Source organism: Sturnira hondurensis, unplaced genomic scaffold (genome assembly GCF_014824575.4).
Source record: "Sturnira hondurensis isolate 20B ecotype Veracruz unplaced genomic scaffold, ASM1482457v3 Scaffold0022201, whole genome shotgun sequence".
Classification (NCBI taxonomy): Eukaryota; Metazoa; Chordata; class Mammalia; order Chiroptera; family Phyllostomidae; genus Sturnira; species Sturnira hondurensis.
Window position 1 is genome coordinate 279,752 of NW_028094832.1, and position 60,948 is coordinate 340,699.

Below are 60,948 nucleotides of genomic sequence, written 5' to 3' on the forward strand. Positions count from 1 at the left end.
CTTATGTAAAAGTAAAACTGGAGTATGAAACTCTGATGTATATGTAAAAGGATGACTTATGGTCTTTGATTCTGTCATTATTAGTTCTATTATATTAGCTTTTTAAAAAATATGACTTGAGTCCAATCTTTGTTTCTGATTCACAGAAACAAAATCTAAATTTTGAGTTAATCAAAAGCTCTTGTTTTTTCTTCCTGATGTAGAACAAATCACCTGCCGCAGTTACAGAACCAGAGACAAATAAATTTGATAGTACTGGATATGATAAGGACTTAGTAGAAGCTTTGGAAAGAGATATAATTTCTCAGAATCCGAATGTTCGCTGGTAAGTTATAATGCTTAGGTGCTGTAGATGCTTTTTGGAGTCGAGAATGGAGCAAATGTGGGCATGCACTGAAAATCAGTCCTTGGGGGTACATGCAACGAGTGTATGACATACGGTGAACAACTCCACGTCTGTTCAGGCTGTGCTAATTTTTGGTCAGACTTTTTTTTTAAAAAGATTTTTATTTCTTTATTTTTAGAGAGAGAGGAAAAGAGGGAAAAAGGGAGAGAAACATCAGTGTGTGGTTGTCTCTCACACGCCCCCCAGCTGGGGTCCTGGCCCACAACCCAGGCATGTGCCCTGACTGGGAATTGAACCAGTGACCTTTCGATCTGCAGGACAGTGCCCAACCCACTGAGCCACACCAGCCAGGGCTGTGTTTGAGACTTCTTAATTTAATAAAATAAATAATAATAAAATAACCTCTGTAGAAAATTGATACAGAGTGGGAATGAGATTCGTAGAAATTTTATCTTCTTTGTGAGACATCCTCTAGTGGTGCAGTGGCAGTGATTCCTATGCATGTGTGTTGCTTGTTACCTCTGCATTTATCCAGTACATGCTGCTTTTATTCCTGTCGTTTAGAGCAATGATTCTTGACTTCATTAGCGTTATATCTAATTAAAGAACCATAATTTATCACAATGAGTTATAAAAGTTCCTTTTCCCATGAAGTTAAGTATTTTGTTAAAACCTTATATTATTTTAGGTGTGGTTTGGGGGATAATTTAAATATATTTTTTGCTATTTGATATCTATACGATGTATATTTTCATTTAAGATACTGTGTGTGCAGTAGTGGTGGTAGTGGTGATGGTAATAGTGTGGTTGGAGAAGGCCTCGTAGCAGTCTCTAGGATACTCTTGAACCTTGGCAAATGTGAACAACTTGCCTGATGCAAAACACCCCATTTTATGTCATTTTGCCAACTGGTATCCGGTTCTTTTTCTTAGGAAATGAGACATATCTGCACCTAATGAGGACTTTTTAAAATTGGGCTGATGGGGAAAAGACTGTCAAAATACTCTTTGTTGGATTTGGAAAATGTGCTAATGGTTGCACTTTTTAATTTTAAAAATCTATAAATATTAAGTGATGAGCAAGATACAAAATTATAGACATTCTTTGAGTATAACTATGTAAAAAAAATAACTAATTTATTCTTACCAGGGTTGGGGACAAAGCAGCAGTATTGCAGCCTGCCTCTGCTTTATACGCTTTTTATTCTGTATGTATGGTTGTTTTTTTAATGCGCTCATCATTTTTAAATGGTGGAGTTTATGGAATGAGCATTATTAACACAAGTGGGAATTTGTATTAAATTGGGATGGCATAATAATACTTGAATGGGCCTGTAGACCTATGTATTCATTTGCCAAGCTGAGGATCATCACTGACACACACTGAAAGTACTGAGTGTGCTGTCTGTGTACTGGTTGGCATGGCCTCATTTAGTTCACTAGTGCTTGAGCGGAGGGGGAACCTTAGCACTCAGCAGCATCAAATCGTGGGTTCCCAGTGGCTCTCAAGAATGACTACATAGAGTTAAAAATACAATCTAAGAGGTGACTGATACAATATCTTCTGTTTCAGGGATGATATTGCTGATTTGGTAGAAGCTAAAAAGTTGCTTAAGGAAGCGGTGGTGTTACCAATGTGGATGCCAGAATTCTTTAAGGGCATTAGGAGACCATGGAAAGTAAGTTCATTGATATTATGGGATTGTCGAAGTGAATGGCAAGTACATGGCTGTAGAAAGCCAATATTTATCTGTATTAGAGGAGAGAAAGTAGTAGAGTAGGTAAAGAAAATTGAAACTAAAAAGTATATGCTGTGTTAATCAGAATTTTGCTTAGACCAGAAGCTATTTAAAGGTTCCCAGAATAAGAAATATGATCTTGGAAAGTTGGACATATAGCAGATCTAGAATGAGCTTGTATTTGCAAATGTGAACAACTTGCATAATGCAAAACACCCCATTTTATGTCATTTTGCCAACTGGTATCCGGTTCTTTTTCTTAGGAAATGAGACATATCTGCACCTAATGAGGACTTTTTAAGATTGGGCCGAGGGGGAAAAGACTGTCAAAATACTCTTTGTTGGATTTGGAAAATGTGCTAATGGTTGCGCTTTTTAATTTTCAAAAATCTATAAATATTAAGTGATGAGCAAGATACAAAATTATACACATTCTTTGAGTATAACTATGTAAAAAAATAACTAATTTATTTGAGCAAAAAGACTCAAATAAATATAACTGGGAATATATCCAGATACTAATGATACTCATATTAGGGTATGATACTGTAATATCAGTATTATAATATTGATTATATTTTTTTCTCATCTGAGTTTAAATTTTTAGTGATATTGTTATTATATTTTTGTAATAGATAAGTTTGTGATAAAGTATGCTTCTGTTTACTTTCTATTTATTTGTCTTAATATTGTGTGTAAGGTGGTTGAAAATTGATCTTAGTAGTAGAGTTCTGGTGAATTAGAACAATGGCTGCTAAATCCCTCACTTATGCTGCTGTATTCCTAACAGGGAGTGTTGATGGTTGGCCCACCTGGCACGGGCAAGACTCTCCTCGCCAAAGCAGTAGCTACAGAATGCAAGACAACTTTCTTCAACGTCTCTTCATCAACGCTGACTTCTAAGTACAGAGGAGAGTCTGAAAAGCTTGTTCGTCTTCTGTTTGAAATGGTGAATGTTTGAGACAACTCTCATGATTCTTTACCTCTGAAAGGGGCGAAAGTGAGTTGTAACTATCCAGTGCGTGGAATGGCTATAGGCAGAATGACACTGTTCCCAGAGTACGATGCCAGTGCCCTTGAAGTTAGAGTCTGTTACTCAGATCAGTAACTTGAGTTGCTCTTTGTCCCCTTTCCTCTGGAGGAAAAGCCATCTCTGTTACTTTATGGGCGTGCTTATGTTGTGAGATCTACCTTATTAATCTGCTGTAGGCATTTGAAATTATGTTTTTAAAATCAGTAGGCTTAGTTGTAATATGGTAAATGCAGTATGCTAACAATAATGCAGAAAATCGTAAGTAGTTGTGGAACTTAAAGCACCTCCACTCTGTGAGTTATACCGAGTACCCAAGTTCAGTGATCCAGTCTCTGGCTTACATTCTTTGCTCCTTCCTTTTGTGTTCTTTCACTCCCACTAATCTGAGTATCAATAGCAGAAACATAATCTAACACGTTCTGGTAGAATATTTGGATTGAATTCAATAGACTTTGCTAAGCTTTACTGATTATTTCAGTCTTGCCTCATTTAAGAAATCATGTAGTTATAAGTGTTAGGACATACGCGTATTTGTAGACAGTGACGGGGACTTGCACTCTTAGTGGACAGAACCTTGCACCATGCTGATATGCCAGGTCTTCCTTCCTAGGTTCAGAATAAAACAGAACAAGCAAACAAACAGCCTCACAATTTCAGGTTATTTATTTTCTTATAAAAGTTTCTCCCAGTTTCAATTCCCATTTTACTTCTCCTTTACCTTTGAAAATTCATTAGGCAGGCAGGATGCAAATTCTGACATGTTCTATTAATGGCTTATTAGTAGTCCATACCTCTTACTCTTAGTAGGACTCTAATGAGCCTCTGAGATCATTTTGAAAATTAGTTTTTCCTTTGCTTCAGGGGAAAAAAATTGCATTGTCAGTGTTTCAGAACAACGAGGCCTTATACAAATGTACTGGGTCAGATCCCACCGCTGTCCTTGCCTAGGTGGCAGATTGCTGTCCTGACCCTCCTCGCTTCATCTGTGTGAAGAGGCCGGTCATACAGGGCCTACGTCTGTCGTGCTGAGTGGGTGAAAGGAGCTAGTGCGCGTAATTGCGTAATACAGAGGCTGGAGTGCGAAGGGTCACAGGTACTAGTTAGCTGTCAGTTTTCATGACAGCTGACTCTTTTCTAATTTTCATTTTTTAAAGATTTATTTTATTTATTATTAGAGAGGGATGGGAGGGAGAAAGAGAGGGAGAGGAACATCAGTGTGTGGTTGCCTCTCAAGTGTCTCCCACCAGGAAACTGGTCGGCAACCGAGGCATGTGCCCTGACTGGGAATCGAACTGGCGATGCTTTGGTTCACAGTCTGGCCCTCAATCCACTGAGCCACACCAGCCAAGGCTTTTTATTTTTATTTTTTAAATATATAATCTTTATTATATTTTTTCCATTACCATTTAGTCCCCTTATACCCCTCTTCCCCCAGCAATTGCCATCTAATGTAGGGTTTTATATTTAAGAAAACTGGCCATTTTCTCCTGTGTGGGGAGCCTGTTACAAAGGGCTGATTTACATTACTTTTTATAGTGAGGTTCATCAAGGCCTATCCAGCAGCTAAGTTTTCACTGGCCTTCCTGATATTACCATCGTTAAAATCAACCCTGCCTATCTGAGTGTGCTGCTTTGAGTTGTCCACTTGTGTAATGGTTCGATCACAAACCAGTGCCTGCAGTTTGGAGCTTCCACCTTTGTGACTTTTGACTGGCACTCATGTTTGAAACCAGCTTGATATTCTGTCCATCACAGACTTTCTCAAACCTTTCCTGTCTTGGGTTTGACTGCTTTACAGGTGACTTCACCTGCCTCTGGAGTGCCCACTCTGCACCGCACAGCCCAGACCTCTCAGTGACAAAACTCGAGGGGCCCGTATTGGTTTTTTTTTAAATTTTATTTTAATTGTTGTTCAAGTACAGTTTTCTTTTACTCCCATCCCAGCCCACCCACCCATCTCTCCCCACTTCCCTCCCATTGCCACCTCCCCTAGTTTTTGTCCATGTGTCCTTTATATTTGTTTCTGTAAATCCTTCCCTGTTTCCCTGAGATTCCCTCTCCTCTCCCCTCTGGTCACTGTCATCCTGTTCTCTATTTCATAGTCTTTGGTTATATTTTGCTTGTTTGTTTGTTTTGTTGTTTAGGTTCCTGTTAAAGGTGAGATCATATGGTATTTGTCTTTCACCACCTGGCTTATTTCACTTAGCATAATGCTTTCCAGTTTCATCCATGTACTTTAATTAAGGCCACTTAAGCGTTATTTTAAAACATTCAGGATTTTTTATATAACATGGTAACAAATACATACAAAAACTTGATTTAACTGCATAATTCTTGTTGTATTGTCAAGAACTCTCAAGTGTCAGAAGCCTAATCGAATGAGTTTAAACCAAAATAATACATTGAGTCAGTTAACTGGGATTTTTCAGAAGTTAACCTTTTAGATTTTTAGGCCTAGCAGGATCCTGTAATTCAGATGTTTTCAAAAATGTTTCTTGATTTTTGCCCATTTACCTCTGTTACAGGCAGGTCCCCTGTGGCTAAGATAGCCATCAGAGGCTTAGCTTTGTCTTTCTTTTCTGCCTTTATGGTGATCACAGACTACCCCCCACCTCCCAGTTGCTCCACCAGCATTCCAGGGATTGATGTTTGGCCTACTTTGGGTCCTGGGCCTGTGCCTCATGGATCCCATCACTGGAGTCACACAGACTGAGTGATCTGAGTGGCCACTGAATCATAGCCTGGGTCTCCAAAAGAGTCAGCCTCTTCTTAAGTAGTGGAATAAGGATGAAAAAGGGATGATTTATGAATGAAAAAGTGCTTCTCTTACCAGAAGGCAAAACAATTGGTGTCCACTAAGGTCTCTCTACGGTACTTTCCCAGGTCATCCAGGCCAGTGTGCCACATAGCCTTTGCTTTAAATCAGGTTATTCTACACACCCTCAGAATTTGGGAACGGTCAGTCTGCTTTTTATGTGGTGCAGATTGAAATTTAATTTTTTTCCATGTAGGTAGGTGGTTTCCGTTGGTAGATGATTTCTAGCTAGAATCTCAAGTGAAATTTTTCTTCCTTTTTTTTTTCCTTTCCCTCTGGGGGAAAGGTATAAAAATGTTTGTATATAGCACCCAAAACCCAAGTAAGGGTGATTTATTAAAAATGACATTACTTTTTTGGAGAGAATAGATCACTTAGGATTTAAATTTTCAAATAGAAAGGAAAGATTTAAATATTAAGATTTTTCAAGTGAACAGACTAAAACTAAATCCGTATTTTGGAGGCACAGTACTTTCAACAGCTAAATGCCTCTTTTTTAAAAAAAAAAATTCTATTTATTTATCTTTAGAGGGGAAGGGAAGGAGAGAGGGAGAGAAATATCAATGTATGGTTGCTTCTTGTGGGTCCCCTGCCAGGAACTGGCCTGCAACCCAGGCATGTGCCCTGACTGGGAATCAAAACGTGATCGTCTGGTTCGCAGGCCTGCGCTCAATCCACTGAGCTACACCAGCCAGGGCGTCAACAGCTAAATGCCTCTTGATTGGTATTGTGTTATAACCTGTGGTCCAAATGAACTGACAGACCCAGTACAGTTGCATGTTCAACTTTGTAATACTCACTTGCCATTATAGACATTTATTTTTAGAAAAACCTTTAAATTGCTGTTTGTTCACTCAGGCTGTTTTGAGAAATCTTGGTCAGCATTTAGGTTCTTTCTTGGGCAGTGATTCTATAAGTTTGGGTATTTCATTTAAAAATGGTTAACAATAAACTTTTGTAGTTATTGTAATAAATTGTTCCTTCAGACTACTTAAGAGAAGGGTGATACTGCTGAGTCTTATAGAGCTATTTACTAGATTAATACCTGACTAGATCTGTTATTTAATGAATCAGTCTTTCCTGTTCTTTGGTTTGACAAAGAAATACATTAAAGGTACAAAAAAAACTTGGGAGATACTATTGAGTCATAAAAAGGAAGTACACGCTATACACGCTACAGCACAGATGAACATTGAAAACACTGTGCTCAGTGAAAGAAGCCAGACACAAAGGCCACATATTGTATGATCCCATTTTTTGAAACGTCCAAATAGGCAAATCCATAGCATAGAGACAGAAAGTAAATTAGTGATTGCCAGGGGTTAGGGGAAGGGAAATAGGAGTTATCTCTTCGGGGCAATGAAGACAGTCTGGAATTTGATAGTAGTGATGGCTGCACAACATCGTGAATATTCTGAATACTGAATTGTACAATTTAACCCAGTTGAAACTGAGTATTGCTTTATGTGAGTTTATCTAAAAAAGAAAAACTTGGGCCACATAAATTCACTCTTCTAGTTGACTACTTAAGAGGATAAAAAAAGTACTTGTATTTGTTAAATGAAAATGGCAGTTTAACTAGAATTTCTTAAGAGGGAATCTATGTACTTCTATTTAAAATTTTAACCAAATTTTTTTCTGGAAATTTAGAACACTTAACCAGTATCTGTAAATGTTTTCCCATTAGTTTATATTTTTTGTAGTACACAGGATAATCCTGTATTTCTATCACTCATATGTAAATACATATCCAGTTATTGTATTGAATAGCAAAAAATGCTACATAATATTTAAGTACATAAGTCTGTATTAGAAACTGTATTTTACTTGTTCCAGTTCTACCCTCTCCCCCCAGTATTAGGACAAGAGGGAGAGAAGCACAGTGTGGAAGGTTCCTCAGCAATTTTCTGGTTGATAAACTATAGATTATTTTTAAATGAAATAAAAACCTGATGTTTCATGGTTTCTTCCTTTAGGCTCGATTTTATTCTCCAGCCACCATCTTTATTGATGAGATTGATTCCATCTGTAGTCGCAGAGGGACTTCTGAAGAGCATGAAGCAAGCAGAAGGGTGAAAGCTGAGCTGCTGGTGCAGATGGATGGTAGGCATGTGTGCGCGCATGAACCCACACGGCTCCTGATGACCCGAGTGGGCTGGCGAGTGGGTCCCGGAGCTGGGCACCATTACACTGGGTACAGACAGTGGTGTCAGGCAAGAAATGACGGCTGTTCACAGTGGCATATATGCTGATCTCTCGTTTTTGGCCATGAAATTGAAATAAATGCAGATAAATTGGCCTTCAAGGAGGGATATGTATGCTTTTGAAAATTTAAAATAATTTCTATATAGTTGAGCTGACCTGGTCTTTTGATTACTCTATTTGAGTCATAGTTTTTGCACACTACAACAACTCATTTTTCTTAGACCAAAGATCGCAGTTAGTTTTAGAAGGCTTGATGGTTTTGCTACCTTGTAATGTTGTGCTAAATATTATTTGATGATCTTTAAATATTATTTGATGATCTTTAAGTAGTTGAGCTCTATTTTGTGTATCTTACTATCTTTTGACTCTTTGCTCACCCTTCTTTTAGGTGTTGGAGGTGCTTCTGAAAATGATGACCCTTCCAAAATGGTTATGGTTCTGGCAGCTACTAATTTCCCCTGGGATATTGATGAGGCTTTAAGACGACGTCTTGAAAAAAGAATCTATATTCCATTACCATCAGGTATCTTCATGTGAATCTTGTCAGAAAGCTGATAACTCTTAAGTAATTTTGCTTAGAAATTTTAAAATTTGGTATAAACTTTCAAGAGACAAATGTAGGATGTTTTTTTCCTTATATTACTGGGTTGGCTATATCTAGCGTCAAAGCCTTGATAGTAGGAAATGTAAAATTCAGTGAATGGCTCTTAATTTTTAAGCAAATGAGCTCTAAGAATTGTAAACAATTTCTCACACAAAGTAGACTTAAAAAAACAACACACTTATGTTTATGTTGAAGGCTTACATTGCTGAATTTATTTCTACATTAGCAAAAGGCAGGGAGGAGCTGTTACGAATAAGTCTACGTGAGCTGGAATTGGCTGATGATGTTGACCTTTCGAGAATAGCAGAAAACATGGAAGGTTATTCAGGTGCGGACATTACCAACGTGTGCAGGTATGAGTTATTTTGGAAGCAAGGGTGGGTCTAAACTTATATCATGAGGTTTTAATGTCAAATTAAGATAGGTAAAGAATAAAGACCCATATTATGGTTTACAGTCAGACACAAGTTCTGGTATTGAGTGTTAGCAGGTGCTGGTAAGATACTGGTGTATCTTACATGTCAGTGGAGAGTCTGTTTATTTGAAAACAAGTTCAAGAAGCTAATTTTAGAACAATGGATGTAAAACAGGAAATCAGTAATTGTTCTGGGTTAGAACAATTAATGTTGGTGCATAGGTTCAATATACCATTATGTAGGAAGTATCATTTTGAAATTGATTTGGCATACCCAAGTAGAGTACAATCTCTACTCCTAAATGTGGTAGGAATAGCAGTAAGAAGACAGACTGCCTCTGTTCCTGCTGACTCATAAATTTTGTCCTAATCTAAGTATTAGTTGAGATGCCTTAGCAAGGTGCCTGACTGTGTTAGTTTCCTCGTCTCAAAAGCAAGCGTATCATGCAGGGCTGGTGTGGGAATTGGTGCTGATGTGGGCACATACTAAAGCGGCTGTATGTTGCCATCTCTTTGTTTAAATGGTGGCTGCTAAACAGGCTGAAACTTGGTGAAGGAACAGAGCTACTCGAGTCTCAAGATTCCCCTTTAAAAAAATAAAAAGGTACTAAATACAGGGGAGAGGAGAAATCACCTAAATGCATCAGCTAGCTTTTCCTACACTTGTAGGAAATAGATAATTTCCTAGCTAAGAGGTTTTCATTCAATCAAAGTATAACTTTGTGGTGCTTTTTAATTTAAAACTTAGGGATGCATCTTTGATGGCAATGAGAAGGCGAATCGAAGGTTTGACCCCAGAAGAAATCCGAAATCTTTCCAGAGAAGAAATGCACATGCCTACTACTATGGAGGACTTTGAAATGGCTCTAAAAAAGGTTTCTAAGTCTGTGTCTGCTGCAGACATTGAAAGATATGAAAAGTGGATATTAGAGTTTGGATCATGCTAATTCTCACATGTAAACTGTGAGTGCCTGCCTTAAGTATTTGAATAATAATTAAATGTAGCATTTCGTTGCACTGAGTGCTATATTTTTTTAAACTTTCATAATGGTAAGATTTTTAAAAGTATGATTCTTATTAAAGGCATTTTTTAAAGCTGCAGGCAATTCAATTTGTTTTACTTCAGCATTACCCGATTTCTTTTTACTTACCACAGATGTTGCAACACAAAAGCTGTTAGTTTGGAAAACAGTCTTTGTATTTATATGCATTTGTATAGTTACAGCATCTTCCACTGTCTGTGGCTGTTTTTCCTTCTAGGGAATAAGACTGGGTGCCAGTGGAAACCTGAAAACTCCTGAACATTTTTACACAAGTAGCTAATTGAAACATGAATCATGCAATGTGCTTTCCTACTTGTCTAGTGTTACGGTAGCTTCCCTCCATTCTGTGGAAATGGCTTCAAAGACCCTTTACTGTGCCTTTAGAAAAGGAAAAAAATGTGTATCTGTATACAACCTTGCCCACCTTTTTTCTGCCCACAGGAGACAGGCTGCCCCATAGGCCAGTGGGTATTCTAGGCCTGTGCTGCTCATTGTACTCGAAGGAAACTCATTCCCTCATGGATACTAGGCTTAATTAACAGCTGCTGATGTAAGTAAAACTTAGTAAATACTCCAAGAGTCTCACTGGTATGGAGAAAAGGCAGGGTAGGAATGTGCTGACTGCAAAGCCTGTACATGCCAGTCAGTCATGCAGCCTCCTACAACTGCTCTCCTTGCCAGAATCTGTAAGCTTATGCTTGATGAAAAAGACCCTGTCATCATTTGGAGTTAGAACTGGTGATTTCTAGTAACTTAGTGAGGAAGAACATGAAAACCGTGACTAGGTGGGTGACTTAGGATCTAAACTGCTTTTAATCTATACTATGGAGATAGTACATTTCACAGGGCTGTTATTCCTTATTAAAAATAGCTACCCAAAATGAAACACCACTCCTTCACTCTACTCCCCGCCATCTTTCCCCCTATGTCCGTATCTACTTAGCCTTAATATCAAGTGGTCTTAAAAACCAGCCATAACCTTCTTGGACAATGTTTAAAATGATGTATTGCAATAATAAATGTTATTACTAAAACAACAAAGTATCACATGGAATAAAGATAAGTATTGTATGTACTCGATCACACTGTAAAATAGAAGTCAAAATGGGTAATAGCTAAAACAAAGTAAGACCAAACACTACTGTAGGATAAATGGCACTACACTTTGAACCATAAGAAAAAGTACATTCTAATTCCATGATATCGATGGTCCTGTTAACTGACTTGAACCTTGGGTTCAGCTGGTGTATGTGAAAGGAACTATCATAGAGAAGTAATTCTCACTTGAAAAAGTTTTTATACCAAAGACTTTTTTTCCACAAAAAAAGTTTATTTTGGAGTAAGAACATGTTACTACCATTTTTAAATCCCGGTGCATTCAAGGCAAGTGGTCTCGGTACAGGATACAATCAAATCCTGACACACTTCAGCGATTTTTATACTGAGTCATGTACTTAATATAAAGGCACATTTTACTGAATAAAAAAATAAGTGTTAGGTTCTTGAGCTTTTAAATTAGAATTTCATAAAGTGCTTTTCATAAAGTCTGACATATTAGAGTAGTGAAGTGGATATAATTTCCTTAACCAAGGCACCTTATAAAGTATTGGCACGTGGCATTTTGTGTTGTCCTTTTTTTTTTCCTTTTTGGTAATTTCAAAGTCTCTTCAGATGTCTCCTCTTCCACTGTGTTCAAATTTTCCTTGACAATTCGTCACCTGAATAGCCAGCCCTGTTATAGAAACTTGACATTTTAAAAGTCAAGTTTTAGGAGTTGAGCGATTTCTTTAGTGTGTAAACTGATTCTTAGCGATTTAAAGAAACATTCAAGTGGCAAATTTAGAGCCAAGAGAATAATTCTGAGTCCATGATTTGAGATGGTACTTCAAATACATGTTTTATATTCAAGGTTTTCTGCTGTTTTCTCAGGACCATCTGCATGTAAGTTGATAGCTGCCACAGGTATAACATTAACTTTATCCAGCTGAAGTACTCCTCTGAAATATAAAAATTAAAAGTTAAACATTCCTCTGTCTATAGTTTGGTAGTTAGGGCTATTTTAAGGTTATAATTGAACATTACCTGGGGTTAGATGCTCTGCCTCACTTTATCTAGTTTATAACTCTGAGTCCAAAGTTCACTTTAAGCAAACTAACTGAGGAATATAAAGGTCTAAGAGGAGATTCCTTACTTCATACTACAGGAAAGGGAGGAAGAGGGGAAGAACAGGTCTCCAAGGCAGAGATACTTAGAGCCCTAGATTGGCACAAGTTGGGCAAAGGGACCAGGCGCAAACAGCTTCCTAAACAGTACCCACCACTTGGATGCAACCTCAGATCTTTAGGCAGCATTTTTCCCTTTTGTTACTAATATCCCTGACCAGAGAGGAGATCTTTGCCTTAGATCCAAGACCCAGTATTCCAAGTTCAATGTCATTCCAATCAAACCATTAACAGAAGTTAAGTTTATAAACTGAACAAGCTGACTGTAAGGTCCCAGGGGGAAGCAGCAAGAATTGCTGTAAAAACTTTAGACTGAACAGTGGGGAGAAGAGAGAGCTGCCCTAACCAGCTATCAAAGATTTTATTACAACATTATAGTAATTAAAACCGTGCCACAGGCATAGGAGTAGATAAACAGATCTGCGGAAGAGGATCCAGAACAAGATGAATGTATATGGGAATTCAGTTCATAATAAGGTAACATTCCAAGTCAACAGGCAAGTTACCAATAGAACAATGGCCTCTCTTTTTGTAAAAAAAAAAGAGACCCTGGTTGGTGTAGCTCAGTGGATTGAGCGTGGGCCTGAGAACCACATGATCGAAGTTCGATTCCCAGTCAGGGCACATGCCTGGGTTGCAGGCCAGTTCCCAGTGGGGGACTCATGAGAGGCAACCATACATTGATATTTCTCTCCCTCTCTCCTTCCCTTCCCCTCTAAAGATAAATAAATACAATCTTAAAAAAAAAAAACAGAGAACTCTAGCTTAAACAATACACAGAAGTGATGGTAAAAAAAGTTCTAAGAAAACACATAATCTGAAGATGGGAAAGGTCTACTTAGGAAAATTAAAAACCCTAGAAGTCGTAAAGAAAAAACATGAATTGCTTGACCCCAAATTTAAAACTTCTGTGTGATATGGGATACCATAACACAAGAGCAAAATACAAATCATCTTGGATTTTTTAAAAAAGGGATATACTTCTACAGTACGTATTATGGATGTATTAACAAAGGAGCCCCCTCCAAATTAATGATTACAAAAGGAAATATAATCGAAAATTCATTTTTAAATTTACAAAGTAATTTCATATGATTAAAAAATAAAGTTGTACATAAAGAGGAAAAGAGAAAAAGCCTGTCTACCTCTGCTCTCATTACCACTCATTGGAGATCATTTATTTTCTTTGACATTTGAGAAATTTTCTATTCATTTACATACATACACACAAAATACTTCTGTTGCACCCAAATGTTGGTATGCAACTTCCCCAGCACCTAAGAGATTTTGACATCTTTCTGTCTCAGCGCACACTCATCTTTCACAAGCCGCACGGACTCCCAAGCACGTGTGCGCCATTATTCAGTTGAGCCCCACTGATACTCGGCTCTGAGGTTTCCTCTTTTGCTTTTGTTTTGTTACAAGCAATGCTGTAGTAAATATCTTGCTATTCTTCTAAAATTAACTTCATTTGAAATTATTTTTTAAAAAGATTTGATTTATTTATTTTTAGAGAGAAGGGAAGGAAGAGAGAAAGAGAGGGAAACATCAATGTGTGATACACTGATCCCTTGTCTCTTGTGCACCCCTACTGGGGACCTGGCCCACACAACCCAGACACGTGCCCTGACCAAAAATTGAACCAGCGACCCTTAGGTTCTCAGGCCAGCATAGGTGTGGCACTAAGCCACACCAGCCAGTGCTCATTTTAAATTATTACTTGGAGTTAAAAATACATAGTGAAGCCCTCTTGTTTAGTTTGTCTGTTATATACATTTCATTTTCTAGTACCGATTTTTGTTTCCTTTCTCTCTCTACTGACTTACAAGTTCTTAGAGAATAGTTTGTCTTCTTCACATTTGAATCTCCAAGATGAGTATCTTCATCGTAACAGGCAATAAATGTCTTTCAATTTTTCTAAAGTTGGAAGATGGCTAGAAAAATGCCCTCCAACTTGTCTTACCCTTCCTCATTTTAATATTTCTACTCTATTATACAGACACAGAGCCCGGGAATAAACCTGTGCCTATATGGTCAATTAATATTTGACAAAGTAGACAAGAATATACAGTAGGGTAAAGACAATCTCTTAAATAAATGGTATTGGGAAGATTGGACAGAGACATGCAAAAAAAATGAAACTAATCCACTTTCTTATACCATATACAAGAATAAACTCAAAATGGATTCGAGACTTAAATATAATACCATAAAACTCCTAGAAGAAAATATAGGCAGTAAACTCTTTGACATCACTCTTAATAGTATTTTTTTTTTGGACATGTCTCCTTGAGCAAGGGAAGGAAAAGGAAAAAAATAAACAAATGGGACTACATCAAACTAAAAAGTTCCCACACAGCAAGGAAAGCCACCAACAAAATGAACAGATAATCTACTGGAGGACACATTCACCAATGACACATCTGATGAGGGGTTAATATCCAAAATACATAGAATACTCATAGAACTTAACACACATGTAAAACCCCAAACACGCTGATTAAAAAGTGGGGAAAGGACCCAAATAGACATTTCTACAAAGAGGACATACAGATGGCCCATAGACATGAAAAGATGCTCAATGTCACTAATCATCAGAGAAATGCAAAATAAGATACCACCTCACACCTGTCAGGATGGCTATCTTCAGTAAGTCAACAAGTGTGGAGAAAAGGGAACCCTTGTGCACTGTTGGTGGGATTTCAAATTTGTCCAGCCACTGTGGAACACAGTATGGAGGTTCTTCAAAAAAATTAAAAATAGAACTACCTTAGGACCCAGCAGTCCTACTTCTGGATTTATCCAAAGAAATCCAAAACACTAATTCAGAAAGATATATGCACCCCTGTATTCACTGTATGGAAGCAGCCCGTGTCCAATGACAGACGAGTGGATAAAGATGTGGTTCATGTATGTATACAATGGACTATTACTCAGCCATAAAAGAAATGAAATCTTACCCTTTGTGACAGCATGGATGGACCTGGAGGGTATTGTGCTCAGTGAAGTAAGTCAAACAGAACAAATACTGTATGATTCCATTTATATGTGGAATCAAAAAATAAACTCATAGACACAGAGAACAGATGGATAGGTGCCAGCTGGGAGGGGGGTTGGGGGGTTGGGTGAAAAAGGTGAAGGGGTTAAAAAGTACAGACTGGCAGTTACAGAATAGGCACAGGGGTGTAAAGCACAGCATAGGAATGCAGTCCATTTTATTATAATAACTATGAGGGGGGATCACCTTGTAAGTTATATAAACATCTAACCACTACGTTATATACCTGAGGTCAATGTAAATCAGATGTCAAATGTCAATTGAAACTGAAAAATACAACTGTTTTTAAGCACTAAAAATACTGCTTCAAAAGTTAAAAATAGACCTCTCTGGTGTGGCTCAGTGGACTGAGCACGGGCCTGCGAACCAAAGGGTCAAGGTTCGATTCCCAGTCAGGGCACTTGCCTGGGTTGTGGGCCAGGTCCCCAATAGGGGGTGTGCGAGAGACAACCACACATAGATGTTTCTCTCCTTTTTTCCCCTTCTTTCCCCTTTCTAAAAATAAATAAAATCTTTAAAGTTAAAAATACTTACTTGTTTTCACAAACTGGGAAAAGCACCTTTAAGATGGTTATTACCACAGCTGCTCCTGTAACTCCAACCACCATGACGTTGAAAAACATAAAGAACACTGGGAAAACACTGTTCCAGAACCTACACAGATCTTTCCTGAACGTTTCCATCCACTGACACACCACCTAAAACAGGGATTTTGATTAGATATGCAACTTTTATTTGAGCTCCAATAAACTTTAGAAATTATATTCTCGCTTTGGGGTAATAATATTCTACATCTTTAAAAACAAAACAAAGTTCACCCAATAGTATGTTTTATCAATTTTTTTTAAGAAGAGGAGAGGGAGGGAAAAAGGGAAGCAGGGAGAAAGAGAAACACACACGTTAATCTGAGAGAGAAAAATCAAGAAGTTGCCTCCCGTACGTGCCCCAACATGGGATCGAGCCTACAACCCAGGTATGTGCCCTGACTGGGAATCAGATCTGCAGCCTTTGGCATACAGGACGACACTCCAACCAACCGAGCACCCAGCCAGGGCAATAGTCTACATCTCGACTGAGGTGGTGGTTACGTGGATGTCTGCACTTGTCAAAACTTACCTAACTGTTCGCTTTAATGAGTGCATTTAATTTAAAAATGTACCTCAATAAAGGTATTTACAGTTTTAATAATTATGTTTACAACACAGGCAAAGAAATATTACTAACCTTTACAATTATTTATAATGTTGTCTAACTATAAACCAAGCAAAAATAATTGATAACTGACAAGCAAGCTAGTCTACTTTACATAAAATGGAGCAGAGTTAACTGTGTTTCCAATAGTTAGAGGACAAGAAAAGGAAAGATTATAGCTCTTGGAACACATGGGGAATTTGTTGTGTGCAAAACATGTATTTTTTAAAAATCTTTATTGTATTTTTTCCATTACCATTTAGTCCCCTTGTACCCCCCTCCCCCCAGCAATCACCACCACATTGTCCATGTCCATAAGTCCTTTTTTCTTTTTGCTCCATCCTGCCCTCCTCCCACCCCTCCCCTCCAAACCCTGCCCACTAGCTGTCATCCTGCTCTCCATCCATAGATGGAGATTAATCTGTTCCCGTTTTCCTTGTTAGTTCAGTTGGTTCATTACATTCCACGTACGAGTGAAATCATGGTATCTGTCTTTCTCTGACTGGCTTATCTCAGCACAGTGTTCTTAAAGAGTGACAGGAGAAGCTAAGGCAGCAGTGAAGGCCGGCTGGGACGAGGAGGGCGACCTGGCCTTGGCTGTGGCACTCGTAAGCGGAGTGAGGGTGCTGGAGTTCAGGCAGCAAAAGGTGGCCTGGGTTTCTCCAGCAGCCCAGATAAGCAACACCAAGCTTCAGTGAGAACTGCTTCTAGTAATCGTCTCTGGAATCCTGGGGCTAACCACAGACCCTGCTCATTTAAATGGACATTATTTGGGGGAAAGGGCCTAGCTAACACATGCAGAGAGATGAGGATACTCACTGAACCCTGGTATCTCCCAATCGGCAGTAGAGTGTCATTCATATCATGTGAAGGTGGGTGCCAATGCATATTCACATTTGTACCCACTTATTAGTCCTTACAACTGCGTCTAATAGGCACTACTTTGCAGTCTAAGGGGACATCCCACTTTACAGGTAAAAAAAGAGAGACTAGGAACTTGTCCGAGGTGACACAACTAGTAAGTGGCAGGCAGAACCAGAATGCAAATGTAGGCAGTCTGACTGCAGCAAGTGCACTCTGACCCAACACTCAAGTCAGCGTGCAAGACCCCGAAGGCGCTATGCCCGCACAGCAGAGCCATGACATAAACAGGCAAACGGGGATGAGAGAAAGACTTAGCAACTGAAAAATCCCAAACAAGATGAAATCCAGTGCTTTCACAATCATTATCTGACTGTATTATTAAAAGAAACTTAGAGGCCCTGGCTGGTGGACTGAGCACAGGCTTGCAAACCAAAGCATCACCGGTTTGCTTCCCAGTTGCAAGACAGGTCCCCAGTATGGGGTGTGCTAGAGGCAACCATACATTGACGTTTCACTCCCTCTCTTTCTCCCTCCCTTCCCCATCTCTCTAAATAAATAAAATCTTTTTTAAAAATAAGATAAAAGAAACTCAGAAAAACCAAAATACCTCAAAATACCACATTAAAGCAGTCACGAGTTCATTATTAACAACGCCCCATGGTCTCCATCTCACTTTAAATGTTAGTTATGTCTTTTCCTAATGACCATAAATGTTTACGATATAAAGGTAATCCAAAATACCCAACTTACCTTATATGAAGATGGGGTCTCTGCTCTGAGAGGAGTTTCAGGTAACTTGCCAGGTAAAGCGTCTTCATCCACGGTGGTCTCCACATTCCTGATAAGATACTGGCTGGTGGTCTGCAGTGAACTAACACTTTCCACTGAGGAGGAAGAGCTGAGTTACCAAAGAGCTGGGCGCCTGCTGGGGTCTCTCTTCCCAGTCCTGCAACTGCTTTACCAGTAACATCTAGGGTAGCAAGAACTTAAACCTCTCCACGGGAGAAAAACGTACTGGACTGTTCACATTTAAATGCCAGAAAGGAGCCATAAACTAAGACCATTGAAAGGAAACTCTAGTGTGTATGATTCTGTCACACAGGAAGTCAAATCGTTGGTGAAAAAAAAAGTTCTTTTAAATGAACCTAAATGAACAATATTCTTATTATATATTTTATGGTTACCCAGAGCAAGAGTAGATAATTACAGCAAAATGTCCCTATGCAATCAGCACTAATAATATTCTATTAAGACTTAAAATAGATTCCCAAAGTCCTCAAAGGGATATATAAAGTAATACATGCTATAAAGCATTTTTGAAAGACACTTATTCCAAACATATTAACTATGATTAAAAAGCTACTAACTAAAGAAATAATTTCCTTAATACTTTAAAAAACAGTCTTTTCAAATACCTTTTTTGGAGAGGTTGGGAAGAGTAAATAAGATGTCATTATCTCGAGAAATGGAGTACAGCATGCTTTTTTCCAAAGGCAGCGTGTAGTGTGAATGTCTTAGTATTCCCTGGTTCTTAACTAAAATATCAATTTCAGTGACATCCTTTTGTTGCGCCTATAAAAAAATTACTCTTTATTTTAAATAATGGCACAACCCCATAAGAACTTAAAACTGACATTTCCCCCTGATTTCTGTAACTAAAAGACTTGTTATATTCATGCAATTCCTTTTTATTTACCCCCCCCCACTCTGAAGCCTTTAATTTGCAACCTTAACTGCATTCCTGTGCACTGTAGCATTCACTATCATAAGCTTGCTCTCAGTTCCATTTCATTTACTTAGACTTTGCCAGAGGAACTGGTAGCAGAGCTATGCACCAAATTCAGTCTCTTCACTTACCTGCTCTGTTTAATGATGTTTGTAACAGTTTTAAAGTGACATAAACATGTGTGAATATGATAATTTTTTAAATAAATTAAGACTTAAAATGCTAAATAAGTAAATACTAAAACAAATTAGGGTACCTTTCTTCCTATGAAGCCAGAAATAAAATAATTGAACACATGCATAACAACTAGCACAAATCTTTATAATTTAATTCCCAATTAATAAGCATATTATCTTACTTGTTTTCCATCAAGCTCTACTACCTCTTCCTGAATGACAATTAGTTGCAAACTGGAACCAGATGTCATAGGCCACTCACGTACTAATATTCTTATACTGACAATTCCAAAATATTCTTTTTCTTTCAAATTTTCTGGATTTTCACCTTTCACTATATGTAAAAAAAAAAAAAAAAGTCACAGCTCTGAACAAAAAAATGCCACCAAATCAGAATTTGATTATTTTGATGACATTTACATGGAACAAGACAGTTGTAAACTAGTTTCTTAGGCTCTCTAGCTCTCCATCTCTGGCCTCACTGATAGTTAAGTTATGAAAATAAAGACAATTTAAATCATTACAATGCTTACAGTCATTTGAAAAGGGAAACTGCTTGATGGTCTTTAGATTTTGAGTAAAACACTACACCAGCAAATTTTTCCTAACTAATATGGTGTAACTACTCACAAGGCAGGTCAGAAGACAGTCAATGCTTTAGCAAAGCAAGCACATTCATTCATCCAGTGAGACAGGGCCCAAACAATCCATACAATGAGTTTTTGCTCCATTCTTTCCCAAGTAATTGATTTGTTACTGTTGGAGAGGGTGGCAATGGGGGAAGTTGGAAAGCCCTGTATTACTCCCTAGTAATGAGTGACAGAGTGGATCAGCTACTGGCCATGTTCCCCTCTAGCTAAGAGCGCCCCATCCCACCCCAGGGCAGATGAGGTATGGCAGTTGCCACTGGTTTACAGAGTTCACGGCTACCTTATTAAGGCAGAAACTGCTACAAAAAAGGAAAATCAACAGGTACCAATAAAACTGCCACAAGGGAACATTTTCGTTTCTATCCCTCAAATGTTATCATCTAAGGCTTATTTGCCAAAACACAACCCCAATGGATTTTCTGAATGCAGACCCAGAGGTTTAAACATTCTGTGCCTTTTCAGGGCTAGTCTCTTTATATAGAATGCTCTGTACCACTTACTGTCCCCCAAACACATTTTAAAAATAAACTCCAACTTAGGTAATTCTAGCTACCATATACCTACAATGCCAAGTTCATGCCTTTTCTGATTTTTAAAGCACTATTGGTAGCTCTTCTATAACCCTGCCTCCTCCACTAGGCTGAGTTCCTTGGGCGTATGCATCAACCTTACCATTCTATAGCTTTTGTTAAACAGTGACTCCATCCGCAACTATAAATATGTAATTTAAAGTAAATATCAATGTTCAAACACCTGGTCTAGTTCTAAATTCTCACTAAGCATCAGAAACACCTGGGAACAGTATAGATGCCACAGCCTCACCTCAATCTTACTAAATCAAAACCTTTAGGGGGTAGACACCAACTTTTGTAACGTTTTTTAAATAGGTACAGACATTTCTACTGAGAACCAAGTAACCTGGCCTGTAAGCTTAATCTGACTAAGTCTTCATAAAACTGTTCCTCTATGACTTTGCTGTTTCATTTCTTGAAAAGATAATGGCCCCAAACTTCCCCAAACTGATAAATGACCAGTCACAGATTAAAGAACCCCACACCTGGGCACATCATAGATAGTAAGTAAAATTACTGAAAATCAAAGATAAAGAAAAAAATCTTAAAAGCAACCAGAAAAAAGAAAGAGAAGTAATATTACTCTCAGCGGAGCAGTGACATGGACACTATTCTCAACAGAAACCACAGAAGTGAGAAGACAATGGGAATTAGTATTGATGTGCTGAACTACACTTCCACGTCCAGTAAAGGTACCCTCCTAAACGCAAGGCAAAGCAACAATGTTTTCAGACAAAGGCTTAGATATTTCACTGCTAACATATCTGTGCTAAAAAAAACATGGTAAGGAGAAGTCTTTAGGCAAAGGGCAAAAGACCCCAGAGGAGAATACGGATTCAGGAAGGAATGTGGAGCAATGGAAGGGTGACTGTGAGGGTGAGCGTGAACGAGCACTGGACTACCGAGAACAACAAGAGCGTGATGTCGCACAGTGCTGGAGAACACACAGAGGTAAAATGCATGACAATTTTAACACCGCAAAAACAGAAAGGGAACAAGTGGAGTTTCAGTGTTCTCAGGCTCCTGCACTGTTTTGGAAATGATAAAAGGACTAGTTTTTTATCTCAAGGGTAACCATTAAAAGGACAATAAAATATTATACAAAAACCCAGTAAGACAGAGGAAAATGATGAAAAAACTCCCAAAGTATTTGGAAATTAAACAATATACTTATAAATGACTCATAGAACAAGAAAATATCACAACAAAATATACAAACAATAATAATAAAAATTTATAACAAGTCAAGTATAGGCTATAAGTGCTTAAAGAAAAAATTAGTGTCTTAAATGCATATGTTAAAACAGATGCTAAACTTCTGGCCAAGATGGAGGTGTACGTGGAAACACTGTGCCTCCTCGCACAACCAAGGTTTAAGACGAAAAAGATTTAATAACAAAAACGCAACCAAAACAGACAAAGTTGAACTCTATGGAAGTCCGATTTAATAACAAAAACGCAACCAAAACAGACAAAGTTGAACTCTATGGAAGTCCCACAACAACGAACCATTCATCCAGACCAGTAAGAGGGGCAGAGTTAGCGGCTGGTGGAGAGGGGTCGCGCAGGAAAAGCTGCCAGACTGACCCAGGCACACAGGTGGCGGCTGGCAGATCCCAGGCGTGGGATGGCAATGGGCGGACCCAGTGAGGGTGCAAGGCGGCTGGCTGACCCCAGTCACACAGTCGCGCGCAGATAAACCAGGTGAAGGAGCAAGCAGTGAGACAGACCAGACTGCGCAGGCTAGGGCCCCAGCAATAGGAATTAAAGCCTAAAAAGCACGAATTGGAAAGACTTTCGGGGTCAAGGTGCCAGGAGAGGCTCCCAGGCTCACAGAGAGTTTTTGTCTTTCGGGGCCAAGGTGCCAGGAGAAGCTCCCAGGCTCACAGAGAGTTTTTTGGAGAGACGCACAGGGTCCTGGAGGGTGCACAAGCCCACACACCTGGGAAGCAGCAGAGGGGACCGAAATCCCAGAGAGAGCAGTACAAATGCAATTGCCCCTCTCTGACCCCACCCCCACATACAGCATCACGACCCAGCAACCTGGGTGGCCCTGCCCTGGTGAACACCTAAGGCTCCGCCCCTCATACAGAACAGGCGAGAACAAACCAAAACATTAAGGCTCAAGAACAGCTCAAAGCCCCAGAGCCAATAATTCTAAGCGACCAAGAGATAGCCAACCTATCAGATGCACAGTTCAAAACACTGGTGATCAGGATGCTCACAGAACTGGTTGATTTTAGTCACAAATTAGAGGAACATGTGAAGGCTAAACTAATTGAAATGAAGGGAAATGCACAGGAAACCAATAGCGATGGAAAGGAAACTGGGACTCAAATCAAGGGGGTGGACCAGAAGGAAGAAAGAAATGACCAAATAGAAAAGAATGAAGAAACAAGAATTCAAAAAAATGAGGAGAGGCTTAGGAACCTCCAGGACATCTTTAAACGTTCCAACATCCGAATTATAGGGGTACCAGAAGGGGAAGAGGAAGAATGACAAGTGGAAAACTTATTTGAACAAATAATAAGGAGAACTTCCCCAGTCAGGCAAAGGAAATAGACTTCCAGGAAATCCAGGAAGCTCAGAGAGTCCCAAAGAAGTTGGATCCAAGAAGGAACATCATAATTAAATTAGCCAAGATTAAAATGAAGGAGAGAATCCTAGAAGCAGCAAGAGATAAGGGGACAGTCACCTACAAAGGAGTTCCCATCAGACTGTCAGCTGATTTCTCAAAAGAGACCTTCCAGGCAAGAAGGAGCTGGAAAGAAGTATTCCAAGTCATGAAATCCAAAGACCTACAGCCAAGATTGCTTTATCCAGCAAAGTTTTCATTTAGAATGGAAGGACAGATACAGTGCTTCTCAGATAAGATCAAGTTAAATGAGTTCATCATCACCAAGCCCTTATTATATGAAATGTTAAAGGGACTTATCTAAGAAAAAGAAGATAAAAAGTATCAACAGTGAAAGGACAGCAAACTCACAGTTATTAACAACCACATCTAAAACAAAAGCGAACTAAGAGGATAGCTAGATCAGGAGCGGAACCATAGAAATGAACACATGGAGGGTTATCAACAGGGGAGTGGGAGGAGGAGAATGGGGGAGAAGGTACAGAGAATAAGTAGCATAGACGGTAGGTAGAAAATAGATAGAGGGGAGGGCAAGAATAGTGGGGGAAATATAGAATCTAAAGAACTTGTGAAATATGGACATAAACTAAAGGGGGGAGAATGGTGGGGCAGGGAGGGTGGAAGGGAAATGGGACAACTGTAATGGCATAATCAATAAAATTTATTTTATTTATTTTATTTTTTAAAAATATTTTTTTATTTATTTGTAGAGAGAGAGGAAGGGTGGGAGAAAGACAGGGAGAGAAATATCAGTGTGTGGTTGCCTCTCACATGCCCCTTAGTGAGGACCTGGCCCGCAACCCAGGCATGTGCCCCAACTGGGAATCAAACTGGCAACCCTTTGATCCACAGCACCCCCCCCCCCAATCCACTGAGCCACACCAGCCAGGGCTCAATAAAATATATTTTTTAAAATAAAAATAAAATAAAACAGATGCTATACATATTTCTCATATTCTTTATTTCATTCATATAATATGGTACATTCCAATGTATCAAATTTGCTTCTCTTTAAACAGCTCAAGATTTTTAAAGGTTAAAAAGAGAAACGTTCAACAGGCATGGGGTAGAAGCAAGTAAAAACTAGAGAATCAGAAAAACAATTCACTTTTTCTTTTTCACAACTGTGAAAAGCACTTCCCCGGAACTCTGCCTCCTGCTGTAAATCCCCCTTTACCACCTGTCTGCACACTCTCCCCTGCTGTTGACCACAACAAGTGCATTCCATCAATGCCGATCTCATGGAACAGAAAACATGAAGTGCCAGAAATAACCAAAATAAACCAGAAACAGTGTTAAACACATCAGTAATGATGTGTGTTAAAAATGTAAATACAGCCCTGGCTGGTGTAGCTCAGTGGATTGAGCACGGGCCTGTGAAGCAAAGGGTCGCCGGTTCGATTCCCAGTCAGGGCACATGCCTGGGTTGCAGGCCGAGTCCCCAGTGGGGGACACATGAGAGGCAACCACACTTGATGTTTCTCTCCCACTCTTTCTCCTTCCCTTCCCCTCTCTCTAAAAATAAAATATTTTTAAAAAATAAAAATACGTAACATCAAAGAACTATGTTTTACTAATGCAGTATTATTAAAAACAGCAAAATTATGGAAATAACTTAGTAGTACTCACCTATCAAAGTCTGGCAGCTTATTCGGGTTACACCACTATTTACAGGAAAATTATTCACATATACCTGTCCACTCTCATAGGTTATGTTAAGAACGACCTAAAAATAAAGCAGCACATACATTATGGTTTATAAATGACAACTCTACATATCAAAAATGTGTACATTAGCTAACCAAATTACATGTGCAGGCAAAAATAAAATAGGCTGCATAATACTTAGCCAAGTGATATATTAAAAACAACCAAAGAAGACAAACCTGCTCTTTAGCTACCTCTCCACCATCTTTCAGGGTAGTTACATTAATTCTGATGCTTTCCTGTAAAACAAATATTATATAAATTAAATAGGTATGCACTTCACAAACTGAACTGTTCTTTTCCCCCCCCTCAATTACATTTATGGTATAATCACTTGGGATAACATTAAAAGAACACTTTTTAAAAACCCACTGTTTTCATTTCACGGCCATTTTTATAACTTTACTTACAATTCCCAATTCTTCATAATCTACACATTTCCCTTTACTTTGTTTTCAATTTTATACCTGGCACTTTAATTTTTTTCACAAAAATAACATTTTAAATTTTAATTGACTTTATTGGGGTGACATTGGTTAATAAAATTACATAGGTTTCAGGTACAGAATTCCATAACACATCATCTGTATATTGTATTGTGTGTTCACCATCCCAGGTGAAGTCTCCTTCCGTCACCATTTATCTCTTTACTCTTCCACCCTCTCCCACTCCCCTTTCTCTCTAGTAATCACCATACTGTTGTCTGTGTACCTGAGGGTGTTTTTTGTTTGTTTTGCTTAATCCCTTTACCTATTTCACCCAATCCCCCCGTTGCCCTCTGACAGTTGTCAGACTGTTCGGTGTCTCCGAGTCTGTGCTTATTTTGTTTAGGGCTTGCACTGTGTGGCTTCTTGGAATGCCCCTGAAGAACTGAAACTGAAATATGCTTCTTGTTTTTGTACCCAGGGGAGTAATGTCATAGCTCTTAAAAAATCTGTTGAAAGTAAAAGATGACACTTATAGTGTCGGTCGTACGTATTCAAGCCTTGACTAGTAAGAAAAGGTGTACCTACACTGTTTCTTTCCATTCTGGGAAACCTTTTCCCTACCATACATTCAAACTGATGAAAGGCATCATTGGTTTAGGTCAGCACGACTCTAGGGCAAAAACCTGGTAGAAACCAAACACCCTTACAAGGATACAGTGGTCCTCACCCTTTACCTGACCTCAGAATCACCCACTTAAACAGATTCCTGGGCCCCACCCCAAAAGCGTCTGGGGATGCTGGTGCGGCTGGTCCCACGATGCTCCAAGAGCCACTACTCTCACATCACCTGCCAAAAGGACATGTCAGACTGTGTGTTGGGTCTCCGTTCACTCTCCGTTCACGGCCCCATCGACCCGGCGTGCACCCCGGAGCCCTGCACGCCGCAGGAAGACAACCCTTTCCGCCACTGGCGGGGCTAAGCAGTTGCCCGGGATCGCTCTGGCGCTCTCTTATTGAGCAACTTCCACATTTCCCCAGCCCTGGAACACTGCCTTGCCCTCGAGCCCGGCTCTACCCAGGGAGGAACCTTTGCCAAGGCTGAGATCACTTGTGCTCCTGTATTTTCGACGGCGAAACTCCATAAGGATGACAACAGTGTGGACTGCGTAAAAATCTTAAGTTTCGCGTCGCGAGGCTTAACCACACATTCAAGACCAACGTCCACCCTCTCGCTGCCCCCTCCCATACCCCTCATTTCCTCGGGTGTCTTTTCCCATTCCTCCTTTAGGGGTCCGGATTCCAGCCTAGGGCCTGTCGGGCGGAGGTGGAGTAAGTCGATGCGGACGCCGCGATCCTACCGCCCTGGCCTCCCGAGAGGGTCCGGACGGAGAAGCGGCCGAGTCGCGCCCGCCCTGCCCTACCTGCGGGGCTCCGGGAGGTGGCGGCTCAGGAATACCCATCTTCAGCCACCCTGTGGCCGGTAGCACAGCAAGTAAGAGCAGACGGAGGGCGAACGGCGTCAGCCGAGCGCCCTCCATTTTGGACTGGCCAGCGGCGGCTGGAGGCGGAGCGAGGAGGACTAGGCCTGCTGAGGGGCGGGTCCAGGGCGGGGGCGGAGCCGTTAGGGGGTGGGGTCTAGAAGAGTGGGGCCAGGAGAGAGGCTGGCCTGGGTAGGCGGGGGATTAGGCGAATTTTGGAGCTGGGGAAAGTGGAACGCGCACTGGCGTCGCCCCATAGTGCCGAGGGGCGCAGTCAAGTACAGGAGGTACAATTTTGTCATTAGATCGGGGCTCCGAATTGGAGGCTTTCCCCACCTGAACGATTGTATGCATGTTCGTTGCCATTACTTTAAAATTAGTATTATAACTGTGTATGCACATAGCTGTATCTCTGTGGGTATATACATGTGCCTCTGCAGGGGTGTGCAACCTACATCAGGCAGGCCGCATGTGGCCCAGGATATATATGAATGCTGCCCAACAGAGAATTGTAAATTTACTTATAACCCTTTTTTTACTCATCAGTTTTTGTTAGTGTTTATGTATTTAATGTGTGGCCCAAGACAACTCTTCTTCCAGTGTGGCCCAAAGATGCCAAAACGCTGGACACTCCGGCAAAATGAAAATATTGGCAATAAATATATCAGAACACCAGCCCTTATTGGTGTGGCTAGTTGGGCACTACTGGGCAAAGCGAAAAGGTCACTGGTTCCATTTCTGGTCAGGGCACAGGCCTGGGCTGTGGTTAATTTAAATCAGGGTGCATGCAAGACGGAGCGGGTTGCTGTTTCACTCTTACATGGATGTTTCCCACCCTCTCTTTCTCCCTTCCCCCTCTGTAAAAATAAATAAAATCTTTTTTAAAAGAACACTATTATACACTAAAAAGAAGACATATCACGTTTGGCGGGGACATTTTATTAAGTCAGTAGTTCTCACCCTTACCTGTACATGGGATTGCCTGGGTAGTTTTAAAAATTACTGACTCAAGTTTTCAGTAATTTTGAGTAATTTGTGCCTGGGCACTGACTTTTGATTTTATTAGTTTGTGCTGTTGTTCTGTCACTGGTCGTTTTTAAAGTTCCCCAAGTGATTTATTGTGCCAAGGGTGAGGGTCGATCATGCATTAAGTGTTCAACATTGGGTGAACCACTGGAGGGGGCTTGGGAACAACACTCAGTTGGAAGCCTTGCCCACCTGTGCTCTGGGGGCCTTTCTGGTCAGTTTCTTAACCCACAAAATGAAGATTATAGACTTGTTTCTCCACCTCAGATTTAAAAAAATGAAACCCTCTATGTAAAGCAGAGAATGCCAAGAAATTGGGGCATTTCAGATTAATCAATATTGCATACTGATTGAGAAGAACTTGGACACATTACCATTTAGGTAGAATAAGAAACATTTAGTCTTTTTCAAAAATAAAATTTTGTATATGAAAAAGAGCACAAATCTCTGTTTTTGTCTTAGCCCTCTCCCACGTATCAACCCCTTTACCCATGTTTACAAATGTAAACTATAAAATCGTTTAACTAACTCCTTGCCTACTATAAGATATCTAATAATATTTTTAACTTGCAAGATCTATCCACTCTTGGGTTCCAAATGCAACCACTGGCCTTTTCATTCTGTTTCATTTGGCTGCGATTTGAAATGAACCTAGGCTCTGGCCTGGTAGCCCAACTGGTTAGAGGACCCTCCCAATACACCAAGGTTGCAGGTTCCACCCCCTGTCAGGGCACATACAACATCCAAGCAATTAATGCATAAGTAAGTAGAACATCAAATTGATGTTTTTCTCTACCTTCTTCTCTCTCACTTAAAAAACAAACACACAACAACAATCACCTAGAGGTCAGAACATGTAACACATATGGATCTGTATAGTTTGAATTAGTGATACATGTATAGGATTTCAAAGTACACTGATATGAAAAAGTAGTTGGGGAAGGGGAGGTAGTCTGTATTTCCTGAGGAGTCCTCCCCATAGTCTGACCACCTGCTATCCTTTCATTTCTCTATCCCCTTAGCTCTGAGCTCCAGGAGGGCAGTGGCCAAAGGTTAAAATATGAAGCCTGTCTGAGCAGGGATTTGTTGGATAAATAAAGTCTCAGTTGTTGATTTTAGTTGATAATGAACAATTTTACTAGTTTGTACCACATGGGTCTCTTTAGGCCACCATGCTCTCCACAGGCATGATTACCATGGAATTTCTACTTAAAATGTCCCATCATTTGCAACAAACACTACTATCTACCACAATTCTGATGAGTTAAAACTTTAAACAACCTTGGTGTAGGGTTCCACTCACTTGTCATCTTTTGGAAGACTCAGCTTGATATACTGAACTATCACATTAATCTGTAAGCCTAAAAAGCAGAATTAAATTGGCAAATAAATCCATCAGATATTATGGTAGAAACTTTGTTCTTGTTAATTTTTTCATTTTTTATATCTGTTGATTTTAGAGAGGAAGGGAGGGAGGAAGGGAGGGGGAGAGAGAGGTAGAGAAACATCAATCAGTTGCCCCCCACCAACATGCCCCTACCAAACCCCAGCAAATTTTTGGTGTGCAAACCACAATCCAACCGACTGAGCTGCACTGGCTGGGGTGTGAACTTTGCTCTTTGGCATGGATTCATGTCCACTTGATTTCTGTAATTATTAAACCATCCAGAACAGCTCAGTTTGCCTGTAAAAATACAGTCTATTTCTACACACATTAGATGCTTTATGTTCCTTGAAGATAATCTTTCATATAGAAGATATTCTAAAAAAATTTAATACCATAAAAAATAAAGTATATAACATATATAAAAACACATCTTTATTTTTACATGACATGGCACTTTTTGACTCTAAACTTTGATATATTTCCTTTTTCAGCAACTGATTTCATTATTTAATTACGTAGTTCTCACAGTCAAAACTTAAATTTTTCTTTTTCTACAATTCAAGAGCAGGCTTGACACCAAGAGAAATCTGAAATATAATCTGGATCTGTTTCCAATCTCTGGGGAAAAGTGAGTCCCAGCCTATTCCATTCTTTTCCAAAATCTTTCAACTACGTATGTTTGATCTTCCCGAAGACCTTTCAGAGAGGACAAAGGGGAGAGCAAGAAAGAAAGGCATCCTTTTTATATTTCTGAAGCCATTCGCAAATTTCACCTTACTTTTCTTCTAAGATAATTTAAAACTGCTTTTACTGTAACCTTCATGTCTGTGTATTTAGATAGGAACTTCGTTATACCTGTGATGACGGTGAGTGATGCTTCTGGTCGGGGGAACAACTAATTCATGGAAATATCATCACTATAGCAGGCAACATTCACTGTGTTAAACGTGTTGAGTGCTTTATGTATACTATTTAAACCTCACAGCAGCCTAATGACATGATTATAATTTACAATGCCACCTTTTATGTAAAAATAGAGATTTAGAGAATTTAAGCTTTTTGCCCTGAGTTACAGGACAGAAAGTGATACAGCCACAGTTTTTAAGCCTGGCATTCTGAATGAACACATTCTATTGGGTCATAATAAAGGTAAAAGGAAAAAGTAAAAGTCATAATTCATTTGTTTTAATAAAAAGTATTACGAAATGTCCCATTTATTGACTGTCTAAAAACACAAGCTGGTTTGAGAGAAATGGAGAAATGGAAAAGTGCAGGAGATCTTTGCTTCCTACTTCACCACACCTGCAGCCAGAGACAGGCCCTGTTCCCTGCTTCCCCAGCTAACTAGTTCCAGAAACCTGAAAGCATGAAGACAGCTGTACCCAAGGATGTTAAAAAGCAGAATGCAATAAATAAAATGTTAATAAGAAACATTATGTAAATAAGGTGACAGAAATTTAGGAAATAATTGTCAGGACCTGAAAGTTCTGAGGTTTTGCCCTACTTTTAAGTTAACAGGCTAGCTTGCTAGTTTCATGGATGCTGGTGGAAGATATGAGACCCCTTCCCGGGTCAGAGACCAACAATAATTTATTACTCACAGTACAAGCTGCAAAAGCACCAGTAAATCTGCATCATTCTACAGTCAGATATGGAGTGATTGGAGGTTATAAGTATGTGAAAAATGGCATAAAGGAGAATGATCAGCTTGTCCACAACAGTTTTGGTAATAAGCTTTGCACAGAAAGCCTCAACAGAGGCCCAAAATAGTTTAGAAATCTTATAAGTTAAAGAGTATTGGTGAAACCAGCAGATTTTGGGGCTGAAACCTACGTTTTTTCAGCACTAACGACCCAACATCCACTGCTGTACCAGGTAGTCTCTGCTATAGACACGATTAGACAGTAAAAAACTCCGTTAGCCATCTCTCTGAACAGAAAATTGTAAGTTTAAGGCCCAAAGTTTTAGACTCTAGGGAACAACTCGACACTTACTAGGAAATCTCTAGTCCCAACAAGAAAGCTCGAATACGTGGCTGGAGTACGTCGCCCTCCCGCTAGGCGGTGCGAGAAGCGTGAAGAAAAGAGGTCGCGCCGAGGCCCGCTCCGTTCTTGAGCGGGATCAACAAACAAGGATCAAAATCCTTTACAGAGGCAGTATTTTTTAAAAGACTATTTATTTACATTCAGAGAGGGATGAAAGGAGCGAGAGAAACACATCCTGGGGCTGCGTCTCACGCGCCCCCCACTGGGGGCCTGGCGTACTACCCAGGAATTTGCCCCAAATGGGAATCAAACCCGCGACCCCTCGGCTGGCAGGCGGGGCACCCAGTCTACCGAACCACACCAGCCGGGGACCTAGGGGCACTATTAAAGGACTGTATTCCGTACCATTTGCCCAGAGTGCAACGGGATTTTCAAAAGAGCCGCGCCGGGGGCGGGGCCCAAGGGAACGGTGGAACAGCGACCAATCGGGCATTAGCGTGCGGCCCGGGAAGGGGCGGTGTCGCCGAAGGGGTGGTGAAATAAGGCGTCGCGCCGACAGTGACGCGTGGCGTGGACGACGACGGGCTGCGCTTGTCAACCCCGGCGCTCACGCTTTGCGGAGGCGGAGCGGGCGCCATGGCGGTTCTGCTGGAGACCACTCTGGGCGACATTGTCATCGACTTGTACACCGAGGAGCGGCCGCGCGGTGAGGCCCGCCCCGACAACCTCTTGCCCGGGTGGCGATCTCTTTTCTTCACTCTCCCTTCGCCGCCCAGTCCCCGACGTCGTCTAATTTGAGCGTCTGGGCTGCTGGTGCGGGCGACCCGGCGCTTACGAGCGGGCCTTGGTTAGAAAAGTTTTTATGCGGACACCCTTCCCCCGTGTCCGGAGCGGGCCAGTCCGGTGGCGGGGCTTGTGGTCTTTAAATGCGCGTGTGCTGTGCCTGGCAGCGTATGGAGTCCCCACAAAGCTTTAGTGGCTTTACTGCGTTTTACTGGCGACAGGGGGGGTGTGCTTGGTTCAGTGAGTGTGGGCGTCCCACCTGGATGAAGGGCTTTCCGGGGGTGTGCACGGAACCTGGGCGCACACTCAGCGATCGACGAGTATACAAGACTTTGCCAAGCCGTGGGATAGGCACCTTGTCCTTGAGGAGCTAATTTTACATTGAGGGAAATCTGCGCTGGAACCCATTTAACTTTTTAAGTGTTATAGAGAAAGATGTCTAAGTTGCTATGGAAACCAGAGAAGGGAGTAATTCTTCCTGGCTGGGGGCGGGGAGTTGAAGCGAGCCAAGAATGCAGAACCCTTGTACGTGCTCTATCAAAGATGAGTGGAATTGAGGGTTTTCTTTGAGGTCGCTTGGGATTTTCTGGAAACAGCACGTAGTTTGGCGTGACTTGAAGGAATGGTATGTGACATGAAATGGCAGCTGCTAGTCTGGTTGTGTCTGTTAGATCGTGCATAGTCTTGTGTGCTCTACCGGTGACCAGAGGTTTTGAAGGTTTTAAGAAACAGCACTGAAGCATAGCACACTTGTTTTAGAAAGATAATAGCACTACGGATAATGTATCAGAATAGGAACAATCTGGAGGCCAAGAGAGATCAGTTACAATTAGGGTCCTACCCCCATGAAATGCAGAGTCCACCAAAGAGGGTGAAACAAGCCTCGAAGCTGTACGAGTGCCTCCTGCTACCCCCACCCCCACCACTAACTACTCAACCAAACACCCATGCCTTTCACCTACTATTGCCTCTTCCCCACAGTTCTCTCCACTGGTGTCCTTTTGGCAGACTTCTTGCTCTTCTCAGGTCAAGCATGGTATCCACTGTGTCTCTCCATTGTCCCTAAGCAGAGTTTGATCTGTTTCTTCCGCTGTCTCAGATCTTTTATAAGTCACACAACACATGTTTTGTTGAAACATTGGTGTGTGGTCCTGGAATTATTTGCAGGTCTTGTATCCTCTCAAGAATATAAATTCCAAGAGAGCCTGTGCCTTAATAGTCTATCGCTGTGTCCTGAGCGCCTTGTACAACACCTGGCACTTTGAGGGCACACACTGGAGGTTCATGTTATTGACTGGTCCATATAAATCGTTGCATTAAGATATTTTGTGCAAGTGGTGGAAACTCAACTCAAACTGGCTGAAAGAAAGGAATTGATTGTCTCATGTTACCGGGGTGAGTGCGGCTATAGCGATGGCGGGATCCAGAGGTTCAAAGGATGTTACAGGGATGTGTATTTTTTTATCATCCTTTGGTTTTGTTCTCCTCTAGTTTGTTTGCCGCTCATCATGCGGAGCAGCACCTGACAAATGAGAAGGGCTCTTTCCCCGAGCTGTGAGGCACTAACTAAAGGGGGGATAGGGTTACCCCACCTAATTACGGGTACAGATGGACAAGTGTGGCCTCTGCATAGTTACCTTAGAACACTAAAAACATAAGCCCACCCTGTTTGTATGTATTTGTAAGCGATTGGCTATATACTTATATCTGTAGCTACTTGTTAATCAATAGTAAACCTATCCAGATTTATTTTTCCTTCCTCCTTCCCTTCCTCTCTTCCTTCCTTCCTTTCTTATTTCTCATTATAAAAAACATAAGACATCCAAAAGTAGAGTCATGTCAGTGAACCCTTGTGTTGATGACCAGTTTCAATTAGTAGCTGTCAACAGGCAACTGATATTGTTTCATTTATATCCCCACGTGCACTGGATTTTTTTGTAGTAAATACTTAACATGGGATTTATTTAATCTGTAATTACATCAATTTGTATCTTAGAAAATACTTTAAAAAAGACTACATAACCACAAATTAACACATCTGAAAAAATTAGCAAGTTTTCTTAGTATAATTTGTATTTTCTTAATGTCTTATAATCATTTAAAAAATATTTGGTCATTTAAATTAGGTTCCAAGCAAGGGCCATATAGCATTATATTGGCTGATGTATCTCTTAAATCTCTTAAATCTCTTAATCTATAGGTTCTCTCCCTCCCTTTAAAAAATTAAGATTTTACTTTTTGGAGCAGTTTAAGGTTTATAGCAAAACCAAGGAGAAGATAGAGATTTCCCATATACCCACTACCCCCTCAACATGTGCAGCATCTCATAATTGTCAGTATTTTCCTCCAGAGTTGTTTATCTTCTGTACATTTATCTGTGGTATTTGTACCATGTGACATTATATTGATACAAGTCTGCTATTCTCTGCCAATCCAGTTCTTTTAAAAGCCTCCAGCAGGTCTTCTAATTTCTCCAGTCAGAAACAATCTCTTTTTAGAACTCTTGTGGCATTTTTTAACCCATGTTTTACCATTTTACTATTTAAGTGGCAGAAATGGTATTTTCAAACATGGCCAGTATTGTGACTAATTTTTCTTTTTTTCTCTTGTAAAATCAATCAATCAGCTCTGGCTGGTGTGGCTCAGCGGATTAAGCCACACCTGCAAAACCTAAAGGTCACCAGTTAGATTACCAATCTAGGGCACAAGCCTGGGTTGCAGGCCAGGTCTTCAGTTGCGGGTGTGCAAAAGACAACCACACACTGATGTTTCTCTCCCTCACTTTCTCCCTTCTTTTCCCTCTCTCTAAAAGTAAATAAATAAAATCTTTTAAAAAATCAATGAATAAATGATTGCTTATCTCAGATAAGTTTCAGTTTCCTCCATTAGCTCAGATGCCAGAGAAATGCAAAGAAAAAAAGATAATTAAAAATTTATTGCCCTTTTTAGGCTCACTGCCTCTTTTTGGCTTTAAACCTATGACCACTTTGGGGAGCTTTTGTATGGTAATTTAGAAATTAAATGATACTAACTGTGCTTATACTTAAAAATGTATTTGTGAACTACTGCGATAAATTTGTTATTTATTTTCTTTCAGCTTGCTTGAATTTCCTGAAGTTATGCAAAGTAAAATATTACAATTATTGCCTTATTCACAATGTACAGGTGAGTTGGTGGGTATTAGTCAATGTCCTTTGTTATTGGAAACACCTAGCAAATTCTGTGAATTGATAAAGTCTTCTATATATTACAGAGGGATTTTATCATACAAACTGGGGATCCTACAGGGACTGGCCGTGGAGGAGAGTCTGTTTTTGGGTAAGTTCTTTTATTTTTAAATGAGTAAAAATAGAATTACCTTTTTACATTGTTAACTAGCATATTTCAACCTACATTAAAAAAAAATACTCACCCCTCTTGGCTGGTGTGGCTCAGTGGTTGAGTGCTGGCCTGTGAACCAAAAGGTCACTAGTTCAATTCCCAGACAGGGCACGTGCCTGGGTTGTGGGCCAGATCCCGAGTAGGGGCCATGCAAGAAGCAGGCACACATTGATGTTTCTCTCCCTCTCTTTTTCTCTACCTTCCCCTCTCTAAAAAATAAATAAAATCTTTAAGAAAAACCTCACCCAAGGATAAGTTTTTTATTGATTTTTGAGAGAGGAAGGGGGAGTACAGAGAAAGAGAAACATCGATCAGTTGCCTGCCCTATTAAACCTGCAACCTAGGTATGTGCCCTGACCAGGAATCAACCTTTTTTGAGGTACAGAACAACATTCCAACCAACTAGACCACCCAGCCAGGGCTCAATTTACATTTTACAATGTAAAATGAGATTGGATTTTTTCAGATTAGATTAGATTCAGATTAGATTTTTTCCAAGTTCCCTAAATGCCTATAGTATAATAGAGGAATTTTGAATCATACTGGTATTTCTATAAAGAAACGGTAGCCAACGTTACTAGTACTTCTGTATTTCATGTTGAGAATACTTATATTGTGTTACCTTATTGTATATATTTTCAGTCAGCTGTATGGCGATCAAGCAAGGTTTTTCGATGTAGAAAAAGTGCCAAGAATTAAGCACAAGAAGAAAGGCACCGTGTCTATGGTGAACAATGGCAGTGATCAGCATGGATCTCAGGTTAGGAAGTGGGTGAGAAGATACGTTTTGCTTTAAAAGGAAAGGCTGGGATTATCCCACAAAGTTATCTTTTAAAATTATCCAGTAAGGGGAAATTTTCAATTAAAGATGGTTTGGGAAGAAAAAAATTACACTTGTTTCAATATAAATTATGTGACATCACAAAAATAATTTTTTTAAGTGCAAAACTTGTGAGGAATTTAGAAAACACTGAAAAGTACAAAGAAGAAAGCAGCGTCACCCCCAATCCCACTGTTCGCAGATCATCACTGTTCACACCGTGCCCCTGGTCCTTTTTGTATTCATTACTTAGTTCAAAGCAGGTCACGTAGAGCATTTGTCATTCGTTGTCTTGTTTAATGCTCACTGAAACCCCACTTGGGGTAGATGGATCTTTCTCTCGCAGTTTCCTTGTGCAGGAACTGAGCCTTGCTTTGTCCAAGTATTTTTAAGAATCAGAGCATCTGTGTGTGTGTGTTGACATTTTGTGTTAAGCTTTGTACTTTTACTTAGTATTGTACTCGTAACAAGTGGGTAAGAGTCCATGCAGTGAGAGTCTTAATGGTGTGTATTTTTTGTCAGTCTGGAACTAATTTCAGTTTGAATTATATACATGTGTGTATTTGTGTTCTTGGTTTTTCTTTATAGTTTCTTATTACCACAGGAGATAATCTAGATTACCTGGATGGTGTGCATACAGTGTTTGGTGAGGTGACGGAAGGCATGGACATAATTAAGAAAATCAACGAGACCTTCGTCGACAAGGATTTTGTACCATATCAAGATATCAGGTGTGCTTCCAATTTACTGTCTGAGTGGATCAGAATATTGCGGTGTTTGACCTGGTAGTGGTGGTGGCATGTGTAAAACTTTCTGTGGGTCATTACAAAATATGAATTGATACAAGACTATAAGAATCTTTGTAATAAAAAAGAAGTTTTATGGTTATAAACTTGTACAGATTATTTATAATTGCCTATGTTGGAAGGAATTATTAAGCCTTTAATTTAGTTTTTTTTTAGAAGTGCGGATTATCGAGAGATGTGGCAAAAGTACTCAGATTTAGACCTTATATTGTTTTAGAGTAGTGCAGAGTAATAAATATCAAACAGTCAAAAACAGTAACACTAATTGTGACAGTCTACTCTAATAACATCCTTGTGCAATAAAATTTAGGAGTTTATGGCTTTTGTCTTTAGAGATACAAAATAATACTTATAAAAAGTAAAACATAGATTCTGAAATAATGTAAATGTAACATTTGACATGGATTTATTTTGTAAGGATTAATCATACAGTGATTTTAGATGATCCATTTGATGACCCTCCGGATTTATTAATTCCTGATCGGTCACCAGAACCGACTAGGGAACAACTGGATGTAAGTCGAGTCCTTTTGTATTTGAATGTATACGCAAATTAATGCTTTGCATATCGTTTGCTTTTTAGGCTATTAAAACTTATTTCTTCGGAATGAATATTTTGCTTGATCAATTATTCTAGCATAAGTTTAGAGTTCTTTTTCTTTTTTATGGAGATACTAATTTTTCTAGCTATTTTTTAATTTCTCATTATAGCACCCTTTCTTCATTTTTGGTTCCACCAGAGGGGCCTTTCTCTGGAAGCTGATAGGGATACTTCGGGAGAATGTTTTTCTTAACTCCTAACTCTTAAGTAGGAATGTTTAACTTGGCTTTGAGGCTAAATTAAGCTATCATCTTTTAAGGGAATTTTTCACCTGGACAATATTCTGAAGCCAGGCTGGACCCCAGAAATTTCTGTGGAATAATGCAGACTTTTCCCTCATATTTTGAAGTATATTTCTGCTTATGAGACTTTTTAAAGTTAAATTTATCTTTATAATTGGATTTGGTGCTTAATTTCTAAAATTGTTTATCTTCTGCATTTAGCACTAAGTTGGGTACCAGAATGTTTCTGTATAACTGTATTTTGATTTAACAATAAATTAGAAGACTGGTCTGGGTAATGTAAAATTAATTTAATTTTCAGAAGTTTGTAAATGTCACTTTCAGAAGTTTGTTTCTGTGAAACAAATGAAGTTATTCTATTCCAACACATTTGATAGAACTAAGAATAAAGCCAAATATCTCATTTTTTAAAAGATTTTTCTATTCTTTAAATATATATGTGAATAACTTCTGCCTTACAGAGTGGTCGAATAGGAGCAGATGAAGAAATTGATGATTTCAAAGGAAGATCAGCTGAAGAAATAGAAGAGATAAAAGCAGAGAAAGAGGCCAAAACTCAAGCTATTGTATTAGAAATGGTGAGATGATTATCTTATTCAACAATATTTTTAGTTATTCAGCAGTATATTTAATACATACTTACTATTAGTTTGTCTATTTCTGGCTTGTTGATAATCTTACAAAAATTTAGCCAAGTATTTTTCAGGATTAAATATTGTGTAACATAATAATACATGTGAAAGTAAATAAACTTGATTCCATTATTAATATAGTGCCAAGTCCCTTTTTTAAGAATGGAAAGTAGATACTCAACTTATAAATATTAAGTGGATCTATTGCTGTACTCATTATTTTTATTTTTAGTTAAAAAATCTTAAAGTTATTTTTTAAAGGTTTTATTTATCTATTTTTAGAGAGAGGAAGGTAGGGAGGAAGAGGGGGAGAGACATCAATGTGTGAGTGCCTCTTGAGCGCCCCCTACTGGAGAATGTGGCCTGCAACCCAGGCATATGCTCTGACTGTAATCAAACGGGCGACGCTTTGGTTCTCAGGCCAGCACTCAATCCACTTAGCCACATCAGCCAGGGTTACTCATCATTTTTAAAGAGTTTTTTTTGGAAGAAATTTTATGTATATTAATGAGTAATTTTTTGTACAGCTTAAGTATTGGAATTGAATAGTAGAATAGTAGTTACAGGACAAAATAAACCTGAGTAGAATTGAGTACTCTAAAACACTCCTTCCCGCCCTGGCTGGTGTAGCTCAGTGGATTGAGCAAGGGCTGCAAACCAACGGGTCACCAGTTCAATTCCCAGTTAGGGCGCATGCCTGGGTTGCAGGCCAGGTTCCCAGTGGGGGCCACCTGAGAGGCATCCACACATTGAAATTTCCCTCCTGCCTTTCTTCCTCCCTTTCTCTCTCTGAAAATAAATAAAATCTTTAAAAAATAAAAAAATAAATAGCCCTGGCTGGTGTAGCTCAGTGGATTGAGCACGCACCAGCCAGCCAGACCACTGTAGCTCGATTCCCAGTCAGGGCACATGCCTGGGTTGCAGGCTAGTTCCCACTAGGAGACCCACGAGAGGCAACCATACATTGATTTCTCTCCCTCTCTCCTTCCCTTCCCCTCTAAAGATAAATAAATAAAATCTTTTAAAAAAGTAAAAAGTAAAATAAAATACATTTAAAAAATAAATAAACACTCCTCTATATTACTAATAATATGAAGTCATTGGGGAACATTTGACAGAATATTTGGAAGGGAAACTTAAGTAAAGGAATTGATTGATATTTTTGGTTGTTTATAATTTAGGTGGGAGACCTACCTGATGCAGATATTAAACCTCCAGAAAATGTGCTGTTTGTGTGTAAATTGAATCCAGTGACCACAGATGAGGATCTGGAGATAATATTCTCAAGATTTGGGCCAATAAGAAGGTAATGTCTAGAATTAGTGAAAGATTTAAGGAAAACTAGATATTTGTGGTTTTCTGACATGTGTCTGGTGAATCTATGAACTCTAGGTGAATTTTGTGCTGGTGACAGTAGGGAAGAAAAATATGCATATGTGTATAAGTATGTATAAAAATATGTACATGCACGTATGCGTATATAATTGAATGATTCTCCCACTTCCAACACATTTTCACAGGAGGTGAATGGAATAGTTTAAGTCTAGCTCTGTCGTATTCTTGATAACCTTCATTAATATTGAAAATATTCATCTCATTTATGTTCTCCCTAGATTTACCAGCAATCTATATCAAAATTTGAATAGAATTTTGAATAGAATAGAATTCAAAATTTTGAATTTTGAATAGAATTCAAATTTGATTTGAATTTACGTTTTTCCAAATTTTTCTTTTGACTGATTTCCTCTGCATTATTACTGCAAAAGTCTACAAAGCTAATATTTCTGTGAGAAAGAGGAATACTTAATTAAAAAGTATTATTTAATGTTTAGAATTTCATTTCATGTTTTTTCCCCTTGATTTTTCTTGTTGAAAGAAAAATCTTTCTATAAACAACTACCCAACTTTATTCCTTCACCCATTTACAATATATCATATTTATTAAAAAGTTTTCCATCCTGATTATCTGCTAGGGAAGGTGAGGATTTGACTTTTATCACTAACCTCCCAGGTTCATTCTTTCCTCCTCCTACTCTGATTGTGGTTAAGTTTGGTTAGGTCATTGTGTAATATTTACATCTCAATGGGCATGTAAATACTGTAACAGCTGAACATATGCATGTAAATACCGTAACAGCTGAACATATACTTTCCTGTCTCAGTTGATGTAAAGTGAGACTAGGAAACATAAGGGAAGGGACAAGCCAGCTGGTTTCAGCTCCACCTTTCTGTTCCTTTCACTTGCTCGTTAAGATGGGTTTGTTCTGCAGAACAGCTGTACTTACGGGGTTAAATTTGAGCTTGGCTTATACTAAAATTCAAAATCTCCAAGGCTTATAAACTTACTAAATGTGTGTATATGTATAAATGCGCATACATTATTCTAACGGTAGTATTATATGCTATAATTTATCTGCATTTGGGAACTAGAAGTGAATTATGATTTAAAAATTTTTTTAGCAATAGTATACATTTGCCACAGAAAAATGAAATATTTTTTTAAAATATTTTATTTATTTTTAGAGAGGAGGGAAGGGAAGGAGAAAGAGTGGAAGAGAAACATCAGTGTGTGGTTGCCTCTCATGTGTCCCCCACTGAGTACCTGGCCTGCAACCCAGGCATGTGCTCTGACTGGGAATCAAACCAGCGACCCTTTGCTTCATAGGCCCATGCTCAATCCACTGAGCTACACCATCCAGGGCAGAAAATTAAATATTTTTATCTTATTCTTCCTTCAATTCTTTGGGAATTTTATTTATTTATTTGTTCGTTTGTTTGTTTGTTTATAGAAGGAGGGGAAGGGAGGGAGAAAGATGGGTAGAGAAACATCAGTGTGTGATTGCCTCTTGGGCACCCCTCACCAGGGACCTGCCCTGCACCCCAGGCATCTGCCCTGACTGGGAATTTGGTTCATAGCCTGTGCTAATCTACTGAGCTACACCAGCCAGGGCTGGGAATTTAGAATTGTAGGTCTACATAGGCATTTAGAGTGGAATTAGATCTCTAATTAGGGGACTGGTGAACTTTTTTTTAAAATTGTAATGGAAGAAATTTGGAAAAATAGTGCTGTGAATTTAACTTTGCCTTTTAATAACTGTCTTATTTTTTGTTCACTTTTGAAGAATGAGAGTGAATCCTTTTTTTTAAAGTCTCTTTTTGCAAACTTTCAGTTGTGAAGTTATTCGAGACTGGAAGACAGGAGAATCCCTCTGTTATGCTTTTATTGAATTTGAAAAGGTGGGTCGTGCTATAGATCTATTAAGTTTGATATTCTTTTTGTTTTTACATGGTTCCAAAATGTGACAAGTCACAGAACTTTTTCTGGTCTCTAAGATTAGAAAATTACTGTGCCTTTTCTTTAGGTACCAAAGAAAAATAACTTTATTGTATTCAAACAGGGGATAAATTCAACATCTGTTGATGTTAATATATGTACCTTTACATTAGGTTCAGGTGCAATCTGCATTTCATGTATCTTTAAAACTGTATAAAGTTCTAGGTAAAGTTCTTCCTATTCTGTAAATGTTTTTCATTGCTATATAGATAAATATATATACTTGAGTAAAGAAAGAACTGGACTGGGTAATAAGTTCTAGCTATTAATTTAAGCTTTGTCACTGAATAGCTAGTATACGGCATTTGGCAGTTTAGAGCTCTTCGTTCTAGGTGTTAACTTCCTTATAAATGAAACTCGAGTGTTGGATTAGATGGTCCCCTCTGGGTCTAAAGTAATAACGATAGGTTATGTTACTCAAGTAACTGTCTGGGCATTATGCTACGTGACATGCATTTCCTCTTTACTCTATGAGGTAGGTACCGTCCTCCTTCTCCAAGTAAGTTAACTGAGATGCAGAGTGGTGATGTGACTTATTTAAAATCATGCACTTTGTGAATGCCATAGCTGGGATCTGAACTTCATGTATATGTGACTCCGCTCACATTGCTTTTTGCCACTATGCTAGTTTACACAGCTTTGGACAGATGTGTGTCCAAGTGTAGCTCAGTCTAAGTTATAGTTATTCTAAAGCATTCATTGAACGCCTCTTATGTTTCAGTGTGATAAGTCCTAGGACTACAAGAGGAATAAAGCAGGGTTGGGAAGACAGACACCTACCAGATTTGACCTCGATACTGTCAGGGGTCCAGAAACTGTGTCTGCAAGGTGCCCCTGTGCTAGCAGGAAGGAGATCTCTGCCTTTGGTTTGCTACGATCCCATGTGTAGGCCCGCCAGTGTCATCCTGTTGTTGACACCGTGGGATATAATTTCATGTCTTTTATAGCAATAGACTGCCTATGTTTCTCAGTCTTCTGCATGAATATTTGTTTCCCATGAATATGCAGTTCAGTTCAACTTTAAAGAATCTATCAGTTCTTTTTCATGATTTACCATTTCAGTTTTTGAGGTGGATCCTTTGTGACCTTTATTATTTGTTGAAAATCAGGCTAAGCTACATCATTCTGCTTCATAATTCCTCTGGCCAGTAGCTTCTTTGTAAGTGCTCATCATTTAGTCTGTATTTTTTCCATGTGCGACAAGTTTTGTATGTTTTGGATAATCTGAGCCAAAAGTTTTTAAACTGAAGAGTCAATTACATACAGAAAACGTGTAGCTCATGAGTAAATGGCTTGGTGAGTCACCACAGTCAGTACATCCATGCGAACCATCACCCGGGCCCACAGATAAAACGTTAGCAGAAAAACGGGATCGTGACCCCAGAAGCCTTTCTGCGTGCCCTGCGGATAACTTCCCTGTCAATGCTGCTTCCATGGTCATAGACTGGTTTTGTCTAGTTTTAAACTTGATACAAATGGAAACATGTATATTTTTGTTTGTAGCTTCACTTGCTCAGTGTTATATTTGTAAGAGTTATACATGTTATTGCATGGAGCTCTTGTTAAGTTTTCCTTTGTTAATTTTTATTAGCATATCATAATTCACTGAGATAATGCTCTGTGTGTGTGCACACAGGTGAATTATGTAGAACTTCTCTGGGCTCGCATCCTGTAATCAGTCACAAAAATACTCCTTCGCTGAAACAAAGGAATAGTCATACACAGTGGGACAACTTAAGGCCATGGCCTCCCATGAGGTTAGGCTTTACTGCCAGATGGATTTAATATCAGATTCATAAAAACATCTTCCAGTTTTCAGGACAACTATGGGTGTTGACTAAAAGGGATTGTGCACTTGCATAAGACAGTTGGTAAGCATGTGTATGTATGTCCATAGCAGTCAGACAGCCTCAGTTCAAATCTTGGCCTCACCCTTGCCAACTGTGTGACCTTTGGCCTTTCCGCACCTTTCTGAACCTCTCTTTTCTCTTTGAGAAAATGCAAGGCCATAATAGATAGTACCTCATATAGTTGTTTTCAGAGTTAACTGAAGTAATAGATACAAAGAATTTAACAGCATTTGGTGCGTAATAAGCATTCAGATCTTTGTTTTAGTAACAGCAAACTGTTTTCATAAAGATTTATGCTTAAGTTTTTGTAACTAATGCCAGGAAGAAGATTGTGAGAAAGCATTCTTCAAAATGGACAACGTACTTATAGATGACAGAAGAATACATGTGGATTTTAGCCAGTCTGTTGCAAAGGTTAAATGGAAAGGAAGAGGTATGTTGGTTTATTTCTTGTTTCTGTTTTACTTTCCATGTTTTGTGTGTGTGTGTGTGTATGTATCTCCTTTGATTTAGTGTTGTTAATTAGGAGAAATGCTCTGTGGTATAATTCTTGCCATTTATGGTTTAATTCTCACCCAAGGGTATTTTTTCATTGCCTTAGAGAGGGAGGGAGGGAGGGAGGGAGGGAGGGGAAGAGAGAGAGGAACATCGATGAGCTGCCTTCTTGTGCACACCCCAAATAGAGATTGAACCTGCAACCTTTTGGTCTAACGGACAATACACCAGCCAACTGAGCCACCAGGGCTGTATATATATATATGAAGTTCTGTATATATCTATGTTTGTATCTATTTATGTCGAATAAATTTGGCATGTCACACTTAAGGTTGAGTGTCTGGCGTGCTGAAATAATGTGGGATTTTGGTTTTTGATGCAATGTTTTTAATGATTTCACATTGACGAGTGGATAAAAAGGTTATGGTACATATAGAATATTTCACCTGGGCAGTTATTTACCTTGTAATGCCAAATTTTACTAGGAATTCTAGGATTACATTCTTTTCTATAACACTTTCCTTTTTCTTTATTTCCAATGATTTTAATGATGCTTACTTGGGAGTGATGTGCTCAGTTGCTTGGTGGTTGTGTTACGTTACGGGAGTTGGAGAACAGCGGAATTATTGATGACTGGACTAGGCCTGGCAGGCGCAGTGGATGCCGTGCCCTCCGTGGTAGGAGAGTGTCTTGGAGTGAGGTGCCCTGTCCTCGTCGTCGTTTCTCCCACAAAGCCTTCCTACTGCCAGAATACATGACTAGATTTCGACACTCCTGTCTGTTTTGAGTGACTTGTGGAAACTAAGTTGAGGCAGGAAGAAGTGTTTGTTACATGTGATGAATGCAGCTGTGTGAACGAAAGAATGAAATAACTGCATTCAGGAAGGACAGACGGGCTGCTGGGCCCACCCCGTGTGTGCTGGCCCACGAGTACAGCCACACCGGTCTCTGTGCCTTCCCCCGGAGAGTTCATTGTAGTTTGCCACTGGGGACATGTGTGAAACAGGTGTTATTGCGGTGCCTCATTATAGGAAAGAAATTTGAGCTATAACATTGTGAAGTCATTTATCCAGGATCAACAAACTGATGATTTAAACAGGCCCTAAATCCAGTTTTTTCTCTCTCAGTTCTCTCTTCTTAACCTGTCCACCCACTGAAGAAACGATACCACCTTCCTAAGTAGTTTCAATGTAGTTTACTGACTTCTAATTGAATTTCTTCATGTTTTTTCTAAAGTAAAATATCACCTAGGAGACGTGCTTCACTTTCACATTTGCCATCTAAACTTCAGTTTGTTGTTAATCTCAGGTAATTTTGAGTGATTTTGTATGCTACGGATTCACATGTAATAAATACATGCTGCGTACCGTTCACAGTGCCAAGGCATTGCCCGTGCAGTCGTATTTAGTGAGCCCGGCAGCTCTGGGCAGGGTTGGCGTTACTTCCCGTGCGGAAGTGAGAGAGTGAGTTGCGGAGGGTCCAGGTGTCGCCTCTGGGACCTGTCTCCGCCGTCAGGATAGGAATGGGGGGAGCCTCGCTTTTTCATCCCTCGCTCTTTCCATTTCGCCGCAGCCGCCGCCTCCACAGTGAAACCGCTGACACAGCACAGCTGTCCTCGGTGATGGAGTGTTTGTTAGAGCTCCCGCTACAGTGCTTCCCACGGACATGAAACATCGTCTCCTGGCCATTTCTGTTTCAGGAGCAATCCTGTCTTTGATCCCCGCCCGCTCGCCCCTTTAGTTTCTATTTTCTCCTTTGTTTAAAGATCCTGACAACAGTCAAGATGGATGTAGGGTTGACAGCCCAAACCCCTCCCTGTCTTGGACCTCCCACTGGAAGCGTTGCCTCGAGGTAGTTGAGGGGCAGGAAAGGCTGGGCAGGCGCAGGTCCGGGTTGCGGGTATGTGCCAACCCTCCTCTGGTGGGAGGCTGGGCTGGAGAACAGAAGGGCTGCGTGGAGCTCCTGTCCTGGGCCTGCTGCTGCAGGCCACTCAGGAGTTAACAGTGGGTCCTGTTTCTCTGGAGGGATTATTGTTGGTCTTATTTTGGGCACTCAAGAGGAATAAAAACACTCGTAAGCGAGAATTTCAGGGCAGAGACAGGCTGTCTTCGGTGCTCTCACCAGCCCTCCCACCTCGCCGCTCAGTGAGCTTCTGCACACACAACCCTGTCGTCCCCGGTTGCTGGCCGCTCTGTTCACGATTTGGGGCAGGGTCTCTTCTGACAGGTCACGAGTCGGTAAAGCCTCACTTCTTCCAAACTTGTAAGCCTCTCAGATCTCAGACATAAGTCCCAAACCCTTAGCTTCCTTTGGACCCAATGTTCTCATGGACGTAATGGCGCTACTTAAGTGCTGCGCCGTTTTCTGGGGAATGTGTGTATGCACTGTCGTGGGAGATTTGAAAGCATGGTGGTGTAATAGTCACGCATCTCGTTAGGTGGCAGCATATGCCACCTGTTAAAACAGCAGAATGAGTTCCTGCAATTCTTTGGTTCTCTGACTTTTTTTTATCCCCTCATATATATGCCACTTCTAAAATGGCGCTTATATATTATACCTTTTATTAAGTAATTTTTGTTCTTGATTAATTAGGTGATTTTTCTTACTATGTTATTTTTTTTATAAACAGGTGGAAAATATACCAAGAGTGATTTCAAGGAGTATGAAAAGGAACAAGATAGACCATCCAATTTGGTCCTGAAAGATAAAGTGAAGCCCAGGCAGGAGTATCCTTCCCAAGCCGTTAGGATACGTGGACCCTCTGTGTTGTAAAAAGTCACAAAGGCTATAGAGAAAGTTCCCGAATCCAGATGGTGTGTGAAGGACTCATCTGGTTTTCAGTATGTTCTCTATTGTGTGGAGAAAGTTAGGGTTGACATGAACCTTTAGCCTACTTCTCTTCTCTCCTACTCTTAGGTTAAAGTTAACACTTATTCTCAGAAGATTTTTCAGGTAAGATTCGTATTTTCTCTTTATAATTATAATGTTTTAAATTCCTCATGGTCAGACATTTATTATAGCTAAGCTAAATCCTTTATGCTAAACCTTCTTCATCTGTTTAACTTTGGAGATGGTGAACATGTAGACATCAAAATTCTGTTGGTCTTTTCCGTAATCCGGTTGCTGCTTTCTGCTTAGTACATTGTCAGTCTAGCGACAAGGACTCGTTGGGCCTGGCGAGCGAGAGTTGACTTCTGTAGGGTGACAGAGATCCACTGACTTGACCATTTTATTTGGGTTCTTCCAAGTAGTAAGTTGAGAGAAGAATCAAGGAAACATACTGTTCATGTTATGTAGTTTGTTTTTTGCATTGATATTCTCACTATAAATCTATTACTCCACACATTGCAAAGCTTATTTCTTTCATGACTCTTTCTGGAAATGGTTTCTTTGTTCTCCAGTTTCTGTTGGCGCTTTCAGGACTCCCTTTTCCCGTGCTGCAAAGGTGTTTCTTTTCAGTGTAGTTGTCAAGGAAGGATGAATGCGGGTTGACCGTGACATGCTCATTTTAAAACACGTTGATCGGTTAAACACGTAAGGCGCTGTGAGATGGTAGAGGTGGGCGAAGTCTGCGGGCGCTCAGGCGGGCATTGGGAGGAGAGGCTTTCACCTGCCCACAGCCTGGCCTAGAGCTAAGATTTAGTCTGAAAAGATGAACATACCGGGGACATGGTTGGAACCTTAACATCATAAAAGGTATGGAGCGAATACACTTGAGATTTAGTTATCAAGTCTTTACAATTAAATTTAGGATAACCAGTAGTAACTGCAGTGGAAGAAGGGGAGTGAGGGGACAAGTAGAAGGAAATGCAGGTGTAGAATATGAAGTAGAAGGGGGCGTCTTTTCCCCACAGAAGTAGTTCAGGCTGAGAAAAAAGACTGCATAGTATTATAGTGATTTAAATTCCAGGTGTTCGATTACTAAGAGTGAGGAAAGGAAACTAGGCATGATTGAGAATGAATCCCTAGCCCAGTACTGTCCAATAGGGCTTTCTGCAGTGATTGAAATCTACTTTATCTCTACTGTCTCATATAGCTGCCGACCACGTGTGATTATTGGGCACATGATGGACTGAGGAACTGAATTCAAAATTGTTTAATTTCATTTTAATTTAAACAATCTCATGTAGCTAATATTGAACAGTGCCTGCTTTAGTGTTTTGAAGTTGATAGAGAAGACAGACATGTTTTGGTGTAAACCACTGATTATTTTCAGTCAGAATATTGAACAAGGAAAAGGAAATCCATGAGTCAGACCCTGTGGGATGGTCTTTATGTTCTGGGTAATTGGTAAGTTTCATTTTAGTGGGGCATTTATAATTTTGGGAACAATAATAGAGGGGGGATAAAACATGTTTGTAATATGTAAGATAAATACGTATTTTCCACATCATACTCTATATTGTTTCTTTGTTACTGTGGCAAGGAAAGGGGATTTAGAAAATAATCTAATGTGCAGATAAGTTGTCTTAAGTCAGTTAAAAAGGCACACTTTATTCATCTTGAGAGAAAATAAAATTGCTGTATATATAGACTGTTGATAGGAAGATTAAAAAGTAGAAGTAGAAGCAAGTTTAACTTGGCTAGACTAGACCTCAGGGAAGAAATTGGGAAAAGAAGTCAGAGAGATCACAAATTAGTGTTTAATTCAAATGGTTAGTGGAGATTTAACATCTTCTGGAAGTGTTGATCATAGTGGTGAGTAGAAGACAGGATAAGTGAAGAAGAAGACATACAACAAGTGTCTTGGTGGCATTACATAATCAACAAATATTTATTTGGTGTCGATTACATATTAAGATTAGCAGTGAACCATAGTCCCTGCTTACATATACTTTTTCTTTTAAATTCTCGCCTGAGGAAATGTTTAATAGTTTTAGAGAAAGAGGGAGAGAAACACTGATCATTTAACTCCCGTATGTGCATTGACCGTGGATCGAGCCCACAACCCTTTGGCGTATGGGCTGATGCTCCAACCAACTGAGCCACCTGGTCAGGGCAGACCTTATGTTTTGCTGTTGGAGTTGGGGCTGGAGAACAGACATTAAATAAATGCCGTGAGTTAAATACATCTATAGGGTATTGCAAAGAAGTACATTTGTGGGATATGGGATTTTTAATAGAGGCCAAGGTCAGAGAATACCCTCAATAACACTAAAAGGAGTGACGTTAAAGCTGCAGCAGGCATATGGGGGAGAGGAGGGCTGAGGGGATGGGGCCGAGGTGGGGTGCTATTTAACTGTGCTGTGTCATTTAGGAAATACAGTTTATGTCTTGTTTATGTCTTGATCCAGCACAGCCCAAGTATAATCATTCACATGCACCCATATTCTTCTTCAATGACATGCGGTCTCTTTCCTATTCTGTGTTATTAGAAAAATGCTGGCTGTGACCCACTAAATGGATTTTGCTCTCCACTGATGGATTGTGATCAGCATTTTGAGGAACACCTCTCTCTCTTTTTAAAGATTTAATTTATTTTTAGAGAGAGGGGAAGGGAGGAAGAAAGAGAGGGAGAAAAACATCAGTGTGTGGTTGCCTCTCATGCACCCCTTATTGGGGACCTGGCCTGCAACCCAGGCATGTGCCCTAGACTAGGATCAAACCAGCAACCCTTTGTGCACTCAGTCCACTGAGCTGCACCAGGTAGGGCAAGGAACGCCTCTCTTCAAGCCATTTGCACGGAGAGAGAAGCATGTGAAATGCCACACACTAAGGTGAAATCATAGGCAAGAACTAGTGAATTTGTATCTGAGAAAGGAGAAGATCCAGAAGCTGCTCTGCAGACAGTGTGACACAGGGTGACAGAGTATAAAGGAGAAGAGAAGTTCAAGATGATACAGTAATAATAGGGTAGTATGGGCTGACAAGTGTCTTAAGCCATCTTTTGAAAAGCAAAGAGGTGCAGTGTTTTTCTCCTGGTTAGTCTTAGGCAGAGGGCGTGTCATCCCCGAGGAAAGTGTACACTGTGGAAGTGTGACACCAGACACGGCACTGTCTCCGAGGGAAGTGTGTCTGCGATTCCTCTGTCCCCCTGCCACTAAAAGAACCCTGCGTGCAGGGCTTCCTCATAAGCTTTCCTTTGAAACCTGCTATTCTAGCCTTCCCCAAAATCTGTTTGAGAAACTGAGATTATTGTCAGCAGAGGTTAGCGTAAATTTACATTTCCCCTTACTGGACAACATTGTTTAGTTTTGTTTCTGTCTCTGAATTAAAACATTATCACCATTTTTATAACTTTTATGTGAAATTTTAAAAATTCACTCATCATCCTATTATCTAGAAAACCGGTATTTATTTGTCCTTGTTCCTGGCAAGCCTTGATCTTTTATAAAGTTTTGTGAGGTTATAATCACCATATGATATGTATGGTTTTTGCTTTAAGGTTTTTACACTTTTAATTTTTTATAAACACCTTCCCAGGTTTTCTCATAGCATTCATTCATCATTGTTAATATCTTCCTTTATAAAGTTATTATAAAGGAATAATATCACATTGAAGTACTACAATATCATTAAATATATATCTATTCCTAGGCTTTTTGTTGTTCCCAGTTTAATATAAAAAGTAATTCAATCCAAAAGAACCTGTGCATATCAACATTCATAGCAGCGCAATTTACAGTAGCCAAGTGCTGGAAGCAACCTAAGTGCCCATCAGTAAATGAATGGATCAAAAAACTGTGGTAGCCCGTACTGCTGTGGCTCAGTGGATTGAGTGCTGGCTTGTGACCCAAGGGGTCACTGGTTCGATTCTTGGGCAGGGTACATGCCTGGGTTGTGGGCCGGGTTCCCTGGTGTAGGGCCTGTGGGAGGCAACCACACAATGATGTTTCTCTCCCTCTCTTGCTCCCTCCCTTCCCCTCTGTCTAAAAATAAATAAGTAGAATATTTTTTAAAAACTGTGGTACATTTCACAATGGAATATTACATAGCAGAAAGAAAGAATGAGCTCCTACCCTTTGCAACAGCATGGATGGAACTGGAGAGCATTACGCTAAGTGAAATAAACCTGGTGGTGAGAGACAAACACTATATAATCTCACCTTTAAGTGGATCCTAATCAAGAAAACAAGCAAGCAAAACAGAACCAGAGATATTGAAATTAAAAACAATCTGACACTAACCAGAAGGGAGGTGGGAGGGGATAATGGGGGAAGGGTTTTCAGGAACAATTATAAAGGACACGCGGACAAAACTCAAGGGGGTGTGGATGGCTGGGGGTGGGGGGAAGTGGTCGGGGGTAAATGCAGACAACTGTACTTGAACAATAAAATAATTTTTAAAATAATATTCCTATTATGTGAGCCTTCATTTAACTTGATTTTTTATTAAATTCTTGCTTGAATCTAAGCATGGCAACCATGGATATGCATTGCTAAGTTTCCTTCAATAGAGTTGAACTAATTTACTCTTCTGAAGAAGAGTCACATGAATGTACTTTTTATATAGCTTTTCTGGCATTGGAGTTTGTACTATCTTTTTTTCTTTTTTTTTTCAGTTAAACATGTGCCTCATTTTCCAAGTTTTTTCATTATTGACAGATGTTTTCTTATTTTTTAGCTTCTTGTATTTCATTTGTGGATGTATAGTTCTTTCCCCCCGCCACACTTTTGTCCACTTACCAGTTGTTAGCTGCCTATGTACAAGCAATGGTTCTCTCCATTTTTTTTCTGACTGTGTAAGGGATATGTATGAGTCTGTTTTGTTTTAGAAATAAACTGTGCTTGTAAGATGCTTTTCCTTTAAAAAGTTACCTTTAACATCTTGGTCTTCTTTGCTCACCAGACTCACGTTTTGGTGTATTCCTGGTGTCGGTTCTCACATTTGCCTTAACTAGCTGCTGCAGTGCAGAATACGACCTTATCCTGGATGAGCAGGCAGAAGACTCAAAGTCAAGTCGCTCCCACACCAGTAAAAAACACAAGAAGAAAACTCGCCACTGCTCTGAAGGAAAAGAAGATGAGGACTACCTGCCAATCAAAAATACTAATCAGGTACTTCTTCCAATGTCCAGACTCAGCTGTGGAGAAATACATGTTTTATCCCTTTGTGAATTACATCTTACTGATGGGCATGTTCTAAGTCTGAAGTGTAGAATGGTTTCAGTGGGGAAATGAACTGCAATTTTAAAGAATATACATCAGATTATGAAATATTGCTTTCAAATTAACTTGGTATATAATTACACGTCACGAAGCAAGCAGTTTCCATACCACCTGTGGGACACTCATTTGTTCCCATTGAAGGCAAGTGTGGTTATGCCGGAACAGTCCTTCTCACTTACCGTTTTATCACCAGTGTTATGTACAGCATTTAACAGCTCAGGAGGGCTTAGGACCTGCGACACACTTATTGTTTCCTTTTGTATTGTGTATATGAGATAAAAACAGCACTCTAATTAACTTGATAATCCCAAAAGCTTTTTTGAACAATACATTTTCAAAGATGATAATAGTAAAAATTCCTAAAAGGGAATTGATTATAAAGAAAACAATGCATTTCCAGCCTGCATTTGGCTCTGAGTGCAGAACCAGTTACACTGCAGCTCATTGCTTTCATTTTACCACACATAGACATTTGAGCTGGGCCCTGGTGGGCGAGGAGGTGTGGACAGGCAAAGCAAAGCTGGGAAGGAACTCGAGGTGGTGAGGACGTGGAGCAGAGACACAAACAGAGAGACGCAGTGCGGTGGCCCAGGGAAGGATTTGCTGTAAAAGCTAGGTTTAAATTTCCACGCTGCTGGTCACTGATGTGATCCCAACAAGTTCACTTTCTGAGCCACAGTTTCCTCCTCTGTGGAACTGAGATAACATATACTTCACAGGCATGGTGTTCGGGTTGAATGAGAAAAACGTGTTCTGTCATTTTCTATGCTGGCTTTTGTTACTCCTTTTGTGTGACAGTAAATGACTTTTCACTCAGTTGGAGTACTTTTTAATTGGATTTATATTTTATTAAATTTTTTTGATGTTTAAGGATTGCTTTTAAAATTGTTTGTTTTGTACTTTTAAACATCATTTATACGGTTCCAAAGTAAACTCTACAAAATGGTGCACACAGATAACTGAGTTTCTGTCCCTGTCCTCTCTAGCTTCGCCCATGTAGTTAACGATTTTATGTGTTTGTGACTTCTTCCTTATTTAAAAAGGTTTCAGCAGGCCTGTATTTTATATACACATTCCTAGCCCCCTGTTTTCCGGATAACACGTGTTCCTACTCCTTGCTGTTGTCCAGCCAGAGGTGTGACCTCTGCTTTCCACAGCCCTTTGGCTGTTTAAAGCCTGCCATCACGCATGCGCTGACGTCGGTTTTGAAGGTACACCTTTGTTGGTCCCTCCAGTAATCTGCACAAGGATCGGTAATGGCTAATATCTTCGTAGTCTTTACAGTGAGGTGAATACTTTTGTCCCCATTCCACAACAAAGGAAGTGAAAACTGAGGCGGGGAAGAGCTTGCCCCTAGTTTTACACAACTAGTAGAGAGCGTGGGCACAATTTGAATTCAGACTTGCGCTCCTAATGACTCTACAGCTGCTCTTCTTACCTGGAATATATTTGTTTGTTTTCTTTTTTAAAACCTATTGTTAGTCTAATATAATTGGTCCCAGAGTGCGACAGTCCAACACGATCTGGTAGGAGTGTCTTCCTCCTAGTGTCTGTACTCTGTTATAAACTCAGCTTCTTTTAATGGTGGCCATGTCACATTTCTGTGTATCTTAATGTTTTCCACTAAACACCCTTAACTCTCGCCCTCAGCCCTCTGGCTGTAGTGCGCCATCCTGCACGGGTGCATGGGTTCAGCAGTGAGTCCGGGCCTGGGATGTACCTTTGTGTGTCTGAGATCGGAGGTTTAAAGAATATCGAAAGACTGGCTGTGTTTTGAGTCTGTTATTTCTCCCCCTTTTTGTAAATCTTTTTTATCCTGTTGTTGGCTTACTCAAAACCTTACAGTGGCAAATATCCTCATTTGGCACAGAGTAAAAGGTATCAAATGATATTTGGGGGGATAATAAGGTAGCTGGCAACTATAAAATTGTTGAATTCAAAATAATAATCTAACTTTATTTCTTCCCCCAAGTGTATTGAAGCAAATGGGTTTTTTCTATTGAGGTAACATTGGTTGATGACATGATGTAAGTTTCAGGTTCCACATTATGATCTGAAACCTGTGTCCACCACAGTGAGCTCCCTGTCTGAAGTCCAGTGTTAATTCATCACCATACGTCTGACCCCCTTTCCCATCTGGTAACCACCCATCTGTTGCCTGTATCCATGAGTTAGAGCAAATTTCTGAATTTTATACTTTCATTTAATAATACAGCTAAACTAATTTTCTCTTATTTTCTTTCTAATAAAACAGCACCTATATTTAAGATTTCAGTCAGCCCCCAATTTTTTCTGTTATTCTGATTTTATCCTTTTGATTTCAGTCTCAAAATACAATCATTAAAGTGAATTTTCAGTATGAGGTAATTTTGGGTATAGCTCAGATTTTTCAGTTTGTTGGCATTTTGTTCGGTGAGCCTAGTTTCCTAAGAATGTTTTAACTTACTTCTTCAAGCTCTTTGTTTTTTATTAAGTGACAGCCTTACTGTTCAATTCGAAAAGTTCTTTATTTAACTTTTCCACCTCATGTCTTAATTCCAGAGGTAGTTTCTCTGTGTTGAGGTTGGGGTTTTACTGGGGTTACAGGAAATGAGCACCCCATTGTGGGTTGCCTGGCTGAGATGTATTCATACTCGTTGTCAATCTTCCTTCGTGGTTTTCTTAGGTGTTTAGTGTTCTTCTAATTTTGGGCTCTCTTTTCGCTGTCATTTTAATCCCTTAATGTTATTTTAGTGATTTAGATTTAACTGAGTCTTAGATTTCATCCCCAAAACCAGAGCAAGCATAACTTTTAGTTAGATTAGACTTATTTTTGGACTGTCTTACTTGAAATCATTGGCATGGTTAAGTTGGTTGCTTTAAATTGACCATTTTATGATATTTTTTTCTTTCTTTTTAATCCACATGCTAGTTTAATCATCTTTCTTATGTCTTAAATGTGTAAAATGGTAAGAATTTTGGAAAGTCTGTACTGGGAAGGACTTAGAGCTCATCTGATTAATTTCCTTCACCTTAGACATGGAGAGCTTGACCCCACAGGCCCGTGGGCCTTTATATTATGGTTTAGTGGGAGAGCTGGAACTTGAATGTTTATTCTGATTCAGTCAGATGTGGGTTCTTTTTGTCATTATTCTGTATCACCTCATTTCAATTTTATATATCAAATTATTGATCAATTAAATAATTACTCTCAGTATATGCAGATGTCAAGCTTCAGGTTCTTATTCCCAGAATGCGGATGATACTCCAACAGCACTTAGCATTGTGCTGGCCCGCACTCGGACCGTCTGCGCCAACATGGCTTCACCCAGGCACCAGCTTTTCTCCTTCATGCTCACTGTGCTAATCCTTCCTTGCTTTTCAGCTTTCACTTACACTGCTTGATTAGCCTTCTTACTGTCAGTCCAAACCCAAACCCTAACCCTCTCAACCTCTGAGGCTCCTCTCAAGCCCTACTTCTCTATGAAACCTTCCCTGATAAATCTAACTTCATGAGTATTTGTTGTTTGGTGCAGCCCCTGCATGGCAAAAACCATTGAAACCCATAGGTGCCGACCTCAAGGCTTGGGTAACTTTGAAATTACTCCAAGTTGGAGTGGTTTAAGGTTTCCGTTCATTTCATATTTTCAGGTTTCCTAATTTTTTTCAAAGAATTAAGTACTGCATAACCCTCCACCTTTCATTTTAAAGCATTTAAAGCATTTTCACTCAAAGCATTTAGGTGCCCATATATATAATAATGTGCTAGAGATTTTATAGACTTATATATACATCAGCTAACCATCTCTTTATTTAAAAAGTATTGTCTCAACCAATTTAGAAATTATACAGACAGAATTGCCCATGGCTACATTTCGTATATGTTACAGGAAGTACAGAAATTATTTTATTGAAGGATACTATATTTTGCCAGAAAATAATTGATAAAGAGTTAAATCCATTTGCTGCCTCTGGGACTCTTATAGAATGATAAGAACTATTGGGATTGTGTGGAAAATCATGAGTCAGTTTATAATGTCCTGTTTCATAAACACTCATTCCAGTGATCACACTGGATCTCTGCTCATGTGCTGCAGTCCCAGTGCCAGGCCAGTGGGCCGTCTGGAGACGGGCTGTGGGATAATTACGGATCATTTTCTTAAAATGCAGTCTTTAACTACATCCAGTGATGGTATCCATCACTCCAGAGTTCAAACCTTGATGTTTATGTCTACTATACTGATGTCTATGGTGATGGAGTTGGGACGCTTGGGAGTGCAGTCCTTGGGATTTTGCCTTTCCTCTGGGAAGTCTTTTAAGAAAGTTGGATTTTTATGAACTATCTCTTGAAAGAACATTGGCTCTGTTTTTTTTAGATTTCAGCCACATGCTGAGATAACTCATTTTAATTAGCAGTCGAATACAAGCAAAAATAGAATTGTTGTAATTATCCCTCTTTTATGTGGGAAAATTACTACTGCTATGTAATATTAAGAATAGAATTAAATGTACTTTATTATCTTTGAGGCCATGAATTATTCATTCTAGTACTTAATTCATTTTTAAGAAATATATAAATAATGATTTGGATTGCCTGGCCGGTGTGGCTCTTTTGGAGCATCTGCTGTAGACCAAAAGATCACAGGATTGATTCCTGGTTTGGAGACACACCCAGGTTGCAGGTTCAATCCCTAGTCAGAGCACATACGAGAAGGCCACCATTCGCTATTTCTCTCTAACAAAAATGTTTCTTTCTCTCTTTCTCTTCCCCTTCCTCTCTAACAGAAATTTTTTTAAAAAGGACCTTGGGTGAGCATTAAAAAAATAATGATTTTGATAAAAACATATTAGCCTAGTCTAAAAAAGAAAATTTTGTTTTGAAGAGTTAGAGAGGAGCTCTTATAAAGTAAACATTTTAAAAATAATCACTCAGACCAAAGAATGCAGCATCTATTTTATTTTCTTTTTAGACTGACTTTTCTGAAACCCCTTCCACCTCTGTTATTTAAATGATGTCTTCTTTATAGGGTTCTTTTATTTTAGTAAACTAGTGAATGAAGTCTTTCTTGGTTGGTTTATTTAAGTGGTTTTTTTAAATGTATTTTACTGATTATGCTATTACAGTTGTCCTAGTTTTTTCCCCGTTGCCTCCAGTATTCCCCTTCTTAGTTCATGTCCATGGGTCATGCATGTAAGTTCTTTGGCTACTCCATTTTCTGTACCGTTCTTAATTTCCCCTGTCTCTTTTGTACCCACCAATTTGTACTTCTTAATCTCTGTACCTTCCCCCTCCAAGCTGATAACTCTCCACAAGATCTCCATATCTATGATTCTGCTTCTGTTCTGCTTGTTGGCTTAGCTTGTTTTTTTAGATTCAGTTGATAGTTGTGAATTTGTTGCCATTTTGATGTTTATAGTTTTGATCTTACTTTCTTATATAGTTTCCTTTAACATTTCATTTAATACTGGCTTGGTGTTGATGAACTCCTTTAGCTTTACCTTGTCTGGGAAGTACTTTATCTGCCCTTCAATTCTAGATGATATCTTTTCTTTTCTGGATAGAGTCATCTGGGTTGTAGGTACTTGCTTTTTATCACTTTGAATACTTCTTGCCTGTAACTTCTAGCCTGCAAAGTATTTTTTGAGAAGTCAGCTGATAGTCTTATGGGAACTCCTTTGTAGGTAACTCTGCTTTGCTCTTGCTGCTTTTAAGATTCTCTCTTTATCTTTAACCTTTGACATTTTAATTATGATGTGTCTTGGTGTGGTTCTCTTTGGGTCCAACTTATTTGGGAGTCTCTCTGCTTCCTAGAGTTGTATGTCTATTTCCTTCACTGAAGGAAGTTCACCTTATTTTTTCAAAAAGCTTTAAATTTATTGCTCTTTTTTTTCTTCTGGCATTCCTCTGATTCAGATGTTGGTACATTTGGAGATGTCCCAGAGTTGTCTTATTTTATCCTCATTTTTTAAAATTCTTTTTTCTTCTTGTTCTGATTGAGTGCTTTTTTTTCTCCCTTTTTGGTTCCCGGTAGAGTTTACTTAATGCAACCTTCATTTCCACCTGGGTCTTTTTTATGCTATTGCAGTACCCAATGATTTCTTTGACCATCCTGATCACTAGTGTTTTGAACTCTGCATCTGATAGGTTGCATATCTCCATTTCATTTAGTTCTTTTCCTGGAGTTTTGTTCTATTCTTCTATTTGGGCCATATTTCTTTGTCTCCTCTACTTGGCAGGCTCCCTGTGTTTGTTTCTGTGTGTTAGGTGGAAGTGCTTTGACTCCCTGTCTTAGTACTGCGGCCTTTTGTAGAAAAGGCACCTGTCTGGTTGAATGCGCCTTCTTTACATCCTTGGTTGTCAGATTTCCACACAGATTGGTTTTCTGACGAATCTGGGCAATATTTGTTTTGAAGTCTAGTTGTAATTTTTGCTGAAGTTGTGTGTGGAGGCGAAGCATGGTTACCTACAGCTTCATCTTGACTGGAAGTCTGTATAGGGTTCTTAGGGGAATTTTTGGCCCATCAATTATGGGTCCACATTTTGGGGGAGTTGGAGAAGGAGGGAGGTGGAAAGGTAACCGCACATAACCAGGACTTTTGGTATTAGAGTTTTGCTCTAAAGACCTATTCTGATTTTGGCTGGATAGTTTCAGTTCCTTGTTTTTGGATTGGATCCTTCAGTGCAGCTGAAATAGATACAAAGCAATGAGATTGATCAGAGAAAAGGTAATATCTTTTTCTCAATTATTTTTGCTTTTGAATGTACAAAATTTCTGGCATTAGTGGTAGTGTTCAAATTTGAGCCATTACAGCCACTGGCTAATGGTGGACTTGTCTAAATTTTATTAATTGATAGTGATTTTATGGTCTATTTCTAATTTTTTATTACTTTGACAGGATATCTACAGAGAAATGGGGTTTGGTCACTATGAAGAAGAAGAAAGCTGTCGGGAAAAACAAAAGAGCGAAAAGAAAGACCGACCTCAAAACCGAAGTCGCAGCCGATCTCGAGAAAGGGATGGCCACCACAGTTCTAGTCACAAATCCAAATACCAAACAGATCCCTATGAAAGAGAAAGGAGTAAAAAGAGAGACCGAAGCAGGAGTCCCAAGAAATCCAAAGATAAAGAAAAATCTAAGTACAGATGAAAATGAAGAATAAGATAGGAGTGGCTAAAATATTTACTCATCTAACTTACAGTAATAGATGTTCAGAATTTGTGTCGAAGCAGTTAAAGACTCTGCTTGTTTTTTTCCCACATTCTCATTATGTTTCTTTTTATATTAATATTGATTGAATAGGGCACAGAAAGACAATAAAGAATTGAAAGTTTTGTATATTTTTTTACACTAATTCTGTTATACATAAATAATAGTCTTCATTTTTCAAGTCTTTCACATCTTCCACCTTTTAAAATGAAGTATTTCATACTTACAAAAGCAAACACCATTTATATAAGGTATAGAAAACAGTATCTGGGGGGGTGCAGGGCTGGGAATACAAGAAAGAAAAGTGTACTTGAACAAAAGTTAAATAAATAATAAATAAATAAATAAATAAAACTTGAAGGTCTTCTAAAAAAAAAGAAGAAAGAAAACAGTATCTGTGTACCCATCAGCCAGCTTAGGAAATGAATATCCCTGTATTTCAGAAGTCACTTATGTGCCCTCTCCTTCTCAGGTAGTAATTATCATGAATTTTGTGTTTGTTATTCTTTTGCTTATTAGAGTTTATACATACAGGCATATGTATCCCTAAACAAAATGGTAAGTTTTGTATGGTTTTGGATTTATATAAATGATATAATGTATGCTCACTTCTGTGACTTGCTTTATTCAACTTAGTATAGTACTTTTTGAGAGTCACTCATTTTTATTGCCATATAGTTTTACGAGGTCTGTCTGGAAAAAGTCCCGCCTTTGTTAATAATAACAAGAACGGTTTGTGCAGCATTGACATTGATGTAACCTGGCAGCCAAGGAGGATGGACTGGAATGCACATCATGAACAATGACGATTTCACTGTACCAGTCAATGGGAGTGATAGACACCATTGAGTGAGCATGTGTACTGAGTGGCTGTTGCACTCAAAATGACTGAGTAGAGCAACAAATCTGCATCCAATTTTGTGTTAAGCTTGAACATTCCTCCATGGAAACTACTTGGATGATTCAGAAGGCCACAGCTATGGGCACCTGGTGATTGGCAGCTTCATCACTACATCACACTCACTCATGCATTACATCTTGTGCAGAGTTGATGACACATCAAATCACCCAGCTGACTCAGCCCCACGATAGCCCAGATTTGGTGCCCCGTGACTTCTGGCTTTTCCCCAAACTGAAATCACCTTTGAAAGGGAAGAGATTTCAGACTGTCAGTGAGATACAGGAAAATGGGATGGGGCAACTGATGACAATCAGAACTTTTTGAGGACCCAAGGTGCCTACTTCGAGGGGACTGAGGCATCACTGCCCTACGTACAATGCTTCTTGTATCTTCTTCAATCAGTGTCTCTTTTTCATGTTGTATGGCTGGATAGTCTCTGGACAGTCCTCGTATGAATACACCACAGTTTATCTGTTCTGTGGATGGGCATTTGGGGTTGGTTG

General features: G+C 39.5%; 3 protein-coding genes across 7 annotated transcripts in view; 2 read left to right on the forward strand and 1 right to left on the reverse strand.

Moving 5' to 3' along the window:
* Positions 1 to 10,972, forward strand: part of KATNA1 (katanin catalytic subunit A1) — a 31,334-nt gene extending 20,362 nt beyond the window's left edge. For all 3 annotated transcript variants that reach the window (XM_037034710.1, XM_037034711.1, XM_037034712.1), the window contains 7 exons: positions 204 to 325; positions 1,919 to 2,024; positions 2,875 to 3,033; positions 7,909 to 8,035; positions 8,526 to 8,660; positions 8,968 to 9,094; positions 9,905 to 10,972. In XM_037034710.1, coding sequence (XP_036890605.1) covers positions 204 to 325; positions 1,919 to 2,024; positions 2,875 to 3,033; positions 7,909 to 8,035; positions 8,526 to 8,660; positions 8,968 to 9,094; positions 9,905 to 10,103 — 975 coding nt within the window. In that variant the 3' untranslated portion in view covers positions 10,104 to 10,972. The remainder of the gene's footprint in view (positions 1 to 203; positions 326 to 1,918; positions 2,025 to 2,874; positions 3,034 to 7,908; positions 8,036 to 8,525; positions 8,661 to 8,967; positions 9,095 to 9,904) is intronic.
* A 536-nt stretch (positions 10,973 to 11,508) lies between these two features.
* On the reverse strand, positions 11,509 to 26,997 carry GINM1 (glycosylated integral membrane protein 1). Of its 2 annotated transcripts, none has more exons than XM_037034715.1 (8): positions 26,850 to 26,997; positions 25,180 to 25,239; positions 24,923 to 25,019; positions 19,619 to 19,770; positions 18,950 to 19,106; positions 18,285 to 18,415; positions 16,014 to 16,177; positions 11,509 to 12,196 (listed from the first exon to the last, which is right to left on the reverse strand). In XM_037034715.1, the coding sequence occupies exons 1-8, from the start codon at positions 26,964 to 26,966 to the stop codon at positions 12,085 to 12,087; spliced, it is 990 nt and encodes a 329-aa protein (XP_036890610.1). In that variant the 5' UTR covers positions 26,967 to 26,997; the 3' UTR covers positions 11,509 to 12,084. The 2 variants fall into 2 exon arrangements, with proteins under 2 accessions (XP_036890610.1, XP_036890609.1); XM_037034714.1 differs by having other exon boundaries at positions 18,285 to 18,418.
* Positions 26,998 to 31,885: 4,888 nt separating this feature from the next.
* On the forward strand, positions 31,886 to 60,449 carry PPIL4 (peptidylprolyl isomerase like 4). 2 transcript variants are annotated; one of them, XM_037034782.1, is made up of 14 exons: positions 31,886 to 32,010; positions 35,185 to 35,252; positions 35,341 to 35,405; positions 36,111 to 36,240; positions 36,877 to 37,019; positions 37,513 to 37,609; positions 38,399 to 38,515; positions 39,751 to 39,875; positions 41,740 to 41,806; positions 44,075 to 44,186; positions 46,878 to 46,974; positions 52,098 to 52,245; positions 59,233 to 59,807; positions 59,930 to 60,449. In XM_037034782.1, the coding sequence occupies exons 1-13, from the start codon at positions 31,941 to 31,943 to the stop codon at positions 59,482 to 59,484; spliced, it is 1,491 nt and encodes a 496-aa protein (XP_036890677.1). In that variant the 5' UTR covers positions 31,886 to 31,940; the 3' UTR covers positions 59,485 to 59,807; positions 59,930 to 60,449. The 2 variants fall into 2 exon arrangements, with proteins under 2 accessions (XP_036890677.1, XP_036890678.1); XM_037034783.1 differs by having other exon boundaries at positions 31,887 to 32,010; positions 36,111 to 36,228.
* Positions 60,450 to 60,948: the final 499 nt, after the last annotated feature.

Coding starts and splice junctions, on each gene's coding strand:
- PPIL4 (XM_037034782.1), top strand. CDS start 31,941: ATGGCGGTTCTGCTGGAGACCACTCTGGGCGACATTGTCATCGACTTG. Junction 32,011..35,184: donor CACCGAGGAGCGGCCGCGCG/GTGAGGCCCGCC, acceptor ATTTTCTTTCAG/CTTGCTTGAATTTCCTGAAG. Junction 41,807..44,074: donor CTTTTATTGAATTTGAAAAG/GTGGGTCGTGCT, acceptor AACTAATGCCAG/GAAGAAGATTGTGAGAAAGC.
- GINM1 (XM_037034714.1), bottom strand. CDS start 26,966: ATGGAGGGCGCTCGGCTGACGCCGTTCGCCCTCCGTCTGCTCTTACTT. Junction 25,020..25,179: donor GAGAGGTAGCTAAAGAGCAG/GTTTGTCTTCTT, acceptor CTTTATTTTTAG/GTCGTTCTTAACATAACCTA. Junction 18,419..18,949: donor TCCCAACCTCTCCAAAAAAG/GTATTTGAAAAG, acceptor CTTCCTCCTCAG/TGGAAAGTGTTAGTTCACTG.